Below are 63,761 nucleotides of genomic sequence, written 5' to 3'. Positions count from 1 at the left end.
TGAAATCATTCCACTGACTGTGCGATCCCTGATCGGGTGTGATTGCCCTTGAGACTCATCCAGGAAGAAGAAGAGGCAACCTGTGGGGAAAATGCACTGAGGCAGCAGCACCTAAAGGAAACAATAACATGGCACCAAACAGGACCAGCCTCCCCACCCCAAATGTTCACACAGGAGATGACAACACATTTTTCTAGGTATATTCTATCCAAGAGCCTTCACAGTTTGCAGCAAAAGAATGCAAATGTGATGCTCAGAAAATGATTGTAGATTATATTTTGCAGATCATAAATTTGCTTTGTCTGTACTATTGCTGCAGTGAGCCCGTCATTAGACAGAAGCCCATTACACACAGTTTGCTAAAGAGACCTTTATTAAAGAGATTTGGAGTTGGTTAAGTATTGACTTTCCAAAGTGCATGAACTGGTGCTGGATGGTTTTCATGGCACCTAAGCACGTTCAGAGTCCCTCTCCACTTGCACACACAGCTCCTTAAGAACATTAAGAGGCTCATTGATGAGGAATTGCTAAAAGGGCTAAACGTGTGGTTTGGCGGGATGCACTGCCAGGAGAGGACCGTCTCCTGGCCTACTTGCAATGTTGGCCAAGAGGCCAGAGGAAAGAGCTGCAAGAGTTGGCAGGAGCAAAAGGTCAGCAGGCTGGCCTGGCTCTCTAGAGCAACCCTGTCCAGCCCCCATACCACATTTTAACCGTGAGCCAATTAGTTTTGCTCAGCCTCGAATTAGGGCAAAGGAGCAATGGAGAGTCTCTGTGGCATTTCAAATGTGTTTAATGTTCTTCCTTGCTTGTTTGCCTTCTGGTCATCAAAAGGTCACTGCCAATAACCCTCTTGAGGAGATGTGTGCCCGTTCCTCAGCCTTCTACCCCACCAACAAAGTGCAAGGCATGCATCATACTTGTGAAGCCATCTCTGGAGGGGTCTCGCCTTTTGGCCAGCCCTCTGGGGGCGACACACCAGTGATGGATGTGGCCACCTCACATTTTAGTGTGTACACATGCCCCACCGCCAGCTAAACCATGCAGATCAGCTGGCCAGAGCTATCTCCCCCTCTCTTCTCATAAAGCATCAGATCCGATGACCAGGGAGGGTGTCATTGTTACCTCTGTCAGCACATTGGCTCTGCCTACCCCAACACAAAATCTAGTAAATCCCCCCCTTTCGCTGCAGCTGCAGTAGGGTCTTCTGGAGGGGGGGCAGAAAAATGTTCCTGGGGGCCAGATCAGCTCCCTGAATGAGGGATAATTATGCCGATGATGACACGGCACTTCAGAGTGTTTAGGGCACTTCATATGTGTCATCTCTACAACAACCCTTTAAGGTTGGCTCATGATATTTGTATTACAGATGGAGTGCTCATGATGAGAGGTTTGCCAGAAGCCACTTAGTGAGCTTGCAGGACTGTTATGATCATAGCACCTGACTTTTATGCGAGGAAAGCTGGACTAGCTTAGGTGAGGCTTACTTAATTTTCCCACTAAAACAGTCACAAAGCAATTTACACCAAGAAAAAAAGTACAATAACCAAATTGCATAAACACATCAAAATCTAAGGCTTTGCAAGCCCCCCTCAATTAAATTTGAGGCCCAATTCAACCCTTGATTTGGTTTGGAATTTTGTATTAATTTGGGTCTGATCCAACCTGATCCAGACCAAGATTCAGAAATATGAGTCATCCGCCCTACCGTTGACTTGCATTAGGAAGCCAATTTTTTTTTTTTTCATATAGGTGCATCAAATTTGGAGACAGGATAACCACTTAAGAGAGGATTAACCCTGCCAAATGTCAGGCAGATAGATCCAGGGACTTTCATGCTAGCCGCCTTAAAGGTGCTTCTTTCCCCCAAATAAAATATATATATTTTAAAGTAAACAGCTGTAAATTTCTTGTTTTTTTCACACAAGTCTCACTGTGCTGAATGCAGTTGCCTCCTGGGTAGATGAGCAGCCTTAAACATCCCTGATTGGGAACAGAGAAGACTCCCACTAAAACTGCAGGAGTTCATGAAGGATTCAGCCAAATTTCTCACACTGGTCCTTGCTGTAAAGCAGAAAAGGTGTGAGTGAATGAAAGTGAGATGCTCCTTTTTAAATGCTTCCTATTTCAAAGAGAATTACTACCACCCATCACCCCCTGAGAAAGACTTCAGTACTGACATTTTCACATCCTGTGAGAGCCAGTGTGGCGTAGTGGTGAAGGTGCTGGACTACGACCTGGGAGACCAGGGTTTGATTCCCACACAGCCATGAAGCTCACTGGGCGACCTTGGGCCAGTCACTGCCTCTCAGCCTCAGGGGAAGCCAATGATAAACTCCCTCTGAACACCGCTTACCATGAAATCCCGGGATTGACTTGAAGGCAGTCCATTTCCATTTCCATACCATGGGCAGGGAACTTTTTCAGCCTGAAGGCTGATCCAGAAATGGATCACCCTGGGCCATTTTTGACAGGTAGGCAGGGTCCCCTACCAGTCAATCACCTGATGTCATATGGCATAAGGTATTTCAATACCTTTAAAAAGTAAGTTCTTTAAATAGCAGCAGGCTTATCTCCAGTCCCACAGTACTAAGACTGGGTAAGCCTCTGCCTGCTGCTTTTTAAAGAACAAGCAGATGTTCATTTCTTTTTTTTTTATCATTAATTTTTATTCAAATTTTCAAAGACGAAAAAACAAAACAAAACAAAAACAATTAAACAATAAAATAAAATATCGACTTCCGATTTGTCGCAGATCAGTTATAGGTCTAGAATATATAACAATCCTATCTCTAAAATTATATTATAAAATCACTTTCCTCCAGTAATTATCTTAATTAATCATCAAATCTCATAAACATTATTTTATTCTTTCCACAAAAAGTCCAAGAGAGGTTTCAATTCCTTGAGAGATATATCTTTCAATTTTTCTCCAAATAAACATGTCACTTAATCCATCTAATTCAAATCTGTTAGGCCCAATAATTTCAATAGCCATTCTTCCATTATCTATATTAACTCCATCTTCCATCTTCAATAATCCTGTTAAGTCCAGTAATTTCAGTAGCCATTCTTCCGTTATCAATATCCCATAATAATCTTGTTGTCATAGCCATAGTCCAAGTAAACATATCAATTAATCCATCTCGTCAAATCTGTTAAGTCCAATAATTTCCATAACCATTCTTCCATTATCAATATTAATTCCAACTTCCATCTTCAATAGTCCTGTTAAATCCAGTGGTTTCAGTATCCATTCATCCATTATCAGTATCCCATGATGATCTTGCTGTCATAGCCATAGTCATATAACAAGAGTCTGATGGGAATTTCCCCCATCACAAATACATCTTTGCCATCAATTCTGAATATGTTGTTGAAATATTGTTGTAAAGTCACATCTCTGTTCTGGGTGCATCTCTGCTCTGTCACATATTTGTAGTTAATTCCATAATTTTTTTCCATGTCAGGCCCCATCACATCATTCCAGTCAAGAATTCTGGATATGTTACTGAAGTATTGCTGCAAAGTCATATCTCTGTTCTTCTTTTTTACAAAATGCACTGGCTCATCTCTTAAGAGTTTCTCCACTGTCACATATCTGTAGCCAACTCCATAGATTTTTTCTATATCAAACTCCATCACATCATTCCAGTCCAGAAAATTATCCAAGACATTGATAACTTTACCACCAAAATCTTCATTAATTTCTTCAGAGACAACGTTGAATTCCAAACAGTCAACTTTATTTCTAACATCCATAAAATCCAAATCTTTTTCAAATTTCACATTTGTTCCAATCTCCAGGGCTTGTAGCTTCCCTATCCCATCAAACTCCTCTCTCACAGAATCCATTGTTTCTTTAAGCTCCTGCGTCATTTTGTTAAGTTTAATTTTCATCTCCTGTCTACCCTGTCTCAGGGTAGGTTTCGTTATCTCAATCTCACCCATTATTTTCTGAAACATAATTTCTTCCATGGTCTCATTCACTTTCCTGGTTGTCATTCTTAAAACCACAGAGACAAAAATTATTTCAGCCACAGTTGGGTTAATATTTCAGGCTTGCTTGTATCAGTCTAGACAATACAGCCTGCCTTATCTCTATGTGTTCAGGAATACAAAACAAACTTAGTTCTCAACATCAAAACAATTAGTGGCGTCGTGAACAAGCAGATTCGTCAAAATGAAATAGACCAAAAAGATTCCCCCCCCCCTCCTCGAAATAGAAATCCCTCTTCCGTTGATATCTTTAGAATGCACCTCCAGGACAGCTTTTTGCGATAAAAACAAATATAAGCTTTTTCGATTTCTTTCCTCCTTAATTTCGTTAGTGAAAGAGAAAAGCCAAAACTCACCTAAGAGTTCTTCACAGCTGATTCATTGACAAATCTCTTTTTTGCTGCACCAATTTAAGCCAAGTAAAAAAAGAAGATAGAAAGAAGAATGCTTATCTGCCTGTTAGAGTCCGTTTTCTTTAAAGAAAAGATAAACGTGTCGCTATAATCAGCTAGAGCTTGATGAAAGTCCGTCCGGCATTGCAGTTTGAACTTTCTCTCATAAATAAATGAAATCCAGTCCTCCCCACAAAAACAGGCTTTGGGGTTGATCTCTACATTTCTCCCTGCCCGGGAGAAAATCTTTATCAGTCAAAAAGAACGTTGTGACTGATTTTAGAGCTGAAAAAGCTTCTTCTGAGATGAGAGCTCGCTCAGAGGCAGCACAGGCAAAGCAACCCTTCCCGGAAGTCAGGCCATTTCTGATCTCAGCAACGTGGTGCTCAGTGTTAGGATCAGAGATAAGAAACCCAATATCTCTAATCTTAATATTTATTTATTACATTTATATCTCACCTTTCCTTCAAAGAGTTCAAGGTGGTGTATACGGTTCTCCCCTCCCCATTTGATCCTCACAACAACCCTGTGAGGTAGGTTAGCTGAGAGACAGTGACAGGCCCAAGGTCACCCATGGCTGTGTGGGGATTTAGCACTTAGATCGCAGATAACAGATATCTGTGCCTGATGTCGTATGAAATCATGCGAGTGACAGGTAAGCGTGGCTTGACCACAGTGGCCTTGAAGGCCAAATTCAGAAGCCCGGTGGGCTTAATTAGGCTTGCTGGCTGAAAGTTCCCCTCCTGTTACATGACATTTTGTTTACAGAAATGGGGACCCACTATTGCTTCTCCATCCCAGAATTCTTCATGTAACCTGATAGCTGGGGCTCCCGGTGGAGCCTCTCGGCTAAGACAGGAAGTGCAGGAGAGAGCAGTGTGGGGGAGCACAATAGCTCAGACCGCATCGCTGTTCTGACGTGTGGCGCTGCCTGCATTTGTGAAGGCCCCCCATGCATTTTAAAATCCTGGTTTTGCCCAACTGCAGCTTTTGGGGTGTGTTTTGTTTTCCTTATAGGCCAGCATAGATGCCTTTGCTTTGCACATACTTGGACAGTCTCTTGCCCAGAAGAAAAAGGAAATCGTAAGCAGGCTGAGGATGGAGACAGTGGATATATTTGATAAAAGAGTGAAGGTTGTTTGAGAGAGGCTTCATGTTCTACAGTGTGTACATGCACATGTGCACACACACACACACACAGCGTCCTGAGGTCCATGTTATTTATTTACTTCCACGCAGAGCAGTCCAACTAAGGAGAAGCCGGTGCGTGGAAGGGGTGCCTGTAGGAAGCCCCAAGGCATCCATTTGGCATTCAGGAGCCGCTGGGATGGGGGAATGTAGGCTCAGTTGGGAGCTGTGCACATGAACGGAAAAGAGAAAGACGGCTCTCATGAATACCTCTACTGGTAAGTGTTCCCCATTGACTTCCATTGACTGACTTTCTTCTCGGCATAACTTCGGCTTGGATCAGGACCCACAGGAGTGCTCCAAATGGGAGTTGGATGTTGCATAAGTCCTCCTGGCCCCTCCTCCAACACCCCCCCAGAATGCCCCTTTTCCGGGCCTTATTCTGACTTCTGCTGGCACCTCTTCCACCGGGCTGGGCTTCCCCAGCTAACCCGGCAAAGTCCTGGCTCTACCACGGCTCAGCTGGGACAAGGGGCTTCTGCTCAGCTGGGAGTCCACCACATCCAACTCCCCTCAGCCCAGCGTAAATGCAAGTTGAACTGCACCCTTACATTTCTATACCACCCAGCAGTCAAAGTTCTCTGAGTGGTTCACGAAACAGAGGTTAAAACCAGAAAATATAGGAGTATAATAATAAAACATGACATCAAATTAAAACCACAGAATAAAACCAAAATAATAGTAAATGCCTTTGGCAAACAGGTTTTGTAGTTTTCTGGAACGATAAAAAACACATTTCTGCGGAAGTGTACAGAGTAGCTCTTTTCAACTGTCTTCAACACTCAGTAAAAAATAAAAATAAAAACAAAATCTGCCCAGAGCTACAATCATTTGCACGTTTACTTTTATATAAGTCTCATGAACTTACTTCTGAGTTGACATTACGGAGTATCCTTTTGGGGGTTCTAGAGAGCCAGACTCCTTTCTCATAGTCATTGTATAATAATTTGGCACAGCCCACTGGTCCTCATACCCTACTTTTTCAGCCTGGGGGCCACTCTCCCTTTTGGGGAACCTTCTGGGGGGCTGCATGATAGGGGTGGACATTGCAAGAGAGAAAAAAGTGGGTGGGGCCAGTTGCAAAAGTGGGTGGAGCAATCTAGGTGATTCTTACCTTTGTGCAATAGGCTAGATTCCAAACGCACAAAAAAAGCAGGTTTCCACCCACATATCCTCCCCCTCCATGTCTCCATCTTCTATCCAAGCAACCAAGAGGCATTCTCACAGTGCAAGGTGACATTCTGGCCAGGCAAAAACACTGAGAGCGAGCATAGAGTAAGAGACACAGGGAGGAAGAGGGAAGTTACTCCAGAAGAGTCCTAAGGGCCAGACTGCAAGGCCTTGAGGGCCACATTTTCTCCCTGGGCTTGAGATGCTCCAACCCACCCTAAAGTAACCATGCCTAAGTAAATGTAACTAATGGCTCATCCAAACGACTGTTTAATGTGCGATATGATCGCTTTGTGTTTTGGTTAAAAGACAATCATGTATTCGTTCCCTATAGTACTGCTACTAGCAATTTGTCAATCCTTTTATAATTACAAGCACTAGTATTAATATTTTATCAATCGTAGTATTCATGCTGTTCTGTAGTGACATTGCATAACTGCTTTGTAGAACCTCATTCTTTGCTATTCACATTGAGGCTGCTGAGGGAAAGGTCGGAGGTAAGCTTACAGAGGACACTTCAATGGAGCGCCACAGATGTGGCTAAGGAAAGGACGGAGTTGTACAAAAGGTGATCTGTGATGTGGTGTGCATGTCACAGGTGCACAGAATATCATGTATGGAGTGTGGTCCTGGGAATAGACTTTAGCTTCCTGAGAATCTCATTCCTTTTTAAAAGGAGCTAGAGTTTATCTCCTGAGGATGTGAAGAGATGTGGGTAAGGCCTGCTGAAAAGTCAGAAACCAGGAAGCTGGCTGAAGATTTTCAGTGGGATTCAGTGCCTTTTACCCTCCCATGACTAGCAAAATCAGAATCAATAGCAAAGCCAGAATGCAAAACAGCAAAAAAAACCCACAAAAACTAATACACACGAGTATATTCAATATGCATAATTTATTCAGGTGGCAGAACCCTTTTTTTCTTAGTGCAGAATTTGGAGCATCTGGAACAGAATTTTTTTTAATATGTAGTATATACTGGTAATATACCTACCCCCAGTTGCAGGGCAAAGCCATGTTAACTGTGTGTGCAGCTCCATGAGGTCGTCCCCTTGAGAAATCCGACATCTTTTGGGCTATGTTTGAGCTTGGCTGTTGAGCATGCTGATGGTTTTTCCACTAGGCTGCTGTTGCTGCTGCCTTTCGCCTCCTCCTTGCTGGCAGCCTGCTGGGTAGTTTACAGAGCCATTCAAAGGCTTTTCTTGTTCTGCCCTCTGGCTCCTGGAAAACCCCAAAGGCGGCCTCCTCTCAGAAGCTTGCTTTTCCTAACAGAAAATTGTCATTTTCCAAGCACAAGGCTCACTTCTTTCTGGCAGACTCTTTCAGCGCCTGGATCTGGATGCTGGGAGGACTCCGTTGTGGTGCTCTCCGTCTCTCAGAGGGTTGCCCTGACTGCTCCAAGGACAGCACTTCTGAAGGGGGCGAGCAGTCCCATTGTCTGCCTTTATCCCGTGACTGAAGCACTGACAAAGAAAGCTCAAACACTCTGTGTGTGCTGTCACTGTAGGAAGGGATGAATATCTCCATCTTGATTTCTCTCAGTTCCTCCTTTATCTAATCTTAAGTTCCGTTTACCCCAGTTCCACATCAGCTTGCTTTTTTAAAAAAATTGTACACATCACTTTGTGTTTTTCTCCTCATATATGCATCTTTGCATGTAATTTTGCCTAATATACACATTTTTGCGAGTAATTTCCCCTAATAGAATGCATTTCTGTATATATTTTGCTAATATATATCCCATTTTTGTGTGCACTTTCCCCTAATATACACTTTTTGTATGCATTTTGGTTGGACAGCTGCATCACAAAATTTGGAGAAGTGTGCATTTCAGAGGACAGCTGCATTTCAGTTCATGTAAATTAAGTAGATTGTCATTAAAACACGTACTGAACAAATTTCTCCCCGTCCCTACTCTTGGGAGACAGCTAAGGGCAGCATTGGCACAAGGTATTTTGGTGCCTAGGCAGGGAATACAAAGAACACCCCTTTCTCACTAATTCACTAGGGCAGAAACCATGAGGAGGTTCTCCTCTACAAGCACTATTGAAAGGAGTAGGACCTGTGCAAGAACACTACCCGTGCCATGTGAGCTATCAACCTCTGCAGAGATGTTGCCTTGAAGCCTTGGGAGAGTACTCCACATCTGTGGCACCACCATGAGGAAAACCGTCTTCCACCAGGAGAGCCTGGAAGCAAAGCAATCTAAAGCATTCTCCAGCAATCCTCCCACTGGGAACCATAGAACTGTAGAGTTGGAAGGGGCCCATAAGGCTACCGAGTCAATGCAGGAACCCTACTTAAAATCAAACAATCGTGGTACACGGCATACCTAAGACATTGAGGGCACATGCAGAAAAGGTTACACAACTAAGTTACTGGAGTCTTAGAATCATAGAGTTGGAAGGGGCCTATCAGGCCATGAGTCCAACCCCCTGCTCAGTGCAGGAATCCAACTTAAAGCACACCTGACGGGTGGCTGTCCAGCTGCCTCTTTAAGGCCTCCATTGCTGGAGAGCCCACCACCTCCTGAGGTCATTGGTTCCGTTGTCTTACTGGTGTAGCTCAGTGGTAGAGCACATGCTTTGCGCACATGAAATGGAACTGGACTGCCTTCAAGTCGATTCCAACTTATGGCGACCCTATGAATAGGGATTTCATGGTAAATGGCATTCAGAGGGGGTTTACCATTGCCTTCCCCTGAGGCTGAGAGGCAGTGACTGGCCCAAGGTCACCCAGTGAGCTTCATGGCCGTATGGGGATTCGAACCCTGGTCTCCCAGGTCGCAGTCCAACACTCTAACCACTACACCACACTGGCTTTTGCTTTGCACACAGAAGACCCCAAATTCAGTTCCTGGCAGATCCAGACTGGGCTGGGCGTAAAATCCTGGAGAGCTGCTGCCAGTCAATGTTGATAACACTGAGCTAGAGAAATCCAATGGTCTGACATGTTACAAGGCAGTTTCCTGTGTTCCAGCAGCAGTGGCAGCAATTGTCAGAGTGCTGGGCCGTGTAAGGTTTTATTTCTTAAAACATGCTTTATTTCCTTTGCAGGCATGATGAGGATATAGACATCTGTGCCTGAAGCCACAGCATTTGTCATCGTGCATTATAAGCCTAAGTAATCCATGACAACAAAAACCTTGTCTGACCAAGGCCTTAGCGCTTTCTGGGATCTTCGGGATGTTGAAGGCGGTCAGGCCATGGGATGTTTAGAGGGTCCATGCGGGTGGTGGGAATGGAGGGGGGGAGAATGTAGTATCCTGGAGAGAGGATTATGGTGGGGAAGATGCAAGCCTTAACGTCACAAAACTCTCCTCCCCTTGGAGGGAGGATGCCCCCTGTGCTCCTCTGCAGGGACCCCCCCTCACTGGAACAAGGAGTTGTGTGGCAATATCTGAGGCCCACAAGCTGGAGGAGGCTTCAAGATAGGGTGGGCATTGGTCTCGTATGTCTACATAGTCTGCTGCCCAGGGGCTGTCGAGTGGCAGGTTCAGGGCCCTGGCCTGCAGGGAGAGTGGGCAGATGGTTCTGCTCAATCCCTCATTTTCCCCATCTGAAGTTCAGGTCTTCGCAGCTTGTGATTTCTTTAAAAAGTCCCTGTGAAAACTCATCAGTGTTTGAGTGCAAATTTCTCCTAATATACACATTTTGGTAAAGCAATTTTCCCAAACACAATGCATGTTTGTATGTTATTTTCACTGATCTATGCTGGAATAGCACAGTGGGGAGGAGAGCCTGGCAGGGAGTCCAGAATCTGTTAGTTCAAATCCCCGCTCATGTCTCCTGGGTGTCAAGGGCCAGCTAAAGATCATCACCGCAGGGAGTGGCTCAGGGGTTATGTGCCCTGCCCCCTGTGCAGCCGTGGGCAAGCTGCATAGTCCAAAGGAGCCCAGTTGCCCCCCAGCTGGCAGTTTGGACAAGGAAGGGGCTGGCTTGTGCAACTGTGGCAAGCTGAGCAGGACTAGCCTCAGAGGGAGGCAATGGTAAACCCCCTCTGAATGCCGCTTACCATGAACACCCTATTCATAGGATTGCTGTAGGTCAGAATCGACTTCAAGGCAGTCCATTTCCATGCATTTTCATGCACACTTTACCCTGTTATATGCATCACTGTATACATGATTTGGCTGGAGAATTACACAGCAAAATTAGGAGCAGTGTGAATTTCAAAGAATGGCTGTTTTGGTTCATGTATTGTCTCAGAAAGTGTCAATTAAAAAGATTCACCTTTAAATGTCAGTGGAATCAAATTTCTTCCCCTGCATCCTTACCTGTATGTCTCTCTTAAGGTTATCTTTAAACTGGACTTGGATCAGGCAACCTTTCAAAAAGAGGATTGTCCTCTGCAAGGCAGGGCACATGGCCACACTATCACTGGGTGATGGGGTGAGGAGAAAGTAAACCTTTCCGCTTCCCCATCTATATCTAAAAGGCGCACATACATTTATATCTGCACTTCCAAACTTAAATACAACACACAGACACAGAGAGCATTTTTAAAAATCTAAAGAAAAAGGGAAATGCAGAACTTCCATACTCCTCTCAAACCTAGAAACCCACACAAACTCCACAGTTCCAACAACACACAAGTTGCAACACATACAAAAAAGGTAAAGGTGTCCCTGCACTTATAGTGCGAGTCGTTTCCGACTCTTAGGGTGCCGTCTTGCGGCGTTTACTAGGCAGACCATATATATGGGGTGGGATTGCCAGTTCCTTCCCTGGCCTTTCTTTACCCCCCAGCATATGCCGCGTACTCATTTTACCGCCTACGGATGGATGGAAGGCTGAGTAGACCTCGACCGCTTTTACCGGAGATTCGACTTCTTCCTTTCGTTGGAATCAAACTCCAGCTGTGAGCAGAGCTTCGGCTGCGTTACCGCCAATCCTATTCCCCCATTCATGTAAATAAATGCAAATGATTAAGAGAAAATAGGTACTATAGAAACATACTCACACATTTTGTCCATCATTGCCATTTTTAAACTTTTTAAAAAAAGAACAAGTTGTTCAAACTTGCAACCACACCCTCTGCTGGTTAGCCGCAAAGAATGTGCTTTTAGGTGTGCCCTTCAAGAAAACAACTCTGAGCATGCTCAGAATCAATGCATGATTCTGATATAGGCTGAAGCTACCACATTGGGCTGCTCTTGAAGCAGACCTAATCTCTCTGACTCCTGCTGCAAAAAAGGCAAATGATATTTTAGGATGTATTAACAGAGGTATAGCTTCCAAATTGTGTGAAGTATTGGTTCCTCTCTATTCGGCACTGGTTAGGCCTCATCTTGAGTACTGCGTCCAGTTCTGGACTTCACACTTTAAGAAGGATGCAAACAAACTGGAATAGGCTCAGAGAAGGGCAACAAAGATGATCAGGAGGCTGGAAACAAAACCCTATGAGGAGAGACTGAGAGTAGAGACACACTTACTGATGTGCCAGTTCTAGTGCACCTCCTTCTCTCTCTTCAGAAAATGGGGGCATGCAACACTAGTCAAGCCCCGCCCCTTTTTACTGTAAAAGTTGGTAGGAGCAGCTTGAGTGCATTTTTAAAAAATTCAGCTTCAAAGAGATTTCATGACTGATCGACAGATGAACCCGTTCCCTCTCCAGATGCGGCTAGAGGAAATGCTTTGTTGTAGGCAACTAGTGTATTCACAGCCTAAAAGAACTGGGCATGTTTAGCCTGGAGAAGAGAAGATTGAGGGGAGATATGATAGCACTCTTCAAGGACGTGAAAGGCTGTCACACAGAGGAGGGCCGGGATCTCTTCTCGATCGTTCCAGAGTGCAGGGCACGGAATAAGGGGCTCAAGTTGCAGGAAGCCAGATTTCAACTGAACATCAGGAAAAACTTCCTAACCGTTAGAGCCATACGACAATGGAATCAATGACCTAGAGAGATAGTGGGCTCTCCAACACTGGAGGCCTTCAAGAGGCAGCTGGACAGCCATCTGTCAGGAATGCTTTGATTTGGATTCCTGCATTGAGCAGAGGGTTGGACTCAATGGCCTTATAGGCCGCTCCCAACTGTACTATTCCATGAAGACCCTTCTGGATACGAGTATTATAAAAGAGGCATTAAAAACTTTTCTCTGTCCACTGTCTCCACATACTAACTCCCCTCTCTGTTGTTGTAAGAAGAGGGCCCAAACTCTAAGTTTTGTTTGTTTTTTAAAGGAAAAGTTTGCCAGTCCCTTGATCATTTTAGCGCCATTTTTCTGCACCTTTGCAATTTTTGATACTGTGCAGCCAGAACTGTATGCAGTCAGTATTCCAAATGCAGCTACATCATAGCTTGAAAAGACATGGAATGTAACGGCTCTTTGTTTCAGCCATCTCCAGCACGGAATTCTCACTGCTGTGCTCTCTGAATGGACACATTCATTGTTCTTTCTACCATGACCCCGAGATTGGTTAGTCATCATCATCAGAGCCCTTCATTGCGGTGGTTCCCAAAACATTTCCCCCACGGATCACTTGAAAATTGTTGAGGGTCTTGGTGGCCAGCTTTATGATTTTCCTGCCTGTTGCAGCAACTGCAATTCCATTAGCATTCAAATGGTAATATAATAAAATACAATATGAGAAATAAAAAAGCAATGAAAATGCAATTGGAAATCAATATGAGTATTTAGTACGATGGATGTGCCATCTCCCATCTTCAAATCCAGATATACCACAAACCACCTGAATGAAGCTTGTGGACTGCTGGTCATCCATGGACAACAGTTTGGGAACCCCTGCTTGATTGCATATATCATCTTTGCCCCAATGTGTAAATGACTTTACTCTTGTTGCATTGGGTCTTATTTTCCATTTTGCCCATTCTCCTGATTTGGAAATATCCTTCTTGAGCTATTGGCAATTTCCTTGGTTGAAGGTTAGTTTTTCTGGCTCTGGGATATTGAGTGGAGTGCTGTGATTGTTCCTCTTGTCATTTTCAACATTTTCATGTGATTGGAGTGTTGGACGATGACCTGGAAGACCCGGGTTCAAATCCCCATTCAGCCATGAAGCTCACTGGGTGTCCTTGGGTAAGTCATTGCCTCTCACTCCTAACCCTCATCATAGGGTTGTTAACAAGATAAAATGGGGAGGGGGACAACCATGTTTGCATGTCACCTTGATCTCTTTGGAGGAAAAAAATTGGAAACGGACTGCCTTCAAGTCGATCCCGACTTACGGTGACCCTATGAATAGGGATTTCATGGTAAGCGGTATTCAGAGAGGGTTTACCATTGCCTCCCTCTGAGGCTGAGAGGCAGTGACTGGCCCAAGGTCACCCAGTGAACTTCATGGCTGTGTGGGGATTTGAACCCTGGCCTCCCAGGTTGTAATCCAACATCTTAACCACTACACCACACTGGAGGAAATGAAGTAATAAATAAAGAGTTGTGAGCTAATGTAATAAGCCACAAGAGTGGTTGTATACTATAGTCAGCATGGATTTTTTGCATTCTGCAGTGTTAAATTGAAAATACCCCCCATGCCATTCTGATGCTTCCCATAAGCTCATTTCAAAACAAAACCTTACAAAACTTATAGTCCTGGACTCTGAAACGCTTGCTTACCAACTCTCTAAATTTTCATGGCGATACACAAAACAGTCAGAGATAACTGAGAGTTCAAAGTGTAAAAAGAGAGAAAAAAATCCAGACCCCCCTGTTGGACTTTTTTCTGTCAGTGGTCTCATAATTTGTTGAAATTCATTAAAAATCAGCCATATTCACAGAGTGCCTGTAATCCTATTGGTGATCTTGCGTCTTACTCTGACCTTCATTTTCTGCAATTTAAAAGTTAAACAATGTCTGGCTGATTTTTAATTAATTTAAGAAATTTAACATTGACGTCTATGATAGTGCAGAACCAGCAGTCAGTGCTTTAAAAGCCAGACTCACAGCTGTTTGGCTTGGCTAATCAGGGGGCCACACCCAGGCTGCTTTCAGACATGGAGCTTATTGTATTAGTTTAATGGATTAAAATGGTAGCACTTCTGTCCCAATTTCTACAGTTGCTTTCACACTGCAGTACCTGATGCATTAAGGAACAGTAGATTTTTGAACTCAGTAAGCATGCAAATGAGCAATCCATTCTCAGCAAACTTGCACAGGTTCCCATTTCTTACCTCCCAAATTAAAAAGCAGAGAAATTCATTAATAGGCAAAAAAAAAAAAAAGGTAAACTTTGGTTACCTACAGCCAACAGATATTTCTACCAAACTTTAACAAGCAGGCAAATTGGGCAGCTCTAGTGAGCACAGAAGAGAGACCAAATGTCCTACCTTGTCCTTGTACGTAAAGTCTGAGTATAGGCATCTCTTTTTTTAAAAGGGGGGAGGTCGAGAAGCACTGATGAGCATAACCTGGCAAAATGTAGCCCACATGTTGAAAGTTCCACAGTTCATTTGAGAGCTTTGCCATCTGCAAGGCAAACCCGTCCCTGAGGTCTCCGCAGGGCAGACGCCATTAATTTGCAAGCAACAACATTCCTTATCCGATTTGTTTTAAACTGAGCTAATAAGTGACCTTAGGCCGAGCCACACTTCTTGGACACTGAACACCCAGGGACAAAAATTTACTTTGTACAGTCAGCTACAGACTGCTCAGCATGGAGGGAAGAACGCTCAGATGTTCAAGAGAGGAGGAAAGGCACTCAGTGTGTGCTCAGAAATGCCCATGTTTATTGGCATCAATTTCTTTAAAAATGGGGCATGGTCACAGGTGCTGAGGGCAATGTTAAAGGAGGAGGGACAGTCACAGAGGCCAACAGTACCCCAAGAGATTTTAATATTCCTGCCATTAATGGAATTCCAGATTTCATTAATTTCTGTCCATGCACACTCTCACGGCACAGTCCAGATGTTTTCTGTTTGGTACATGAAGGCAACACTGGAAATGAGTTCTGGAAAAAAACTTTTATCATGGGGACAATTCTTTTTGGCTGTAATTCTGTCCACCCTCACCTATGGGTATGCCCCACTGGACATAGCAGAACTTACTTTCAAGTAGACAAACACAGGATTGCACTGTACATGATTTTTACTTTTCATTTTACGCTTTGCCTCCCACTCTTCTCCCCACATACAATGCAAATGCAACACCAGGTAGGCAGGTTGGGAATACCTTATGGGCAATCATATTCATATAATACGCATTTATTTATCTTTTTCATGTTTGTACATTCATATAATTTGCGTTGAATGCTGGGATTTTTTTTATATACATGTCTGTGTTTCCTCACCTTGATTTTTTGTAAGTTCGTATTAGTTTCTTATAATGAAAAATAAGATAAGAAAAGATGAGAGAGATAAATAATATATTTCTAAAAAACAAACAGAAGAAAAACAGCCTCCGTTTGGCAGTTAAAGCAGATCAGGGCAGGCCATTCAGTGTGTTGACAGCCAGCATCCTGGCAGGTGAGCCCCTTTCTGGTCGTCGTTGGGAAGGAAATGCCTCCTCTGCAGACTTTTCTGGTTGTGGAGACTGGCCTCCTTTGCTGCAGAGCGAGTTCTCCATCAGAAGGCAACCCGGATCCCTGGTACATGCCAAAGGCCTGGAACTGGAACTCCCTCCCACACAAGAAGTAGCACACAGGTACACTTGGCAGGCCAACATTCCTGCCGTGCCTGCAAGGCTGAGTCACACCTGACCCTCTTGGCCTCTTGAGGATTTCCCAGGGCTTGTTAATCTGCAGTCGCTGCTTACTTTTTTATTCAGAGGCTGGCAGAAGTGATTCATTTCTGGAGGAAATTACTAGGTCATTTGCTTTAACCTTTGAAGAAGTGGGAGGGGAGATAGAGAGAAGGAAGGGGGAGGTCTTGTTTTGCTTTCCACATTCCAAGGGACGTTTCACACATAACATGGTGGCAAATCCAGACAAACACTCACCACAGAACCTCTGCTAGCCTTGGTTCTCCTCTCTCACACGTGTCCCTGGACAGAACACATCTTCAAATGCACCCACTCCCCCCAGAAAACTGTAAACGCACATACATATGACAAACTCTATAATTATTTTAGAAGGGCAATATATGGCACAAGTTTTTAAAAGAACAACACATAGTCGTGGTGTGTGGGACCTTTTGGTTCCTGGCCCTGTAACATTGGAAACATAGTTATTTGGATTCTTTGACCTTGAAAACACTGGATTAGACATCAAGATCCCCTTTTTTTCTTATTGTGCATAGAAAAGGAGATTCTAGTCACAAAAAAGTGATTGTTGCCATGTTCAAAGATGGCACACACACCATGTTGTGAGCACAGGATAGTGAAGTTTACTCCAGTCGTTTTTTACTCTTCCACGTTTGTTTTCTTAAGTACAGGTGGTTACCGAGTCCATTTTGACTTTTCTATGGGGGTCAATGCCAAGGATAAGATGATGCACACTTGAAATGACCCTGGCAACCCAGAGATCACTGGATGAAAGGAAGTTGCTAACTGTAACTGTTTTTAACAATGTTTTAACTGTGTTTAGATTTTTTTAAAAAATTGTCTTGATGTGTTTGCTGCCATGGGCTCCTTTGGGAAGAAGAGCTAGATATACATTCAAACAACCACAGCATAAAGTGTAAACATGTACAAAATGGCCCTCACCAGTCAGTTCAGTTTCCTTCTGTGTGGTCAGGAATGTAGCTTGCCCAGTCCCTTAAGTTCTTCCCAACCTGCCTACTTGGTTGTTGCATTTCCATTGTACTTCAGAACAAGAGAGGGAGACAACGTCCAAAATGAAATGTAAAAATCATGGACAGCACAATCCTATGTGTGTTTACTTGAAAATCCTCCTCCTTTCAGTGGAGCTTACAGCAGGTAAGCTCAGCGGTTGCTGTGGTCTCTTGGATGTTCCTTCGGGCACTGACAGCCTTGCTGGACCAGGCCAGCAGTTTGTTTTCAGCCGCCACCACAGAGCTGACTCTTGAAGTTCCTAAGTGGGACATGAAAGCCACCAAGGCCTTCCCCGTTCCTGTCTGCTCCCAGGATGGTGTACTTGAAGGCAGGCTGCAGTTCCATTGAGCTATCATGTTCAACAGCCACATTGTGTGGTAGCCAAATGTGCAGAGTCCATTAATTTCCATGGAGCATCAAATACAAAGAAAACTTCCCGGAGGATTGTGCTTTGTGGGTCAGATCTGTCTCCACTGTTGTCATACAATGTTGCACCAAAACCTGTTGCGTGAGTCATGGCCAACAGCAGCGTCCTTCAGGACCTTCTCAGCAGCAATGTGATGCACAGGAATCTGCTACAGAAGCTTTCCATAGCATGACTATAAGTAAATATTAGCGGATCACAATGCTCATTACATTTTTAATGTTGCCCTTTCTCCAAAATGCTCAGGGTGGCATGTGCATGGTCCTCCTCCTTTTATCCTCCCAACAATCCTGTGAAGTAGTTGGCCAAGACAGAGTGATTGGCTCAAGCCCACCTAGTCAGCTTCCTGTCTGAGCAGGGATCTTCCTGGGTCACTCTTGCCCAGAGGTGGGGAACCCGTGGCCCTCCAGATGTTGGTGGACTGCATTTCCCATCATCACCAACCATTGGCCATGCTGGCTGGGGCTGAAGGCAGCTGGAGTCAGTGGTGGCTTTGGGAGGGGGAAATGGGCAACTGCCTGGGACCCCACACTTAGGACCCCCCCCAAAAAACTTGTACAAAATCCTCCCTGCTTTCTTTATAGTCAGTCAGTCTCAGTCTGTCTTTCTTTAACTCAGCAGTTTTGCAGGCAAGCAAGTCCCTCCCTCCTCCCTTCAAAAATGCAGGAAGAGGGCCTCCTCACACCCCACTTAAGCCAGGCAGATTTAAGCAAATAGTTTAAAGACAAGTGTGGATTCGTATTTGAGGTAAAATTTTTGGCTAAAATGGGAGATGATGGCCTTGAAAAGGGCATAAGTGTTAAAGGGCGTGTCTTCAACATTCACCTAAAACTGTACAGTGAAGTTGCCAGATGCACCTCAGTGGGGAGGGAGTTCCACAGCTTAGGGGCCACCACAGAGAAGGCCCTCTCCTGGGCCACCATCCCCCAAATGTCTGAGAGTGGTGGAACTACCCAAAGGGCCTCTCTGCTGATCTCAGCACCCAAGGGGGTCTATAGAGAAGGAGGTGGTGTTTCAGATATTTGGGACCTAAGGGTTTTAAACACTAATGTGAACACCTTGAACTGGGCCTGGAAACAAACTGGCACCCAGTGCTACTGTTTTAAACTGAGGTAATATGAGATCTAAAGGAAACCCCAGCCAATAATCTGGCTGCTGCATTTTGGACCATTTGAAGTTTCCGAGTCATCTTCAAGGACAGTCTCAAGTAGAGCGCATTGCAACAATCCTGTCTAGAACTTATCAGAGCATGGAGGTCTACAGCCAAGTCAACTCTGTCCAAAAGGGGGTAAAGCTGGAGAACCGGCAGGAGCTGGAATAAGGCACTCCTAGCCACTGAGGCCACCTGAGCCTCTAGTGACAATGTTGGATCCAAGAGTATCCCCAAACTGTGGACCTGTTCCTTCAAGGGGACTGCAGCCCCATCCAGAAGACACCTCTGTCTTCCCCACCTCTCAGACATGCAGGACACATAACACCTCTGTCTTTTCAGGATTTAGCCTCAGTATATTGGTCCACATCCAACCCATCACCACCTCCAAGCACTGGTCTAGCACCTCAGCTGCCTCTCCCTATTCAGATGGAACAGAGAGAGAGTTGAATGTCATCTGTGTATTGATGAGAGATCACTCCAGGTCTCCTGGTGACAGCTCCTAATGGCTTCATATGAGTGTTAAATAGAATGGCGGCAAGATGGAACCCTGCAGACCACAGGGCAGCTCCTGTGGGGCCGAACAGTAGCCTCCCACCACTACTTTTTGGAAGCAGCCCTGGAGGTATGAGCAGAACCACTGAAGCACAGTGCCCCCAACCTCCATCTCCCTGAGACACTCCAGAAGGATGCTGTGGTCAATGGTATCAAAAGCCGCTGAGAGATCAAGGAGAACAAGCAGGGTCATGTTCCCCCATCTCTCGCGCAGCAGAAGTCATCAGCCAGGACGATCAAGGCAGTTTCAGTGCCACGGCCAGGCCTGCAGCCGGACGAACAGGTCCAAGAAATCAGTTTCCTCCAAGCATACTTGAAGCCGGACTGCCACCACCTTCTTGAGTACCTTGTCCAAGGGAATATTTGCCACTCGGCAATAGTTGTTTAACGTGTCTGGGTCCAGGGAGGTCTTCTTAAGGAGAGAACTCACCACTACCTCCTTCAAGGCAGATGGTACCTCCCCCTCCTCCAGAGAAGCATTGGTCACTCCCTGGACCCACCCAGTCAACCCCCTATGGCCAGCTCTCAGAAGCCAAGATGGGCAAGGGTCCAGGGGGAAGGTGGTCGGCCACACTTCTTCGAGCAGCTTCTCCACATCCTCAGGCTGCAATAATCAAAACTGGTCCTGTACCGATGGAACAGACAGTCCTCTGGACACCCCCATTGGGCTTGCTCTAACTGTGGCATCCAACACTGTCTGCATCTGAGACCCTGTCCTGACAAGGTGTGCTGAGATCACCTCACCTTACTTCATGGAAGGGCCACTTCTGCTAGAGAGATTAATCAAGAGTGAAAAATCCTGACAAATTCCTATTTGTTTTTTGCAAGACAATAGGGACTGAGGTGGGGGAAAGTTTGGAAATGTCAAAGCAGTATTTTTACATTTCTTGAATCTTCACATTTATAATCCAAAGGACACACCTGGTGGAACCCTTTTATGTTGGATATAAACACAGAGACCCCTTGTTTGGGAAGTACTTTGGTTCAGGATACAAAGTAGATTCTTTTATTGCCCCATGAGGATTTTAAACATATTGCAGATTAAAGGGAACTGTGTCTTGAGGTGGAGAATTGTCCACTTTCTCCCAAAGAGGTAAAATTCAGGCCAATTTGCAGCCAATACTAAGGTCAGGTCTTGCCTCAGGTTTTAAGCTGAAGGATTCATTCAGAGATGATGCTTGAAGCAGTGGCTTGTATTTCCCATCATTAGAATTTGAATGCTGAACTGTCTTTGGTTTAAATGTATGTCGGATTTTGCCCACCTACAATATTCACGTGACCCCCTGGGTAAAAGAATAGTATAAGAGAAAATAAAGTGTTCTCTGCAAAGTTCCATGTACATCAACAACATTGTATAACTGCATTTATAGTTATATACCGAGTCGATCTGCAGGTGAGGGCCTCCTGCAGATACCATCTTATCATGAGGTCCATTCTGCACAACATAGGAAATGGATGTTTAGTATTGTGGCACCAACCCTTTGGAATTCCCTCCCCTTCAATATTAGACGGGCTCCATATCTGTTATCCTTTCAGCACCTATTGAAGACCTTCTTCTTTCAACAAGCCTTTTAAGTGAAGACCTTATCCCAGTCTGCGCCTGTGCTGGAATTTCATTTAAAGATGTTTTTAAAGCTTTTACAAAATATATTTTTTAAGATGTTTTGTTATAATATATTTTAAAGATGTTTTATTTTAATATATTTTAAGTCTGTTTTTAAGATGCTTTAGAGTGTTTTTAGTGTTTTTGTTTGCCACCCTGGACTCCTGGGAGGAAGGGCGGGATATAAATTTAATAAACAAATAAATAAATAAATTTACTTTGAAGTAGCGCTTATTCATTTGAATGATTCCCAGTAAGAGTTTTTATGGTTGCTGTCTTGATGTGGTCTGTAGAAACATCTAGTGCCAATAAGTAGAAGCCTGTTTCTATGTATATTTATTCAGAGGTAAGTCGCACTGAGCTCAGCATATCTCCCAAGGAAGCGTCCATACACACATTTATTTTTGGTGCAGAATCCATATTAATTCTGAGAATTTTAGGATTTTTTTAAATGTGGTTTTGTTCCACACAGCTGTAGGACCAGTGTACCAGAAGTACAAGTAGCACAGAGGACAAAAAAAAGTGACCTATTGAAGTTAATGAACATGAGTAACTTAGGTTCATTAATTTTAATAGGTCTACTCTGAGTGGGACTTAATTGGAAACAATCCCAAATCCTTATTGTTTTGATGAGGCTTGTGCAGGATGACTTCCTACTCCCTTCCCATGAATTACTGCATGTGCAGGGTGCGTGTGTACCATTTATATTTTTGGGTATCAAGAGGCTGTGGACCAACCCTGGCCTCAGTTTTCCCATCTTTTGGAAACAGTCATGAGAAGAAAATGGAGTCACACTTATGCTGGGCACATTTTTCCTTTCTGCTCTGTCCCTTCTCCATGAAGCAACAATTTGGAAGCAAATCAACAAAACATAAATGAGCAGGATCAGCCCTTTAACCTGTGTTAACTGTTTCAGTTTGGCCTAAAAACATGAAAGAAAAATACCTCTGCTAAGTTGTTCCCTTACTGCTTCTAAGGCCAGCCCCTGGACGCTGACGGCAACTGAAGGCTCCCCTCTTTGCTCCCTCATTTCTTCTGCTCAGTGCTTGCTGCTTATTTGTACTTCGTTGCACTTTAGCTGTTGACTACTATCTTGCATTTAATGCTTTGTCTTTGTGTATAAGAGGTTACTTGAATTTTGTTAAATGTGTTACATTTCCCATTAATGCTTCTATTCTGTTATTGTGTAGCCTGCCCTGGGGCCATTTGGAGGTGGGTGTGACTATTCATAAATAATAAATAAAATAAAAATCTAGGCCAGCCTTCCCCAAGCTGGTGCCCTCTGCATGCTTTGGACTACAACTCCCATCAGTCCCAGCCAACATGGCTTTCCTCCCTAATACTCCCCCCGCCACCACCCGGCATCAGATGACCACTGCCTGGGCACACAACAAGCTGCCCTATGCCAAGTAAATCGTGGGTCCTTCTAGCTCAGTACCGCCCCCACTGACCGGCAGCTGCTCGCCAGGCTTCCAACGGGAACATGCCCGAGTCCTACTTGGAGATGGTCAGGGTTTGACCCTGGAACCTGCTGCAAGGAAAGGAGATGATCCGCTACTGAGCTCTTCCTGCCGCTGAAGTCACAAACACTTGGAGGGGACCCGCCTAGGGAAGACTGCTATAGAAGTCGAAGGAGGACTTCAACATCAGAAGTCCAGGTCTCTTGGCATGTTGAGCCCCAGGTCCTTTATAAAAAGAAAAGGCCGCGGTCCCTGTTCGTGCGGTGAAATATATGCTACTACTGCAGCAGAGATTAAGGTAACCAGATGCAATGGAGGAAGGAGCACCAATGGAATAAGAGGAAACATTGGCCGGTGCAGTTTGCCATGCAGAGAAAAGTGGGGGAAAGTGACATCTGCTGCAATTCTCTCTCCTGCATTCCTGGGAACAGTCCATGTACCTGGTCCCCTTAATGGAAAGCTCTGCAAACACACCTACAGCAGATTTATTCTGTCCAAAGCTGTTCAACACTGACAAGTCTTGATTGGTGTGGCTTTATGCCCCCTTTCCCTGACCACATCCAACTGCTGAAAAAATCTCTCACCCACCCCCACCCCGCCCTTCTCCCCTCTGGTGTCAAACCGCTCAGATCATTCATCCTGAATCACTCAGAGTTTCTTCCTCCAGGGATGTAGCAACAGTCCTTATAAGTGACTCAAGCAAGGAATAGGAGGCTGATTACAAAGGAATGGTCTTCTATTTGCATAAACAAAGACTGTGGCCATCAGCTTACCAATGAGAAGAGAAATAGCATCAAGCGGGTTTGGATCAGGTCCAGACCGACTCTAACGGCTCCTTTACTGGCAAGGAAGAAAATGCCTGGCCTGCTCTTGCAACCTGAATGTGGCAGCTTGGGCTGTGCAAGTCGTCAGCAGGTGAAGCTTTTCACTGCTTGGGAGGGACACCAATTGTACTGGAAGCGCGTGGTGCGCACACAGCAGCTAGTTTCAAACTGTGGCAAGCTTGGTCTGGAAAAGAATGAATAAAAGTTTTCTTTCTGGGTATTGTGAAAATGCCTTCAGTTGGCCATGAGACAGTTGGCCACAGGCCACTCGCTTTCCCCTGATCAGTTGTCTTCCATACCTTCCAGCTACCATCACAAGAGCTAGCAGGAGCTATTCAAGACACTGACCCAGCCTGGTGTCATCCAGATGTTTTGGACTCCAGGTTGGGGCTGACGGGGGCTGCTGTCCAAAACATTTGGAGGGCACCAGGTTGGGAAAGGTTGTGTCACATGCCATTTAGCAGGGCCCTCTGGAGCTGGGAGAAGGTCCCAGCTGCAATCCCTGGCAGATGTTCCACATCCATGCTGCCCCTTCCAGCTGCCACCATCCTGCTTGGAGAGGAAGGTGCACAGGTGCTTACTCAGGGCTTTCACCTTCCCCACACTTTCTGGCAGCAGAAACAACACGTTCACCACCATCACCCCCGAAACAGGTGTCCCTTCCCTACATGACTAAGAGGGAGGGATGTTGTCTTTTGGGTGGCCTTGCCTTGGGGGGGGGATGGCTGTCGGGTTTCTACTGATGCAGGTTGGGACTGGCGAGGCCGGCAGGCGTCCCAGGGATGGATCAAGGCGTCTCCTCGGGGAAGCAACGACACCATCCCCCGCGAGCGTTTGCAAGAAGGCCCCGAGCGCCCAAATCTGGCATAACTTCGGCAATCTCATCCGCCGCCACAGAAGCGCCTTCTCGTTTTCGTTAAACACTTTCGCAGTTTCCATTCAAAAGAAGAAGAAAACGCGGCCCCCAAAGCGCCAAGTTTTCCCATCAGGACCGCTCGGGACAGGCAGGTGCGGAGGACAGGGCGGCGTCTAGGCAAGGGAAGGACGGCACGGGCTCTGAGTGGCCAGGTCCGACGTGCGGTGGCAGCGCAGCGCGGGCTTCCCGGCTTCTGCCGCTGCCTCTCCGCTGGCACTCGAGACCAGGGTGCGCCGCCTAGCGCTCCCTCGGCGCCCCTGCAGCTGTCCGTCGGTCCCGCCGGCCTCGCCTGAGCCAACCCGCCCCGGGGGCGGGGAAGGAGGGAGGGGCGGCTCCTCGCCTTGGCCACTCCGGGGCACGCAGCGCACCTTGAAACAGCGACGCGGAGCCCGCCGCCGCCGCAGAGAGGCAGAGGTAGGCGCGGACGGAGGGACAGAGGGGGCCTTTGCTGCCTGCATCCGACGGCCAGGGCTAAGCGCGAGCGGCGGGACGCGCAGGTGCCGCTTCCGAGCCTCCTCCTGCCTGGCCAGGTACCGGGACGCGCCGCCCGCTCGGACGGGCGCTCCTCAGGCGACAGCGGCCGGCGGGGCATGGTCGGCTCCGCTCGGGGCCAGGGGCTGGCGGCAAGGTGAATCCGCTGCCGCCTGCCCGCCTCGTCCGGCCAGCAGCCACCGGGCAAGATGGTCGTCGGCGAGGCCGCCGAGGTCGCCCTGCTCACTCTCGGTAAGTGCGCCCTCTTTACGAGGGCCGCCTCCGGCCCGCCGCCTCCCCCTCCTCCCCTGCTATCTCTTTCTTCCTCCCCGCACCGACTCTTCGCTGCGCGGCGGAACGGGTTTCCTCGCGAGCAAGCGGGCGTGGGCTGGACAAGCGCACCTTTCCAGCGCCGTGCTTCGGTCTGCTCAGAAGTTCCTGGGAAGGCAGCGCTCGGCCGGGCGGGGGGGCTCAGGATTGCTACGCCTGCCTTCTCCCCCCGCCCCCCCATTCTCTCTATCGATTTTCCGATCTCTGACCTGGGGGGTCGCGGTTGCCTCCCAGTTTGCCACGCAGCTGCCGCTCGCCCCTTCTGCCCCTCCAACCCCTTTGTGCTTTCAAGTACTAGAGAAGGGGAAGAAGAGGCGGAATAGTCCAGAGTAATTATCTATTATCTATCTACGAGGAAAGTAATGAAAGGAGGCGAAGCATATGCCTCACTGAGGGCTACCTGCTTGAAAGCTCATAGTGCTTGCTGCTTTAGACTGTGCATATACATAGAGCTTTCTAAATAATCCACCGACTGATCAAGCATAACAATCGGATTATCTGTGCTCTGTTTCTCCTCCACCTCCCTCCTCCGCCCCCACTTTTAGGAGTATTTTCTTTCCTCTCCCTACCTGTCTTTCTTCTGTTTCTCATGAGATCTGCTCTGGTGGTTGAACAATAGATGCTGGGATGCATTCTGCCCTTGTGATCTTTTGTGTGTCTACTTGTAAATAGATTTTTTTTTAAAGATAGAAAGAAAAGAAGAGCAAGGCAAATGCCTTTTAGGATGACTTTGCTTACCTGTGAATGGCCAACTTTTAATTACACCGCAAAGTGGCCTGAGTAGACAACAGGGACTGGGGCTGTTTTTGTGCTGAGTAATTAGCAATCTTTTAAAAATGTGAAATAGGGAGATAATTACAGAGACGTTGCTTTGGGGAACTCAACAAATAATATGGGTTCACACCACTTTTAAAAAATAATGTATGCTTGCTTGCTCATAGGTGTGAGGTTGTGCTGTTGTGGGGTGAAGAAGTCTGACTTGGGTGCAAACTTCTGTGTGGTCAGAGGACTATAATTTTTAATAAATCAAACTAAATAAACAATATTCCAGCCTGTCTTGGCTACTCAGATCAGTTAGCAGCACTTTTAATGTTCTGTCTCCACACATGAGCTGAACCGCTAGCAAGTGCCGCAGTCCTTCAGGGTCAGTGGCAGAGATGCAACTGGTAAAAGTGGCAGCGTGTGTGTGTGTGTGTGTGTGTGTGTGTGAGTGTGAGTGTGAGTGAGTGAGTGCGCGCGTGTGGTCTTAGCTTCTGCCTTCATTGGTGATCCAGTGGGGTTTGGAAATGGGTCCTGAGAGCCGAGGAGGAGGAGAAACCCCCAGAAGGAAAGTGACACTTGCAATATAAAAGTGCAAGAGGGTTTTAGGGAAGGGTTAAAAGCCTGGGTAAAAGTTCAGTTATTATCTTCTCAAGTGTTAGTGTTCAGTTGGCATATCTAGACATTCCCTCTGGCTTCTAGTTACCAAGACTTGGATAGCTTTCTGTTATGAGACACTATAAGCAAGAGCGACCTTCTGGATACAGAAGATGAACACTGAACTCCATGGCTTTGACAAGTACAAAACAGAAATGTAATTCTTTGCTTATTCAACAAATATCAGTTGCTTCCAGTTCCTGTTTTCGAAATCCAACACCTCGGGGGTTATTAATGAAGGTGGCAGAACATAAGGACAGAAAAGCCTGCTGGGTCAGGTCAGTGGCCCATCTAGTCTGGCATCCTGTTCTCACAGTGGCCAACTGGATGCCCATGCGAAGCCCGCAAGTAGGACCAGAGTGCAAGAGCACTCGCCCCTCCTGCTGCTCCTGGCAACTGTTTTTCAGAAGCATCCTGCCTCTGACTGTGATGGCAGAGTACAGCCATCGTGGCTAGTAGCCAACGATAGCCTTATCTTCCATGAATTTGTCTAATCCTCTTAAAGCCATCCGAGCTGGTGGCCATCACTGCCTCCTCTGGGAGCAAATTCCATAGTTTAACTGTGCACATGAGGCCAGGTCCCTGCTGAAGCTAAGCAAGGTCACGTCTGGTCAGTGCCTGGATGGGTGACCTCCTGGGAACCATAGGTAAGCCGCTTTGGGTTTCTATCATGAAAAAGAAAGGTAGGGCATAAATGTAATAAATAAATGAATGAAGATGTACTTTCTTCTGTCTGTCCTGGATCTTTCAGCGTTGAGCTTCATTGAATGTCCACAGGTTCTAGTGTTATAAGAGAGGGAGAAAAACTTTTCTCTGTCCACTTTTTCCATGCTGTGCATATTTTATACACTTCTATCATGTCACCTCTGACTTGCCTTTTCTCTAGACTAAAACGCCCCAAATGCTGCAACCTTTCCTCATAGGGGAGTCGCTCCATCCCCTTGATAATTTTGGTTGCCCTTTTCTGAACCTTTTCCAACTCTACAATATCCGTTTTGAGGTTAGACGACCAGAACTGTACACAATATTCCAAATGTGGCTGCACCATAGATTTATACAATGGCATTATGATATCACTACTTTTTATTTTTAATACCTTTCCTCATGACCCCTAGCATGGAATTTGCCTTTTTCCACAGCTGCCTACTGGGTTGACATCTTATTTATTTATTTATTTTGCGGCATCTTCATTGAGCTATCCACTGCAACCCCAGGACTCGTTGCTGGTCAGTCATCACCAGTTCAGAACCCATTAGCGTGTGTGTGAAATTAAGATTTTTTGCTCCAATATGGATGTTTACATGGAATTGCATTTGCCATTTTTCCGCCCATTCACTCAGTTTGGAGAGGTCTTTTTGGAGATCTTCACAATCCCTTTTTGTTTTAACAACCCTGAACAATTTAGTATCATCAGCAAACTTTGCCACCCCACTACCCACCCCTAACTTATGAACAAGTTAAAAAGCCCAGGTCCCAATACCGATTCTTGGGAGACTCCACTTTCCACAGCCCTCCATTGGGAGAACTGTCCCTTTATTCCTGTTCTCTGTTTCCTACTATTGAACCATTTCTTGATCTGTGAAAGGACCTCTCCTCTTATTCCCTAACTGCTAAGCATACTCAGTACTCTTTGGTGAGGTACCTTGTCGAAAGCCAAGTCGCCTAAATAAGTAATTTTGCGGTCTTCTCTTCCAGTCACTTTTTCACCTATGTATAAACCAAGGTCTACCTTCTTTAAAGTGGTGGTTCTCAAGCATTTGCACATCTGCTGGACTATCGTGGAATCCCTATACAGTGCTGGAGAGTCTGGGGATATTCTAGGTCAGCTTCCCCAACCTGATGCCCTCCAGATGTTTTGGACTACAGCTCCTGTGCTGGCTAGAGGGCACCAGGTTGGACAAGGCTGTTCTAGGGGTGTACACTTGATCCATGTGGAATGCTGGCCAAGTATATTGAGTCTTCATGATAGCCTATAAGCAAGTGAGAGGGTGCCATATTGCACCCAGTGTTCCCCTGTGGCTGCATGTTAGGCCATGCTGTCTTTCAGGCATCCTTTATCTGCTATTACAGATAATCTCATCAAGGAACCCCAGGATTTCCCCAGCAAAGAACTTGAAAACTGCCTTAAACATCTTGTAATGCGAATACACTAGAAGCTGAGTACTTGAAATGGTGCCAGCACGTGAAAAATTGCTGGTCTTTGCTCCAAGAAGGTTCCATAACATAAAACATGTTTCCCTAATACAGAGCTATCCACACTGCTTATTTCCTAAGTACCACTGAATTAAGTGGGAATTACTTATGAGTAAGCATGTTTAGGATCAGGTTGCAGAACGTAACTTGCTTCAGAGCGTCCTGCAGTTTTTTGCCCTGTTTCTCTGTGGCTTAGCATACAGACGGAGTAAATCCAGGGTCAAAGTTCCAGATGGTGCTACCTAATGCTGGTCAGTTTCTCTTGCAGGTGGTTCACACATGCATGCTCTCTGATGACTGTACGACTAAGTGGTTGCTTGCATTGTAGATCAGAGGCTGCAGATGGGGCTTTAATATTGCCTTGCGTTAATTGTCAGGCACACCGTTTTCAAAGGAGTCAGTGCAAACACTGAACTGCAAAAAAAATCAAGAGATATAAATAGGTTTTGCATAATTTCTCATGTAAAGCATTATCCACCAGGAAATGTTTCCTGCTCTACACGCATTTCACTTGCATATTGTCCCACTCATTTTGATTGGGTGGTCTCAGAAGGCAGAGTTATGTCTCAGTTCCATGTTTCTTTCCATGTGTTTGAAGCAAAACTAAGGAGAAAAGTTGAATTTAATTAAAGCCAAGCTGCTATACATTGGAACAAGACCAGGTCTTTAGTTGAAGAATGTTTGGGGCATATGAAGCGGTTGTTTTCAAACATACGTGCGTATAGGACCTTGCCCAAGTCCTGCCACCTCTGATAGTCTTCATTTGATGCTGGGCAGAGGCACTATTGAAATGTATTTGAGGTAATATGGAAATCCTTTGCCATGTGTCGTGTTGGCAACAGCAATTCACAGATGCTTTCAATTAATGCTGTCAGTCAGCTGATGCTGTGTCATTGCTTGATGAACCTACCTTAAGAGGAAACCAATGCCATAAATGGAGGTTGTCCTTTTGGTCCCAAAGTACGTAAGATACGTGCACTTTTTGTGAAGTCTTATTTTTATTTCAGAAGTTGGACCTCTCCAACCTGGTACTCTCCAGATGTTTTTGGACTACAGCTCCCACCAGCCCCTGTGCTGGCTGTGGCTAACAAAAGTCGTAGTCCAAAACGTCTGGAGGGCACCGTAGAATCGTAGAGTTGGAAGGGTCCTATAAGGGCATCTAGTCCAACCCCCTGCTCAATGCAGGAATCCAATCCAAATGAAAGCAGACCCGACAGGTGGCCATCCAGGTTGGAGAAGGCTGAACTAGAAAGTTGATCAGAGAGGACAGCAATGGTGTATTTAACTCTGGCATTCATCCAACGGTATGAAGGCACAAACCGCGTAGGTTGTGCCCTACCACATTGTCCCTGTGGGTCCTTCCACTTCTGACCTTCGTATATTCAGCACAAAGCTCTGAAGGGAGATTCTTAGCTTGGCTTCGATGGTAGGATTATGTGACTTGGGATGTGCATGGTTTTCTATGCTGACTGGAGTTGCCCTAACATTGGGGCATACTGAGAGCGAGGCTGCTTGTTCACAGATGTTATCCAGCCAGTGCCGGAGTTTCCCTACTTGTCTTCAACTGCTCAAAAGGTATATATCTTGCAGTGCTGGGATAGTCGGATGGGATGAAAGGCTATTTCAAGGTGTACCATACTTATTCTTTACTGTTTAAGGTGTCGATGTACTCTGGTAAGAGAACTGGGATTGGACAGCAGGTCTTAGCAATCTGATCAGAGTGCACAGCATGCATTGTTTTTCTCAGCACATTTAAGGCCTCTGTGTTTTTATCAATATTCCTAAAAGAGTGAGTCTGACAAGTGTTACTTGATGTCGCCTTTGGGTTTGTGTGAAATGGCTCTCAATGGGAAACTGCTGCCAAACTTCACTTCCCAAGGAGCGGACCTGTAAGCTGCATGTGTTGCTTAAACCCCTGTGTTTGGTCTGTGTGTGCACACATACATTTCTAGGTGTATAAGTTCTTGTGTGTATGTTAAAGAAATACATAGATCAGTGTTGCAAAAACTTGTGGTCTGGACATTCTTGTTTGGCCAATTCTCTAACTGTGTTCAAAGCAAAAGTAGGGAACTTGGAGGAGTATTCCATAAATCTCTGCAGGTAGTTGTAGCCCAGGGACAAAACCACCAACCACCACTGAATTTTGGACCTTTACATGCAAAGGTCCCAGGTTATGGTCTGAATGCACCAACCCCATGCAATCAATTGATCCATAGATGATGATTTTTTATTTCTCACCCTGCACCAATAGGTCCCAGGGTGGGTTACAAAATCTAAAACACAATATTAAAAAGAATTTAAATGCATTTCAGTTGCAAGGATAGGGTGGGTTCTGAAAGCATACATCTCAGGAGCCAAAGGCCAGGGTAAAGAGATGTGTCTTGAGCATGTGCTGAAAACTATATAGTGAAGGTGTCAGACACACCTCTGTAGGGAGGGAATTCCACAACTTAGGGGCTGCCCCTGGACTTCTGAGGGTAGCTGAACTACCAAGAAGGCCCCCTGTACTGAGAGGGAAGGCAATGGCCTCTGAGATATTTGGGCCACGAAATGAACTGGCAACCAATGCAACTGTTTTAGAATAGGGGTTATACGAGTTCTAAAAGGAACCCCTGCCAATAATCTGGCTGCTGCATTTTGGACCAGTTGAAGTTTCCGAATTGTCTTCGAGGGGAGCCCCTCATAATCCAATCTGGAGGTTTACTAGAGCATGAAGCACTGTGGCCAAGTCACCTCTGTCCAAAAGAGGCCGTAGCTAGAAATAGGCACTCCTAGCCACCAAGGCCTCCAGGGCCTCCAGTAACAATGCTGGATTGAGGAGTACCTCCAGGCTATGAACCTACTCCTTCCAGAGAAGTGCAGTCCCATCCAGAACAGGCCATGTTCCCATATACTGGACTCAAGAACTTGGAACACGTAATACATCTTCAGGATTTAGCTTTAGTTTGTTGGCCCACATCCAGCCCATCATCGCTTCCAGACACCTGTCTAGAACCTCAACTGTCTCTCCTGATTCAGATGGCACAGACAGGTAGAGCTGAGTGTCATCCGCATATTGGTGATGCTTCACTCCAAAACTCCTGATGACCGCTCCCAGTGGCTTCATATGGATGTTAAAAAGCATGGAGGACAAGATGGAACCTTGCAGAACCCCACAGGAAAGCTCCCATGGTGTTGAACAGAAGCCTCCCATAACTACTTTCTGGAAACGTCCCTGGAGGTAGGAGCAGAACCACTGAAGTACGGTGCCCCCAACCCCCACCTCCTTGAGCCTCTCCGAAAGGATACCGTGGTCAATGGTATCAAAAGCTGCTGAGAGGTCAAGAAGAACGAGCAGCATTGCACTCTCCCCATCTCTCTCTCGACAAATGTTGTCTACCAGGGCAAGCAAGTGCCAGTCTCCTCCAAACATGCCTGAAGTTGGACCGCCACTGCCTCCTTGAAAAGGGACATTTCAAACATTGCCCAGAAAAGGAACATTTGCCACTGGGCTGTAGTTATTTAACATTTCAGGGTCCAAGGTGGACTTCTGAAAGACGGGACGTACCACTGCCTCCTTCAAGGCAGATGGTACTCTATCCTCCAGTGCAGCATTAATGGACCCACCCAGTCAACCCCTTACATCTAGATGTGAGAAGCCAAGATGGACAAGGATCATATTAGACTCTTGTAACAGCCGATCCCATCTGTTCAGCCCCCTCTGTTACTGTTCTGTGTTCAAAGCTATGAATAACTTCCAGACGTACCTGTGTAGGGCAAGGGCCAAGAGTTCAGAGGGAACTTAAGTCAAGGAGTTGTGTAAAAAACAACAAAACTTTCCTTGTTTGGGGGGGCTGGAAGTTTCCCAGGAAACAGTGGCTGAGGCCAGGTCACAAGCACATCCTATTCCTTCCTTTTTTTCCTGGCAAGATGTGGGGAGGGAGGGAATCCAAATAGACATCATACAAATAAGTCCAGAAATGGCAGTTTAGTAGAGGTTTCCCAATAGCATGGTCCATTTTAATTAAAAGCTAGAAGGGGCACAAATGTTAACATCTGGAGAAAATGTCAGCTGAAGGCGAGTTGTTGATCAAAGCTCTCAGAAATTTTCTGTTGAGCGTTTATGCATTGGGAGATGAACCACCACTTTTTAATGAACATCTTGAGAGACCTGGGCTCTGAACCAGCATGGCTCTTCAAGTGACTTGAGCATAATAAGCAAGGTCTGCATGCCATTGACTAGTTTTGTGGGGAAGCAGAGACTGCCATTATTATTATTAAATTAAATGTATATCCCACCCCTCCTCCCAGAAGCAGAATATTTAATATATATGCACAAAGCCAGAAAAGCAGCCCCCTGCTTTTAATTGCAATATTTCATACTCCTGATACTTACAGTAAAATGCAAAAAAAAAAGTTGCAAACGCTGATAACGTTGATAAATAACAATCAACAAAGACTCCAAGTATATGCAGTTTCACAACTTTAGTGTGTGAACAACCAACTCTCACTCTGTCTCACAGGCTATAGTGAAGATAAAAAGGGGAAAGGGGAAGGCAGTGTACACACTCTTGAACTCCTGGAAGGAAAGCAGGATACAAATACAAAGCAAGCAACAATATTCTACAAGTGTGCAGTTGCACAGACACAGAAAATATGTTGCCAGCCTTTGATTTTTTTTTTTTTAAGTATCCTTGTGTTATAGTATAGTAGTATGGCAGGCAAAAATTCATCATGTCAAGATTTTTCTAGTATTTTTTATTTATTAGATTTATATCCCACCCTTCCTCCCAGCCGGAGCCCAGGGCGGCAAACAAAAGCACTAAAAACACATCAAAACATCATAAAAACAGACTTTAAAATATATTACAACAAAACATATTTAAAAACATATTTTTAAAAAAGAAAAGAAAGAAAAAAGGTTTTAAAACATCTTAAAAAGCAATTCCAACACAGAGCCAGACTGGGGTAAAGTCTCCACTTAAAAGGCTCCCTCTCATTGCATAGCAAGAGTTTTTAAGTTGTTAAAGAGCCCTTAGCAGCACTGCTGCCTGCCAGAGCGTTTTGCTCTCTCTTTTGCTTTGTAAATGTCTGATTGACTGACGTTTTTGTTTTTTCAAGGAAAGCTGAGAGTCCAGGGGCCCTGCTGGCTTGGGGCCTCGCCTCGTACATGTCTGCCCTCCCCCCAAATGGCAGCCCTGGTCTCACTCCTGTTTCATTGCTGAACTACGCTCAGCTCTTTAGAGGAAGAACAGGGGATAGGTGTCCTGTTTTTCTTTTTAATGGCATCTGTTTAAACAGGAACTTGGGAAGTTGCGCCATGCAGGCTGCAGTTTCATCTAGACCAGTATTGCTTGACTCCAGCCTTCCCCCAATCTTTGTGTCCTCCAGATGTTGGACTACAATTCCCCATCAGGTCGAGCCAGCGTGCTGCCTGGGGCTGATGGGAGTTGAAGTCCAAAACATCTGAAGGCACCCAGTTGGGAAAGGCTGGGTTGGGCTGCTGCCTTGTAAACCTTTCCCCACACCCTTCCTTTTCAAGAGAAAGGCAAGAGCTGAGGCGCTTGGTCTCTGGGAATATTGAAGGTGGTGAAGAGCAGGCAGTTCGGCTTGCCTTCGACTCTCCTCTATAGCATACTTAGCCAGCCTTGGTCTGTTGTGGGCTTATTTCTTTTTCCTGGCTTGAGCTGTTAAGCAATCGCACTGCTTAGAGGAAAGGTGGAGTATGTATGTATGTAGTAGTAATAAAAATAAACACTGATGCCACAGATAGCAGCGACTGAGGTGGACAAGTGATCTTCTGAATGCCTCTTATTCGTTTGAACTGCATAAGGGCATGAGAAGAGTCTGCTGGGTCAGGCCAATGGTCCATCTAGTCCAGCATCCTGTTCTCACAGTGGCCAACCAGTTTTATTCACATCAGGTGTGGATATTTAAAGGGCAGAGCTGTATGAGAGCCAGTGTGGTGTAGTGGGTAAGGTGCTGGATTACGACCTGGGAGACCAGGGTTCGAATCCCCACATAGCCATGAAGCTCCCTGGGTGACCTTGGGCCAGTCACTGCCTCTCAGCCTCAGAGGGAGGCAATGGTAAACCCCCTCTGAATACCGCTTACCATGAAATCCTATTCATAGGGTCGCCATAAGTCAGGATCGACTTGAAGGCCGCCCATTTCCATTTCCATCTGCCTGTAACTCCTTGCTGCTGTCTTCTGTTACTTTGTATTATTTACAAACTCTGTCACTAATTGTCAGGGTGTGCTGATGATTGCTCTTAGTTTTTAATGAGGTCAGTCCAACTGCATGAGTAATCGAACCGGCTGCTAGGGTGCAACAATATGTTTAGGGGGAGCCAGTGAACACAGGAAGTTGTCTTGAGTCAGACCATCAAGACCATCATTGCCTACACTGACTGGCAGCAGCCTTCCAAGGGTTTCAGACAGGAGTCTTTCCCAGTCCTACCTGGAGATGGTGGAGATTGAACCTGTGACTTTCTGCATGCAAAACAGGTGCTCTAACCACTAAGCTATGGTCCTTCCCCACAGGAAATCCCAAGTTTTGGGTCCCAGAATTTCCTGTTCTATTTACCAACATATTCTTGGGCAGCAAACGTAATTCAGAGTTACTGGATTTAATTGTTAGTTCCTCTTAAATTATCCGTGTGAATCCTCTGAGAGCAACAAAATCAGCAAGGGGGGAAATGGAGGAATTTAAAATTGTTATTAGGTTCCTTTTTCTTTGGTTTCAAGAACCTAATTTCTGTGTTTGACTTGCACTTGAGGAATTGTATCTTTTGAAGAACAAGTGGATTTTTTTTTCATTTTTCTTATCTCAGTTATATTCCCCCATACACACCTTTTACCAAAGAACACAAATTGCTAACTAAAAGCAGGGCTGATTCTTGTATTTAAAAGCTGTAGAGGAGTCTATTGTGTGGAACAGTTGTAATATGTTTGTGAGAAATTTGAGGAAAAAGGAAGCTAAAATCCTCTTGCGTTGCCACACTTCCCTCTTGCTCTTTTCTGTTCCCAGCAGGTTCTAGAGACAGGAGCTCCACCCTTCATTACTGAGTTTCTCTTGGCATGAAATTCTCTCAGGCCACCGAAACTTGTTAGTTTTGCTAGTTGAGTAAAGAGACTTGCAGGTGCATTTGAGAACTGAAAGATGCCATTTGGCCATGTGTGAAGCGGGAAAGCACAGACAGCTCCTCACAAAGTGCTTCTCCCTTCATAGGCAAGATAACATAGGCCAGGCCTCTTCTACTTCATAGCCACAAACGTCTAGCAAGTCCCATGTCTCATCAGCCCCAGCCAGGACTGCTGATGAGTGCTGTAGTCCAAACCATCTGGAGGGTGCCAGGTTGGTGCAGGAGATTGGCATGCACCACCATTTGCAGGTGGCCAGGATCTAACCAGTAGTGTAGTAGCAAATTCAGAAGTGCAGGGTCCCTTCGTGATAGTAATGCCACACCCCCTCACAGCCACACACCCCTTTTCAGGTTTCCCTCATCTCCCTTGCTCTCCCTGTCATCTCACAAGTTTCCACCACAACAGATGTCCCTAGAAGCCCATCAGCATGAGAAGGGAGGCTGTGTTAGCTGCTGAGAAGAGTCTTCTCATTGACTGACTCACTTCCTTTCACTCTGGCTCCAACCAGCATGAAAGGACAAGGATTCTTCTCAGTGGCTAACATGTTCCCTTTTCATGCTGATTGGCTCATACGTAGGGACCTGGCTGGGACCCTGCTCCCCAAAAAGTAGCGGGTCTACAACCTCGCACTACCCTGGACAACTACATCCTCCCACAACCCTGGATCTAACCGTTCTTAAAGCTTTGCAGTGTCTTTGCCTCCTGAAGGTTAGATCTATTTGGCACTTCCCTTCCTCATTCCTCTGATTTCTAGCTAGCCATCTGACTCAGGACTAGACTATTTCAGACTATTTCAGATTGAACTCTCTGACTTCTCTGTGCAAATCCTGACTGTTGGTCTCCTTGTGGTGGGATATTGGTCTTCTGAAAAGTCCGAGCAGGATTTGGATCCTAGGGCAAGCTGTGGTGAAAAGTCAATGTGGTGGTGGTGGTGAAATAGTGATGCCCCTCTCTTATTGCCCTGTGGGAGGCTTGAATCTTCTTGGGTGTCTGGACATGACTTTGAGAAGCTCCTCTTGGCTATGGGATACTTTTGGCAAATGCTACCAGCTTCAGTTAGTTAGACTGTCAAACTCCCATGGTAATGTTCAGTAGGAAAGGAAAAGCAGAGGACATAGTATTGTCATAACCAGGGGAGTGGGGAAAGACCCCCAAGTTCATATCTTTCCTAGCTTGCCTATCCTCGAGCCCATTTAATGGAACAGCTGGTATAGCACAGTGGGGAGGAGAGCCCGGCTGGGAGTCCATAGTTTGTGAGTTCGAATCCCCGCTCGTGTCTCCTGGGTGCCAAGGGCCAGCTAAAGATCACCCCCACAGTGAGAGGCTCAGGGGTTACGTGCCCTGCCACCTGTGCAGCCGTGGGCAAGCTGCATAGTCCCAAGGAGCCCAGCTGCCCCCCAGCTGGCAGTTGCGGACAAGGAAGGGGCTGGCTTGTGCAGCTGTGGCAAGCTGAGCAGGCCCTAGCCAGCTGGGGAGGACTAGCCTCAGAGGGAGGCAATGGGAAACCCCCTCTGAATACCGCTTACCATGAAAACCCTATTCATAGGGCAGCCATAAGTCAGGATCGACTTGAAGGACGTCCATTTCCATTCTATGATAAGCTTCCGCCAGGCCTTGAAGACCTGGCTCTTCAGGCAGGCTTTTGGGGTGGGTTAGGTTTCTTACTGTTATGGTTTTAAATTTTAATGTTTTAATGTATTGTTTTATCTTGTACGTCGCCCAGAGTGGCTGGACAACCAGCCAGATGGGCGACTAATAAATTAAATAAATAATTAAATAAATAATAATTTTCATACGGAGTGACCTCACAGAGTTCTTGGTAAAGATTTTGCATTCAAATTCAAAATTCTAAGTTTAAAGCACCCTTGCAAAACTACAGTTTTGGGGTCCCTAGATAAGCAAGTTTGAAAGATTTAAGTGTGAAGCATGCTGCTTCCATTTCTCTGCTTTTTGCCAAAAATGTTTAATGTCACTAATGTATGTTCATCTGTTGGAGCGCACTGAGCTCATCTGCATTGCTGCTGGATTCTCCGGGCTTCAACTTGCCTTGATATTCCAGTTACTCATTTTGATTAGGATATGTGGGTTGGGACTTAATATTGCCATTAGGGGGGTGCAGGAAGTTAGGAATGCCACATTTTAGCAAAAGGAAAATACTTAATTCTCCCTTACATATCATGGGATGGCTGTTTCCAGCATCCCCACTGCTCCCTGCCTTTGGAAGCCTTGTCAGACGCTGCTGCAGGAGTGGGACTCTGAGTAACGCCTGGGTGTTTCTAGGAGCAAAGTGAAACTGTTGAATTCCCTTCTTATTTTTGCTGCTGTCAGAAATTATAACGGTGCCTGCCAAGAGATGCAGTGTTGCTGTGTTCATAGTATTGGAAAGTTGTTCTTATTTTCTGTTATGTTACTGTTTTAAGGTTGTTGTTGTTGTCATGAAATTATTTTTGCAATTGTTGATTTTGAGATTGTAAGCCACTTTGAGCACAAATTTGTTTTGTGGAAAAGTGGCATACAAATGAAATAATGAATATATGTAAATATAGGCGAATGCAGGGGTGTTGCTAGGTACTTAAAAGATGCAGGGCATATGCTGTTTTGATGCATAAATGCAAATTTAGGTCTCTGAGCAAAGGAAGAGGGTGGGTGGGGGTTCCCTGGCACTGTGCCCGGCAGTATGGCAAGCAAAGGTGCTTCTCTTCTGTTCTTCAAGTTTTGCTTTTGTCCTTTCAAAAGAGGCAGGAGATTTGGGGCCCAGCACAGAAGACCTGAGGCTGAGCCTCCCCGGCCACCCCCAACAGCACCCTGTGCAAGTGTGACATGTTGCCCGTGTTGCAAGAGCCCGTGACTTGACACTGAGCTTTGGGGAATTGTGCTGTAGAGGAGACTGCAAAGGGGCAGGCAAAGGAGTGGTGGGCTCTGGGCCAGAGGCTGGATTTGGCCCTCCAGGCTTCTCTATCTGGCCCTTGAACTCTCCCCAGGTCATCTTCCCACGGCAGCCATTCCTCCTCCCTCCCTGGCCCTGCCAGGCACCTTCCTTGCCTGTCTTTGTCTGCCTGTGATGTGCCCTTGAACTCTGATGACGACGGTTGGTTGCCTGGATGGAAGAACGAGAGGCAGTGTGTGCGTAAAATTTACGTTCGTTGCTCCTCCCACTGGTGCATCTTGCCCCATCCTCCTCTGCCACGTGGCCCCTGGAAGGTGCTCAGAAGAGAATGCAGCCCTTGGGCTGGAACAGGGTCCTCACCCCACAACTGTTGTAAGCTGGGAAGGACATTCCGGGAATGCCCTCCAGCCCCTCCCCCCCAATAGCATTAGGGAGCTTTGCTTAAACAACCTCTCTTTGGCTCGCAAACATCTGAGCATAAGAATTGTTTAGCTGGAGTGGACCCAGTAGTGTAGTGACAAATTCAGAAGTGCAGGGTCCCTTCGTGAGAGTCATGCCGGGTCTCCTCACAGCCACATCCCCTCGTTCGCTCTCCATTCTCATCTCCACGTGCAGCTACTCCCACCACAACAGATGTCCCTAGGAGCCAATCAGCATGAAAGGGGAGTGTGTCAGCTACTGAGAAGAGTCTTCTCAGTGGCCGACTCAACACCTTTCACTCCAATTGACTTCATTAAGCAGGAAAGGACAAGGAAGCATGTTAGAAGACTTTTCTCAGTGGTGCACATGTTCCCCTTTCATGCTGATTGGCTCTTAGGAGGGAGTTTTGTTGCTGCTGGGAAGGTTTTCTGTTTGGATTTTCTTTTGAATGGGACAGAAATGATGGTGGGATCAGCAAAAGTGCCATAGCTGGTGTGAACTTCCTCTGAAGCACGCTAGGAAATGAGGCTATCTCATGCCCATAGGGTCCCTCCTCCTCTGTGCCTCTGCCAGGTCTCCTTCCGCGCGGGCTGACTTCTGTTGTGGTTGCACTTCCTGTCCCGAGTCAGATTTCTGCTTTTAATTACATCCCCTAGTATTGGTACATGAGGACTGAGAAGCTTCCTTGGGTCAGCTGGTGTGCAAACCCATTCTCTGGTGCTGCTCGCTGTTTCGTGCATTGGGCTCTTGTCGCCTGTGCAACGTAGCAGTTGCTTGTTTTCTCTCAGAAACCCCATTTAATTCACTGGCACACGGTGTGTGTGTCCGCGCTCGCACTCACATAGGACTGTAGTTTTCAAGATGATATAGGAATAACTGCTTGGGGTCATTGTCCCTTCTCTGCCTCCCTGTCCCCACCACTTCCACCTCCACCAGCGGCCAGGTACCTCAGCCATGTTCGCTATTTCACCATGGAGTCGTTTGCAAGGGATTTGATTTGGACCAAAAGTATGGGCTTCTCTGCCACTTTACATTCTGTAGGTCCGATCCTGCAGTCTTGACAAAGCACAGATTAGTGGAGAGCTTTCTACCTGCACCCTCCTGCGAAATCAGGCAGTTTCTGAACACCAAGGAGTTGCAACACGTTATTTGGGGGTGCTGTGATTTTACTGGGAACAGAGAAAGCTGCCTAAACAGGGTTGGGCCCTTGGTTTGGCTAGCTTAGTGTTTTGTCCCCACTGATTGCCAGCAGTACTCTAGAGAGGAGGCATTTCCATCCCTCCCTGGAGGCACTGGGTGATGGGCCGAGAGGGGAAGGTCAACAGTTAGGTCGCCCCACCAGGCAATGTCAGCAGCTCTGCACTGTGGATTTAGGAAGCGTGTGTTTAGGAACCTGCCACAGGGTCAGAGCGCGTCATGCCGACGTGGGGCACCTTCCTTCATTGCACCACGCCCACGTGAGGATTACAAAGAGAAGTTGGGAGTATGAACTCGGGGGGAGAGAGAAAAAAACGACTGCAGCAAGATGGCAGCCCGTGCTGGCTTGTCTTTGCTTTCTGTGCGTGGACTCCGACGTCCCAGGGAGATGAAAAAATGAAAAGTTTCCCCAAAGCCACCCTTTTCTTTTGAAGAACAGAATCAAGGAGGGGCCTTTATTCTGAATTAACTGAGCGAGGGTGACTCATCCGGCGTTGGTGTGAAGCTTGGGTGGGCCTGATCCTATACTCCTGGGGCAGGGGAAAGATTTCCCCCTTTCTCACCCCCGCCAAACTCCTCTGGGATTCCCAGCCCTGCTTCCAGACTGCAGGAGCCCCCACCGCGACCGCATCACCTGGAGAGCAGCTGACCTTGACTGATCTTGGAAATTAAGTGAGGCCAGGCCCGGTGAGTATTTGGATGGGGGACCACCTGGCACAGCGGGTGCCACAAGCATTTCTGTTTACGAGGAAGGGCCGTCGCTCAGCGTCTGCTCTGCATGCATAATAAGGTCTCGGGTTCAATCCCGGCAGCATCTCCAGGTCTGCCCTCTCTGAAGCCCAGGGGAGGTGTTGTTGGTTGCGCAGCTGTGGGTTTGACTCCCACGCTTTGGTGTACAGCTCCGAGGGCTAAAGTAGGTGTGATCTGAATTGTGGGGAGGGGGAATGTGACTTGCCCTCCTCCTGCCATGGCCCTGTCAACAATCGCCCCTTCTGGTGCTGCTGTGGGTTCCAGTGCGATTTTTGCCAGCACCCTGGCCAGGGAAGAGGAATTAATGGTCTCCGCCTCAACCGTGGTGTAGTGGTTAAGGTGCTGGACTACGACCTGGGAGACCAGGGTTCAAATCCCCACACAGCCACAAAGCTCCCTGGGTGATCTTGGGCCAGTCTCTGCCTCTCAGTCTCAGAGGAAGGCAATGGGAAACCCCCTCTGAATACCACTTACCATGAAATCCCTATTCGTAGGGTCGCCGTAAGTCGGGATCGACTTGAAGGCAGTCCATTTCCAGTTCCTCAACCCCACCCCCACCCTTCCAAGGCCTGTCCTCATGGATACTGCTGCTGCTTTAGCAAAAGGACGGTGCATTAATGCAATTTACATTGTGTCTGGCTTGGCCACCTCGAGGGGGTCTTAGCGGTAGAGTAGAGTGCATGCTTTCCATAACAGAAGCTCCCGGGTCCAATCTCTGGTATCTCAAATTTAAAAACCAAATGGTAAATCAGCTTTCTCCAACCTGGTGCCCTCCAGCAGGTTTCGACTCCCGTCATCCTTGACCATTGGCTGGGACTGATGGGAGCTGTAGTCTAAAATTTGTGGAAGAGTGCAGTCGCTCATGGCTGGCAGGGCCAAGAGTGATCTATTCCTGAGGTGTTGGAGACCAGCTACCACTCCCATGCTGGGCCAGTGCTTGGGTCCTGGCTAGGACAGCTTCATCGATTCATTTGTGCATTAAAATAAGTCTCCCCGCCAGTTCTCTCCTTCACTATGGCCAGCTCAGTGAAATATGTTTTTTGTAATTCACTGTTTCAGGACTCCATCAGAAGCCCATGCCAGACATTTCTGAGTCCCCCAAAGACTCTTCCTTTGAACTGAGTGGGCTGATGACTTTCCCTAATAACTGAACGTTCCCAGTTGAGCTAACACGTTTTCTGTGTCTGTCTTCTGCGGGTGCTAAACGCTGGCTGAGCTGGAAAGATGCCTCCTTTCAGGGAATGCCATGGTCTGTGCCCCAGCTTGATTCATGGGGGGCATTAGTCCCAATATTGAGGTCAATGAAAGTATTTCTAAAGCTTTCCCCCATTGCACCTGGAGATGCTGTTGGCATATTTGTGGATTGCAGCTTGGCCCGCCCAGTGGCTGCCTTGCAGTGGTGGGCATCAGAGCCAGTGTTGACCCTGGTGCTGTTTGGAGTGATTCTCGTGATCAGATCAGCCCCATCTCTTCTCTTCTCTCACAACTCGCACCTCTAGCAAAATCCGCTGGGGAAGTGAACAACGAGAAGCTAGTGCTGGTTTTTTTTTTACTTGTTAACAAAAGTTCTTATTATGATTGTTAAAGGACTGATGTATGTGTGAGAGAGTGCGTGTGTGCATGTGTGTGTGTACATGGGACCTGATGTTAAGGGATGCTGAAGTCAGGGGTGGGTTGCGCTTATGCCAGCCCGACAGTCAGGATTCCTGTAAGTCTTTAGGGCAGGCTTGCTGTGCAGTGTTCTCCGCATCAGTGTTGACATCAGATTGCGCAGTGTCCTTGGGCAAATTACTACAGGCCCCTTTCTCAGTAAATCCACCTCATCGCTGCAGCAGGGTTAGGGGGCTCTTGTCAGTGGACAGTCTGATAGATGCCTGGGCATGATGTTGACCCTTGAAGCCAGCCCTGCCCCCCATCAAAGTGAGTAGCTGGCTGCTCTTCACGTCCACAACGACATCTATGGGAGAATGTCAAGTGGGGCATTTGGGGCTGCTGTTGGGAAGTTTTGAGCCCCAGGTCACCACAAGGGTTACTGAGACCTGCACTGCCTCCTGTCTGTCTGCAGGTTGCCCACCCTGGGTTGTGAGCCTTGGTCAGGTTGGAGATTTTGGGAGTATAGAGCAGCCTTCACCAAACTGGTTCCCTCTAGATGTTTTGCTGTCGGCCCCAGCATCTAGCCATGGTGGGTAAGGCTGCTGCAAGTTGTGGTACAAACATCTAAAGGGTACCAGGTTGGCAAAGGCTGCAGTAGAACCTGTATTTAACTTCCTAATGCCGTGATTCTTCAAAAAAAAAAAAGGCACTTGCTCCTAGGGATTTTGGTTTTTCATTTTTCTAATCTTCAGTTTAAATTCCCTCCATTTCCACATCAGTTTGTGATTTTCTAAAAAATAAACTTTGCATTTTCATGCACGTCTCCAAATATATGCATTTTTCAAGCAGTTTCCACTAATATTTTTGTATGTTATTTTAACTAATGCACAAGTTTGCATGCCTTTTTCTGTATTATGTTTTTAAAGTATTTTTTGGTTGGACCACTGCATTGCAACATTTTGAGTGATAGCTGTGTTTTGGTTCCATATGTGAATTAAGTAGGTTCATATTAAAATGCAAACCAAACAAATTGCTCCCCGCTTCTTACTTCCACTCAGTGCAATCCCCCTTAGTGACTCTTACATTTACTACTACCACCACCAAAAATCACTCTATAAAAACCTTTTTCCTGTATTACACATGTAATCTTCAACTGTTAGGTCACCTACAACTTGGCAAATGGCAAAGGCAATTAAAATTAAGTCCCATTTTGTATCTTGATTTAAAAAAAGAAAAAGGGGGAGGGGGCTCCGGAATCTTAAAGGCCTGAACACTGAAATGACATGCTGGAATTGCATATAGGCAAACAAATGCATGCTTTAGAAGCTTTGAAGGTGTTACATCAAGACAAGTCAGCTTGGTGGATGGAGGGAATTTGAAGGAGAGACGCTGTGGACCAGAGCTGCTAAATCCTCTGGTACCCATTCTCCTGGGAATTCATCCTTTCCTCCAAAAACAACAAAAAGTCAGGCTCACTAGCAGATCCATATCTGTGTCTCACGCATGCTATAGAAAAGTGGCTAAGGCCGCAATCCAATACATGTCTACTCAGAAGTAAGCTCTTGCAGTTTAAGGCGGTAAGGGAAGGGGTTAAGTCACTCTCTCTCTGTCTCTCTCTGTTTCTCTCTGTCTTTTCCATGACTGCATTTTCAACCTGGAGAAGGGTGGCTGGGATTCTGGGTAGCTCTGACCTTAGTTCATCCCCAGTGCTCTTGCCAAGAAATACATCAAAAAAACTTTTGTTAATATGACCACTGCTTTAGGAAGCAGCTCACTGTAAGACCTATAATTTGGCCATGGGTGTATTTGCTCATGTGCCGAATTTGTCTACTTCTTTGGACGAGGGTTCACAGTTTGCGCCATGCACTCCAGATGTCTGTATGTTTACTTGGAAGTTACTATCTTAGAGGTCAGTGTGGCTTACTCCAAAGAGGGCAGGCACTAGGTTCCAGCACTAATTTTTCACTCGTTTGTGCTCTCCAGCACTTGCTGAATTGTACTGGAGTGTTTTGGGTGTTGGCTTGGAGCTGCAGCTATGCATGAATAATAGCTTTTTTAAAACAAACAAACCAAAACCTATTAAGGGCTCCGAAAATGCTTGTCGCTCTGGGATTTTCAGATAGCAAAAGCTTTTTAAATAACTCCCCCCCCTTCAAATGATCAATTTTCATATTTTCAAACCTGGATGTCTTTCCTCCTCTAGGTATTTTATTAGCAGTGTGCCATGCCTTGGAGAACACAACGTCCGCCTTGAGTGGTGAGTTTATTAAGTTGTAAAACGTAACATACTTGATGCCACCTGCTGCTGTTTGCCTTCCTCTATGGCCAGATGTAAATAATAATAAAAGAAATGTGTGTCGGACACTCTTCTTGTAACCTGTCCCAAAAGAGAGGGGCGGTCTTGTCTTTTAAAGCCCTACCCTGTCAAGGCCATGGAGATCTACCGGAGTGCCACCACCTCCTGTATGTGCCCAAGCATTATGGCCCAGGTTCACTGAAAGAGGCCCTGTTCTGGGTTGTGGCTACCCATGAGGTTAAGGGCTGCCTTGACCGCGGCTCAGTGGAAATGTCCAGCCAGCTCTCTCTCCCAGTGCTGCTTTCATTCAGGCAGAGTTTTAAATCCTTCCTTTTTAGAACAGTGCCTACCTGGCTGGAGGAACCCTCCAGTGGATTAGATGGAATGTTAACAGATTGTCCATTATTGAGGTTTATTAAGGTTGGAATTGGGGATGAAAATTTCTGAGGCTCCTTAGCCACACAATGGCTGGGATGAGGTGGGGACGGCAGCTCTGTACTTGGGTATGGTGCTTGTTGATAAGGTGGCCCTGGTTGCTTGCCTGGCCCCCTCCATTTCCACTTTCTCCTCCCTTCTACTGTGGCACAAAAAAGAGGAAGCATCCAGAGGCGCCACACCTTGTGGTCCGAGGGAAAGGGTGTGTGTGGATGGAGGCAGTCTGGCCTACCAGAAACAATGCTGTGCCCGCTTTCTTGTTTTGTATATTGCATGGACATTCCTCCTTTTCTCCAAGGAGCTCAAGGTGTCACGCGTGGCTCTCCCCCTCCCTGTGTTATCCTCACAGCAACCCTAGGAGATGGCTTAGCCTCAGAGTTGGTGACTGGCCCAAAATTGGCCAGTGAGCTTCATGGCCAAATGGGGGTTTGAGCTCTAGTCTCTCAGGTCCTAGTCCAGCACTCTAACCACTACACCACATGGGTACACCTGTGGCCCTTGACCGAGAGAAATGCTGGCCTAGGTTAAAAAGTGGGGTCCATTTGAAGAAGTGGGGAAGCAATGTGGCCATCAGGTGGTGGAGAGGCTGTTGGGTTTTTTCTGCTCATCTCTGCGAAGGGACATGCTCTTCTGGAGGCCACAGTCTACTCCTCCAGTTTGCATTATGCATCTGGTGCCAGATTCTTGAGGATCCCAGATTTCCTACTTAAAATGGTGTGTAAGGCTCTAAAAACATCAAAAGGTGCAGGGTCTACCTGGAAAGATTCTTGTATCTGAGAGGTTGGGGTTTCCATATATCTAAAATGAGATGCCTTACCAGAGAGTGGCTTCTCTGAAATTCAAACTGGTTGTATGAGTGGTGATGAGTGGCGGGGCCTTTGCACATGAGCAAAAGTATTAAGAGTTCCCATGGTACAATGCTGAAATCTGCCTTGGGTGACATCTTGGATTTGTGGTGCTGTGTATTTCTGCATGTGGTTATTCAAGCAGAAACACAGTCGTGTTGGCTGAGGGTGATGGGAATACAAAATAGCTGGAGGGCATCAGGTTCGGGAAGGCAGGCTTAAACCTTTGGACAGTGTCTGCTGGAATCTCAGAAACCTGAGCAGTGCCTAGCTAGTGTTGTGTGGGAGTGGCCTCCGGTGGCTATTTTGTGGCACAAATTCCTACAGCCTACCCCTGCCCTTCACACCCCTAATCCTTGCCAAAACAAAACCAAACAAGCCAGCGATTTGGAGAGTTTGTCTGATGAATTTTAAAGGTTTCTTTTTATAGATTTATGTGAGAGCAGGTGTGGTTGCAACTATCTCTGTGACTAGGTTTTCTCGCTTATACCAGTTTTAGTTGACTTCTGATTCTGTTATGCTCCCATTTACAGCTGATGTAACCAAGGAGAGATTTGGTGTCTGTTCTTATCCACAACAATGTTATCTTGGCTGCATTTTGCTAACAAAAATGGAAGGAGGTAATATCCGGTGCCAACTCAGTTACAAACAAAACCTTTTCCTCATTCCAGCAAGGCTGCGTGGCTGACATGATAAGAATGAACAACACTGCAACGTAGCTCCAAATTATGCTCTTCTGTTCACACTCTGTTTTGCTTGTGTCCAGGAAAGGTAATGATGGAAAATTTGTCCAACTTTTCATCATTTTGTTCCTTTTGTAGTAGTGATTGTAATAAGATGGGTAGGAAGGGAAGAGGCATCCCTCTTCATTTTCAGCGGAGAAAGGAGAGGGGGTGTCAAGGGAAGAGATTTTTATTTTCTTCTTCCTGCTCCCCCTCAAAAAACCCCTTGCCATCTACCATTGATCTCTCTCTCTAGTAGCTTGGTTGAGCGCTCGGGTCTTTCCTAGTTTAGAATTTGAGTTCTCCAAGAGCATAAGAGTTTCCTTGCTGAATTGCACCAAAATGGTCTGTTCTGTTTCCAATAGCAGCTAGCCAGATAGCTCTGAGAGACCATGACAGGGGCAGACCTCCCGCTACTTGGTGGTGAAACATTTTGTTTAAAGTATGGCTGCTTGAGGATGGGAAGGAGTCAGCAGTCTGGAGTCACTTTGGGAGGGTCCAGCCTCTTGGCTTTCTTCCCCAATTTTACCAGATGTGCTGTTTGCCAAAGTAGCTTTGGAGATAGCAAAACTAACTATGCTGCCCATATATATTTTCTGTACTAGCCTATGTTCAACTTCTGTCCATAGCTGCAGTTGCATTTTCTTACCTTTGGTGTAGGGCCTGGATGTTTCTGCCTGTAGCTTTCCCCCCCTTCCTAAACATTTTGGGAAGGAAACTCGCCATGCCACCTTCCCTAGCCTGGTGCCTTCCAAATGCTTTGGACTGCAGCTCCCATCCACCCCAGCCAGCATGGCCGTATGATCCTGGGGCTGATGGGAGCGTGGGGATGGTGGCTGGGGATGTGTGGATGGGAGCTGCAAAACATTTGGAGGGCACCAGGCTCTGTGCTGCATAGAGCTGATTTTATTGCTATACTACGAAAAGCACAACGCTGCTGTAGGTTGGGCCCAGAGCCATCTATTCTAACTAGCAGTAGTTCTCCAGAGCTTCAGCCCAGCGTCTTTCCCAGCCCTGTGGCCTGATTCCCTCTTGGCTGGCAATGCCAGGGGTTAAAAGTCGGATCGACAGGCTGGGATGGCACAGCTTCTGCTTCCCACTGCAACCATCTTATTCACTGAGCTTTTTCAGTGCACAGAAATTTGCCTTCCTATAGATTAAAACTTTTGAAATGGTGAGCCTTGTTTCAATGAGATGCTTCCTGCGATGAATGAAATTGGCTAGGCTCTTTGCTCGAGTGACTTGGCATCCTTTCTGGGTATCGTTAGGGTGGCTTCCTTGGAGGGATATGCAAAACGCAAGTGGTCCTAAGATCAAAGGCCAGCTTAGCTTTACAGGAGGCAGGATTCTGCCAAATTGAATCTGGTACTAATCAAGGGACAGTTTACTCTAATGATGCTTTGCAGTTGTGGAGGAGGAGGAGGAGGATGTTTTGCAGCTGTGGCGTCAGAGAGAGGAGTTTAGTGTGGTAAGATCTTTAGTGCTGTATGAGGAAATCTACTCACTGCTGTCCTGGCTGTATAGACTTCCAGCTCAGTGTGGTATGCAATATGTGGCTGCTTCACCCTTTGTGCATTTTGGAGGCAAAGGATCCTTCCTGCCTTCCTCCCTTCCTTCCGTGCAGAAAAGCCTACAATGTGGGGAACCCACAGATGGGTTTTTCTTGCTGCCTGTATGCTCTCATGAACCCAGAATTGGCATCCTTCAGTTCAGGCAATCCAGGAGTGTTTGAAGTGATGCAGTGATAATCCTGGAGGGGGAAGTTAGCCATCAGTAGACGGGGGGAGTGGGGTGTTCTTTAAGCCTTGAATGGAGCCCAGGAGGAGTAACAAAATAATAAAAAGGTGCAAACCAATAGGGTAGAATTGGGCCAAAGCTAAGCTTCACAAGGTTCTGCTTGGAGTATAACGCTAAGCCATGGTTTGTATAAATGTCCAGACCCATTCCAGGAAAGGAGCCATGTGTGAGTAGACCGAACCTGACAACCTTGCTTAACCATGGTTTGGTCTCTGCACCCCAAACGCTCACCAAGCTGCAAATGCACAATGTACCACGTTTGGATTTAAGGAGCAGGCACGCAGCTTGGAGGTACTTCCAGATCCACCTTTGTCACTCGCGGCCCAACGTACCTCTGTGGCCAAGAGTGCCTCCTACCGGCTTTGGCTAGGATGCCAGCTGCAACCATTCCTGAACTGGGATAGCCTGACCACATTGATCTGTGCATTGGTAACTTCCAGACTTGACTACTGCAAGGTGCTTTAGGTGGGGCCGCCCTTTGTATCTGCTCTGGAAGCTGCAGCTAGACTGCCCATGGGAGCAGGCTACTGGCAACGTGTCACCTCTCTGCTGAGAGAGCTGCACTGGTTACCAATGAGCTCCCACCCAGGTTCAAGGTTCTTGTGTCTACTCACAATGCCCTGAACAACTGGGGCCCAAAGTACGTTCAGGACCACCTGACTCCTTATGCTCCACCTCGATCAATGAGATCCTTTGATGGGGCACTTCTGACGGTTCTCCACACGGCCCCTGAGGTTCAGTTGGCCTTTACTAGGGGCTGAGCCTTTAGTGTGGCAGGTCCTGCTCTGTGGAGCTCGCTGTCAGTAGAAGCTTATTAGGAATCATCCCTGCCTACTTTGAGACATCTGTTGAAAACTGTATTATTCAGGCAGGCCTTTAAAACATATTTTCCCCCCAACCAGTTTTATTTATTTGTTTGTTTATTTATTTGATTTCCATCCCACTCTTCCTCCCAGCAGGAGCCCAGGGCGGCAAACAAAAGCACTAAAACACTTCAAAACATCATAAAAACGGACTTTAAAATACATTAAAACAAAACATGTTTAAAAACATTTTTTTAGAAAAGCTTTCAAAACATCTTTTAAAAAAAAGGTTAAAAATGTATTAAAAAGTAATTCCAACACAGATGCAGACTGGGACAAGGTCTCAACTTAAAAGGCTTGTGGAAAGAGGAAGGTCTTCAATAGGTGCTGAAAAGATAACGATGGTGCCTGTCTAATATTTAAGGGGAGGGAGTTCCACAGCGTAGGTGCTGCCACACTAAAGGTCCGTTTCCTATATTGTGCAGAACGGACCTCCTGATAAGATGGTATCTGCAGGAGGCCCTCACCTGCAGAGCGCAGTGATCGACTGGGTATATAAGGGGTTAGACAGTGTTTCAGGTATCCTGGTCCCAAGCTGTATAGGGCTTTGTACACCAAAACCAGAACCTTGAACTTGGCCCAGTAACAAATGGGCAGCCAGTGCAATTCTTTCAGCAGTGGGTGACATGTTGGCGATACCTTGCCCTAGTGAGCAAGCTGCTGCGTTTTGCACCGTGAGCAGCTTCTGGACCAATCTCAAGGGCAGCCCCACATAGAATGCATTACAGCAATCCAGCCTAGAGGTTACCAGTGCATGGACAACAGTGGTCAGGCTATCCCGGTCCAGAAACAGCCACAGCTGTCTTACCATCCAAAGCTGGTATAAGGCACTCCTAGCCACTGAGGTCACCTGGGCCTCTAGCGACAAAGATGGTTCCAGGAGCACCCCCAGCCCACCACCGAGTCCAGGTAGTGGTCCAGAGCTTGCATGGCCTCTCCCAATTCAGATGTTACGAAGAAATAGAGCTGGGTATCATCAGGGTACTGCTGACACCTCACCCCAAATCTCCTGATGCCCGCTACCAGGAGCTTCATATAGATGTTAAACAGCATGGGGGACAAGATGGCACCCTGCAGCACTCCACAGCACAACTGCCAGGGGGCCAAAAGACAATCTCCCAATGCTATTCTCTGAGAACAGTGCCTCTGATACCCATCTCACCAATTCAACCCAGAAGGATATCATGTCAATGGTATCAAAAGCCGCTGAGAGATCAAGTAAGAGTAACAGGGTCACACTCCCCCTGTCCTTCTCCCAAGGTCATCCATCAGGGCGACCAAGCTCAGTTCAGTCCCATAACCAGGCCTGAACCCAGACTGGGATGGGTCAAGACAATCTGTTTCATCCAAAGTACCTGCAATTGCTGCGCCACAACCTCTCAATCACCTTCCCTAAGAAGGGGGTATTTGCAACCGGTCGGTAATTGTTGCAGACCAATGGGTCCAGGGTGGGCTTCTTCAGGAACGGTCGGATCACCGCCTCTTTCAAGGCAGCCGGAACCACTCTCTCCCGCAATGATGCATTGACCACACTCTGGATCCACTCGGTCAAACCCACTCTGCAAGCTTTAATAAGCCAAGAAATGCAAGGGTTGACAGGACACATTGCTGGCCGCATCATCACAAGCACCATCTCTACGTCATCAGGTCACATCAACTGAAACCATTCCCACAAAGTTGCCGCAGACGTTGCACTGGACACCTCATTGGGGACTACAGTAGATGTAGATGGGGCATCAAGACTGTTACAGAGGCGAGCCTTTGATGCTTTGTAAATGTTTCTACTGTTACTTTGATGCTTTTACTGTTACTTTGGTCAGAGTTACTGCAGTTGTGTATGTTGTATATACCATCTTGCTTTGTTTTTTTTAAATGAAAATAGTGGCCTATAAATATTTAAATACAATGAGCAGCTGGAAACCAAACCCAGCTTTGGAAAAACAAACTGGTTTGTTTACTTGTCTGTGAGATGACTTCTTGTTGAACAAACCATGGTTAAAATAAACCATGGTTTAGCATTGTCTGTGAACACAGCCTCTGTCCTGAAGCAATAAATAAACAGTTTGTGCCAAGAAAACAAATCTGTATAATTACACAAATGAAGCAGGTTTGTTTAATTCTGGGTGCTGAAGCCCCTGTCTGTGATCTTTTTCAGCCCCCTTTTTGGCTTCATTGATTCCAGTAAGCGTTGTCCCTGCGATTTCAAGGATATCCTTGCAACCCTAAGGACTAGAAACACAGATGGTTGTTTTCTTAAATGAAAGGTTAGGTTCTAGGGAAGTGTGCTGATGTGCACAATGCCACATTCTGCATTTTTGCACTCCAACTGCACTGCACTGCACTGTAATGGTATATTTCAGTGGTTCCCAAATGTTTTCCCCCACAGAACCACTTGAAAATTGCTCAGAGTATGGATTTTTCTGCCTTTTATAGCAATTTTAATGCATTGTGTTAGATGCTGTATGATTTTTAATTGTATTTTTATAAACGTGTTGTGGACCACCAGAAGGGACTGCACTCTGGGAACCCCTGGTGTACATAGTGTTCTACTCCTTGAAGCTCATGGGCCTTGCAACTCTGTCGCAAGCATCATCCAGCTTTGTGGCCCTTGGAGAGGTGCCAGCGCCAGGTGTCACTTGGCAGATGGCCAAGAGGTTTGCTGAATGAATGCAGGCCTCTTGATCTTTTATGTGAAACTGTAAAACCAAAGGAATCTTTATGGCCCAGTCTGTCTTAGTGTGAGTAGTAAAAATAGATGACTGTTTTACGCTGGGTGAAATACCTGCTTGCTGCCCTGTCTGTCTTTTGACAGTAACAATGCATCTTGACTTTTTTTTTTGTATGAACTTTATTTGCATCTTTCCATAAACTCGTAGCTGTTTAAGTATTTTTTAAACTTTTGGTGTTACAGTATCGGTAAGACATTTTGGCTGTTCGTTGTTGTAAGCATACATAATTGAATTTAATTTTGACCTAAGGCTTACAACAACAAAACTTCCCAGAAAGAGTAACAACATTTCATAGACATTGGAGCTGTGTCCTCTTGCTCTTCCGCACAGTCTCTGTGTTGGCCTGCTCCGTGCTGCTGCTTCTGTCATAGCAAGCCAATAGGGCAATAATTTGCCCCTCTGCAGCAATCTCACTGCTTCTCCTGCACCTTTTTTGGCACATGTCCACTTGGACTCTTAGGTGGGGATCTGGATATGCTGCAGCAGAACCAGGTCACAGCTGAAGGTCTTCCGGAGAAGAGGGAGGGGCACTTAGCCCTTCTTAGAGATGTAACATTTCCAGAAATTTTGAAGCCATAGAAAAACCCCCAGGTTTTTCTGTGTTTTTTTCAGGGAAAAAATGGAAATTTTCAGAAAAATGGAAAAAATGCAATATTAGCACTTTTTACAGATTGAAAGTCACTCTGTTACTTCAGGAACATAATATGTAATTATGTACAAGTTGGTTTGGCATAAAACTATCACATTTGGTATATTAAAAGTACATTTGATTCAAACAATTACTACAAATTGAATTTACTTTTCTTTTGTAACAAATGGATCTACAAGATCCTGAACTGTAAGGAACCTCTTTCGTTTTACCATTTTATTAGGAGCAGGCAAAAACAATTTTAAAAAAACAGAAGAAACCATCAACATTAATAACAAAGAAAATTATGTATGTCTCCGCTAGTCCTCCATAGTGTCAAGCAGACATAAAGCATCCATTCCCATAAAAAGAACTGAGAAAAAGGGGGGGGACCAAGATTCAATGAAACATTTTATTTATCATGCTAAAATAAAACATCCCATAATCATTTTTTCTTCATTTTTTCAATTTTTCCCATTTTTCAGGAAAAAAAACCAAAAACGGCTTTGGAAAAAAACATTTTTTCCAAATTCTTCCATTTTTCCCCCGGGCCTTCACATCCCTAGCCCTTCTCCCAGCTGCAATGGTGTCCTGGAGAGCAAGCCCGGGGTGGGGAAGCTCTGGACTTTGAAGGTCTGACGCCATCTTCCTGATGAGCCCCAGGTTAACTGACACAAGAGGGCCCAGGCCCAGAAGGAACAACTCCAAAGTCCACAGTTGGGTAACACTTTTTCATTGGGTAATACCAGTCCAAAAAGTCACACAAACTTGGCAAGCACTTGAGTTTTCACCTGATTAAGAGTTCTGGAGAATTCTTTAGCTTGCTACTTTTTATTTTTATTTTAAATAATCTTTATTGAATTTTAAATTTACATGCACACACGAAAATAAGATTTCTTTCCCATAACCCTCCCCCTCCTTCCATAGAAGGCCTTCCCATTATAACAAAATATCTCATAAGTCACTTAAAACATAGATTCAAGATTCGTACAAAAACAGATGTCAATATGCAACGAAATACAAAATTCCTTGGGACAGCCATGTAGATCCAAATGCTGTGGGGACTCCCTGTTACCATTACATTCATTTGTATACCTAATAAAACAATACCAGCTTCCAGTGTTGGAGAGCCCACCACCTCCCTAGTTCACTGGTTCCATTGTCCTGCTGCTCTAACCGTGAGGAATTTTTTCCTGATGTTCATCCAAAATCTGGTTTCCTGCAATTTGAACCCATTATTCTGTGTCTTGCACTCCAAAAAGATCGAGATGAGATCCTGGCCCTCCTCTGTGTAACAGCCTTTGAAGTACTTGAAGAGTGCTATCATATCTCCCCCCAGTCTTCTCTTCTCTTAAGGCTAAACATGCCCAGTTCTTTCAGTCTCTCCCCATAGGGCTTTGCTTCCAGTCCCCTGATCATCCTCGTTGCCCTCCTCTGAATCCGTTCCAGTTTGTCTGCAATGCATCCTTCTTAAAGTGTGGTGTCCAGAACTGGACGCAGTACTCAAGGTGAAGCTTAACCAGTGCCAAATAGAGGGGAACTAGTCTATTTTGTATTGCTTGTTTGTAGCTGTTTATACTATTTATACAGTATAAATAGCTACAAATTAAAATGTATGTTGTAGGAGGAAGGAATAATATCTCCATCCAACATATAGTTTGGGAAGTGTGTTGCTCTAGCTGGGAGCTGTTGAACTTGGAACTCATGATCTAAAGCTTCTCTGTTGAGAAGGAATTGAGCGCATAGTTCTATTCCCACCTTTTGGGACTCCGTAAGATCTCTCATCTGTTTCTTCCTGTTAGTTGTTCCATGCAACTGATCTGATGGTTATAAATTCCAGTCAACAGCAGAAACTGGGGCACCAGTTGTATGTATAAGCAAAACCCCAATGCTAACAAGCACACAACTGGAGAAATATTATATACACAAATGTATAACTTATAAAATATGGGGTACAGCTATATTTTTTCAGTTGTGTGCTTGTTAGTGTTTTGGTTATAAATTTCTGTCAGCTCATTTAAAGGTGTAAAATAGCTTTGTACAAATAGCTTTGGGGCATGCAACAAAACATTGCTGTATGAAATATTCCTGTTCCGCTATGTACCATCCCCTCCCCACAGCTTTAGAATCATAGAGTTGGGAGGGGCCTATAAGGCCATCGAGTCCAACCCCCTGCTCAATGCAGGAATCCAAATTCAAGCGTAAAACTTTCTGCCCCAAGAAGTCAGCATTCCATACCCAGTCTTCATTATTTTATTCTCCTTATCCCCCACTTTAGGGCTTGATTTTAACTGTTCTGGACTTCTGCAGACCTTTGGATTCCCTGCCATGCTTGTTGAAACCTCCCTCTTGTGCACAGACCAAATGCCCTGTGGAACTCCCTCCCAAAAGGGGCTCGGCAGGAACCATCCTTTCTTCCAGGCACCTCTTGAAAACCAAACTTTTTAAACAGGCCTTTTAACATAAAGGTTTTTGCTTCTAACTAATGCAATATTTGTTGATGCTTTTATTGTTGCTTTTAATGTTTTTTATTGGTTTTTAATTTTATAATGTTTTTGTATGATGTCAGCTGCCTTGATGTACTTTTTGAAAGTGCAACTTTCAGAAACTTTAATGAATAAATAAATAAATGTTGCCACTTTGGCCACATGATAATCCATGCGCAGAGCTTGGAAAAATTACTTTTTTGAACTACAACTCCCATCAGCCCAGTCCAGTGGCCGTGCTGGCTGGGGCTGATGGGAGTTGTAGTTTAAAAAAGTAACTTTTCCAAGCTCTGACATGGTTAGAGAATGTTTCCTATCAATCTATTAAGTGTGAAGGGAATGTTCTGTCATATAAAAATACAAATCTTGCATGTAGATTCATTTGGGGACTATGGGGTTAATTTGTTGAATCTGACCTGTCCAGGGATCAGTTTGGAAGGTGGTGAAGTAATTAAGAATGGCATGAATTGCACTGGGCAATGTTGGCAGTTGGGATTAAGACCCTTTCATCTGTGGATTAGGAGGGAAGGGAGTCACATAGCCAGAAGATATGAGGGAGCCAAGTGAAAAAAAGGTGTGGTCTCAGATGAAGCGTTCTGCATGCAGAAGGGCATTGAGAGTCCTGTACTTACAATGTAAGAAGATCTGCATGTAATAGTTGGAGGGAAATATAGGTTATGTTTAACCCTACATTTACAGTATTTGGCTGTACTTTTGGTCCATTTCTGGGGTTTGTGTGCTGGCAGCCATTCTTACGTAAAACTTTTTCCTAAGAACTACCTTTTCATCCTCTTAGTAAACTTTTAATCTTAATTCATAAAAGCTTTGAGAGCTCCAATAATTCACCACCCCACATCTAAGTGCCAAGTTCTACACTACATTAAAGTGTACTCTAGGAGACACAAGGGTGTTTTTTGGCTGTTTGGTGAAAGGCAGCTGGGGAAAATATTGTTACCATTCTTTAACCTGTTGGTAGTGATAGTCTAGTGGAAAGCAAATAAGAGGACAACACACTATTTTGGCTAGATTTCCCCTCGCCTTCTGGCACAGGACCCAGGGAGGCTGGGGTGCCTTGACAATAAGGTTAAAATTTGGGATTGTAGCTAATTCTTAGCATTACTTTCAAAAAAGTAAAAGGCAAGCAACTATTGTGATCTAAAGATCTTTTGCTGGTGTTTTTCACAGTCCTTTCGTAAGTAAAAATGCCTGTGATGCAAGTGTCAAATCTGGAGTCCATGCATAGTGATTTGGGCAGTTCCAAAATGCTTACATGCTGAGCAGATGAAATTATAAGGGTGCATATATGGGAAGTCTGAATCCTTGACAGTTTCAGCTGCTGTTGGCAAAGTACTACCATGTTACTGTTGCATCTGGGTGCTCTCTATATTTTAGAATGGAGATGCCGATCAACTGACCGGTTAAATATTATCAGTTGGCTGTATTTTATCATAGTTAAATATTCAAGGTATTCATTTGGCACTATATTAACATTCTTCAGTTGCAAAGGTGAGGGCACGCATCCTAGTCTTGCAGAGGTGTATGTATGTATTTACATGCTCAGTTTTGGACCAGGCTTTGTCTGCCCTGAGCTACAAACACACTTAAACCGACTCCTGTCTTTTTATAGACGGTGTGTGATTTTTAACTGGAATCTATAACTGTCTGGGGTTCCTGGATTTTTGCCAGGATATTAACTCAATCTGTTGCTAACATGGTTGGCTATAAATAATATATTTGAATGTTGCAGTTTCTTAACAGTTAAGTGCCTTGGGTTTTGTTGTTGCTGCTGCTGGCGTCACATACTTCTAGTAGTAGCCAATTACTTTGATGAACATTTTGCTTCTGATGTTCCTAGTTGTTGAGAGTTCTAGATGAGGCCTTTATTACACATTCATTCAAAGTACTTAGGTTGCCTGCCAAGGCAAAGCACTCCAAAGGCGGCATACAGAAATAATTCATTTCATATACATTACAGGAACATTATGCTTTCAAATGATTTACAGTAAAAGCCACTTGTAAGCCTTCCAGTGATGGCCCCCAGTGTTCTCCCAGGCTCTCACTGCACCCCTCCCATCTTCGCTCCACCTCTTGCACTGAATGGTCCATGTTCTCAGTCTGTGAAACTTTTGGAAAGCTTTTGGAATTTGAACAGAAACTCCCTTTCGGGTATGGCTAGACTGTCTTTACTTTCTGTTCTCCAAAGTAGCAGTTCTTGGAATTGGACTGAAACCAGGTGGAGTGAGAGACTGCTTCTTCCCCTGGTAGTTGACCGCTTAGAGGGCTGGGGGCTTTCACCTGGAGCTGTATCCAAGTAGGATCCTCCAAAAGAACAGGAGGATAAAGGTTTCAAGATCACCTAGGGACACCCCCACCCGTTGTCCTCCAGAGATTTTGGACAACAACTCCTATCAGTCCCAGCATCATGTGGCCATGCTGGCTGGAGCTGATGAAAGTTGAGTTCCAAAACCTTTGAAGGACAACAGGTTAGGTGGGGAAGACTGGTCTAGAGATTTTAACTTGGGTTTTTCAGATCTGATATTTGCAATGCACAAATGACCTGATGTCACTAATGTTGTAGGCTGGTTTTTATAGTATTGTTTTTATAGTATATTTTTTCTTTTTAGTTTTCTTAGAGACCTTTGGGATTAAGTGACTAATAAATCTAATGAAGAAGTCATTTCTTTCTTAACATGTACAATAGCCCAATAAATCACTATTTTTATTTTTTTACACTACCCCCTCCCTTGTGTCTGTCTCCCCCTCTCACCTCATAGGATGTTCAGTCAATTTTATGGATGGATTGAACTGAGAGAGTATATTTATGGGGGGGGGGGGAAGAGGCCGCAAACATGTCAACACTTGCTTTTCTGGCACTAAAATGTAAGAAATATGGCTTATGCAGACCCATGTGTAGAGGGCTTGTCTTGCATGATCCATTACTTGGAATGATGGTGCTGTAAAAAGCCGGATGTCTTAGGGTCGGTGTTCTTTGCGCTTTTGCCTAAGTTCAAACAGAATCTGCTTTAGAGGCTTGTAAGGGGCTAATTCATGCATCCCTAGTTATTTACCTGGCACCCTGTTGAAAGGCATTTTGTGTCTCTTGGAGGGTGTTTTTGTAAATATCACTCCTGGCAGCTGCATAAAACCTCCTTTCTAGGCTGATGTTCAATTTGACTTCAGAATGGCAGACGCCAAATTATAGGAGGCTCTGCAAATCTCCAAGCTGGAGGGGACGATTTCCGCCTTCTTGGAAGATTCTCAATGCCAATTCCTCATGTTGGAACAGAAAGACATTAGTAAAGCTAAAGTGTGTTGAATGTAAAATCCAGTAGACTGAGATGTGAAGCTCTGCCACTCCCCCCCCCCCCCCCGGTAGAAAAGGGCATTTCTAAGACAATCTAAGCTTTAAAACTCTAATCCAGCCATTCCCAAACAGTGAATGGCTCCAAAAGCAGGCTGCAAGCTGTTGGTGCTTGCAAATATACATGTGATACTTGCTGAAATGTGTACCTCCTGAGCTAATGCACAGATCAGAAAGTAATTGTCCTTTGGATTTTGCAATTCTCTGAACTTTGCAATAACGGTTATTGGCTCAAAGTACCCAAATGCAATAAATATGAGTTTAGAAGTGCTAAACATACTTAAATACATATTCTGTGATATGTTGAAGTGGACATTTAAATACAAATTTTACAGTACAAGACGAATTTTTGTACAGACCTTTTTTTAAAAATAAAGATTAGTGCAGAAACGGTGCATTCAGTTTAGGAATAAACATATGCAAAACTGACACAGACTGAGAATAGATTTATCTGTCCATCCTAGCTTAATCCTCCTACTCCCGAGAATGTAGCTGTTTGGTTTGTCTTGGTTTAAACCCCACACTTCTCTGTTAGTCTGCATTTGGAATAGGACTCTGAAAACCCAGCCCTTGGGGATCATAGACCAAAGTTCATCTAATCTGTATGTTAGTCTATCCCATGGATTTCCAGAGGCTAGTAAATCAGCTCGCTTTGCCAATGTCTGTGGGATGTGTAGGCTTGCTGGTGGTGACTGCATTTGAAGGTACTTGGTAAGAGCCATTTCCATAAGATCTCATTTCCCCTCTGGCCATTTCAACTCTGTCTGGAGACAAGTAGCTGAACAAGCTGTCATTGTTAACTTGGTTACAAGACGAGTAGAGATAAAACTGAATGTCTGAATTGGATTGCTTAGCTGATGGGTGGTCACCAAGTCTGCGTAATTTAGAGCAGAGGTGGGAGAACAAACGTAAGAAACCAAGAAGCCCCTTTTTGATGTGAACCTTGGGACAATTAAAGGTGATGTTTCATCAGCTTGTAAACTGCAGTTGTCTGTGTTCCAAATGCATGATAAGTCCTGGTCCAGTTCTCAGGAATGCATGAACTTAAACGAAGCCCACCTATTCTGATGAGTCAATAGACTATCATGCTGGTCTTTGCAGAATAAGTGAGCGGCAGCATTCTACACTTGCCTGGAAACTGGAGCCCTCTCTATGGAGAGCTCTGCTTTGGAAATTTCCAATCCAGTCAGGACTTCCTTCCCACTCTTTCAGCAAGACGATTAGAGTAGCTTGTTGGCAGATGCTCTTACGTTGCTCAACTTGTGCAAAGCGAGCACTATTGTTAGGAACAGAAACAACTAGACAGCATACATATATGTTTCTCCCTCCTTCTCTTGCCTTAGGCTCATATTCCTTTTCAAATAACCCTGGTTATATTGTCTTCTCCCATGTTGACTGGTCTGTGTTGTATTTTAAAATCAAGTGCCGTAAATGGTGAATTTAAAAATGCCGGGGTGACTGCAGGGTCTCACAGTTGCGTTTAGATCCCACTCTTTTGTGAAACACTTGGTGAGCATCTCTTCTTCTCCCTTCCCCCCTTTTTTCTCACAACAACCCTCCGTAGCAGGCTGAGAGTGATTTGTTCCAATGAGGCTCCACAGTGGATGTCATGGCTGAGCCTAGATTTGAACTGGGTCCAATAGAGCAGCTTTCAGGTGGTGAAGAACATTGGGCTACATTCCATCATTGGCAATCACTCGTGGTTGAGTAAGATTGTCTTCCAAGATAAGGTCTTTAACGGTGGGTCCGTAAGTGACTGTGGAGGCCAATTCTGGATCCACACAGCCTCCCACACTGAGGACACAGGTTAGTTTCCAAATGGAAGATGGTCACGATGAGGATTTGTTTGACGTGCCTTCCGCTTAGCCCCTTTGTCCCGTTCGCCCTGTATTCGTGCTTCTTCGAAGTCCACAGCACCTTTGATAATAGCCAACCTCCATTTGGGACGTTCATGGGCCAAGGCTTCCCAGCTCTCGATGCTCATGTTATATATTTTTAGATTTGCTTTGAGAACATCTTTAAACCTCTTTTGCTGTCCACTGATATTCCGTTTTCCATCCTTAAGTTGGGAGTAAAGTAGCTGCTTTGGAAGGGTTAACGGAATGAGCATTTCTCTTTGTGTGGCCCTGTAGAAGGTAGCAATCTTTTCTGGCTGTTTGTTTCCAAGCTAACAACGCAGTCAAGAGCACTTTAAAAAAGTCTCACAAAAGACAAGTTCTGTGTCCTGTGTAGTATTTTCATCCAAGTGGGATTCCATGCTAACATTTGGTCTGTCGGTTCAGTTTCTTGACTTGACCTGAGATCCTGATGTTTTCTCTTGTTACATTTTGACTACAACTGAGAACTAGTGGGTGGTATTCAGTGCTAGTCCTACTCAGCATAGACCCACTGAAATTCATAAACATGACTAACTTAAGTTTATTGATTTCAGTGGGTCTACTCTGAGTAGGTCCTAGTTGACTTCAGCTAGGAGTTGAATACAGCTACCTTTTTCTCTCTCAAAGAAAATATATTAACCTAGTGCAGGAAAGTTTCCAAAGATGTTTCAGTGAGGCCCTGGAAGAAATTAAGCATTTCAAAGTTGTGGTTTTAATTAGCTTGCTGTCTGGTCTGCCATTAACTTATTGAAACAGGAACTTGATGGGGCTTTGAAATGGAGAATGGGTGTCCTTTTATATAAGGGCTGTTTTGCAAAGCAGGATATTGTTTTCCATGTCAACAGATGGTCTGCAATTTAACGCAGTCCAGGATGTGTTGAATAATTGTGTAAAAATGGGGGAGAATAAGGATTCCCAAAACATTTCTTGAACCCCACTTGTTTGCAGTCTCTTTAATACCAAACCTTTTTCTTATTAACGGTGTATTATATGGAATACCTAATATAAGAGTTTTGTCACAGACTTTCCATCTTTTTTTTAATCTCCTTGTTTGGAGAGAGGTGTGCATGCGTGCGAGCGAGCGAGAGAGAGAGAGAGAGAGAGAGAGAGAGAGAGAGAGATTTTGTTGCCATGTGGCCTGGGCTGCTCATAGATTTCTGACTTGTTTTAGAAAAGCAAAGCAGATCTTCCAAGCCAAGGGTGATGAACCTGGGCATCTGGAGGGCCACAGTTTCCCCATCGCTGTTGTAAGGTGACATCTTGGCTGGCAAACCCATTTTATAGTTGGCTGCATAACTGCTAATGAACTTCTTGTGGGCTACCTCTTTGGTGTCTTATATTCTGTCTTGCTGTCTGTGGTGTTGGTTTGATCACTGTACGTATTGGAGGGGGGAGACGGGAAGATATAAGAGAAATACCTGTCCTCAGGAGGTTGTGGTGTAAAAGTTGAGGTGTATGTGGGGGGGGGGAGATGACAACGATTGGGGAAGTGAGGCAAACAAGGGATGAGTGCAACTGCAACTGCATTGACTTCACTTTCTGTCTATTTGGAGATGTGGGCTAAAGAGTTAAGGCAAAGCCTTCAGGCAGGAGAGACCGGATGGGCAAAGTGATGCCATGCGACTATTCCAGAATGCTATTCAGTCTTAAGGGACAGACCAGACACTTTGGTCAGCTTCTGCTCAGACTTACGTAGCTTAACCTAATGAAATTAGGTCTTGCAAACATTGCTAGAAAGAACACACACACACACACACAAGCCTTAAATTCTTCATATTGCCGTATACCAAGACTGAAAGATCTCTGTGTTCTTGATTGATATGCCTGAATGAATCCAAATTTTAGCACACAAGGCCTGCCTTCTTACTCTGTTTACTTCTACTATGGGTCAAGAGGAAGCATGGATGTCTGGGTAAGGAGAGACCCACTGAATTCAGTGGGACTTAATCTGAGTAAACATGATTAGGACCATGTTGTAAGGCCAGGTCAATTTCACCATTTTGTTGGGGTTTTTTGTGGGGGATTTGGGGAAGTATTTGGAAAATGGAGTATGAAGAGAAGTTCCATGTCACACACTATTAACAACAAAGACTAGCGGGTTTATTGTAGTGTCAGCTTTTGTCTGCCTGCTGCAACTGACGGTTCACTTGTACAGTTATAAAGCCACACCCCCACCAGTGCAGGCAGAGTGGCATGGAGGAAGTTGCTTGCAACTTCCATCTTATCCTGCTGAGATTTCTCAGAGGTTGGCAAGCATATTTGACTAGAGCTAGGAATGTCCAGCTTAAAGCTGTTTTAGAAAATACTTGTTCAACCAGTCAAAATGTGGATTTAAAATGATCTCCTCTAGTTTTTCACAGACAAGAGAAACTTCAAGTCTAACTAACTTTTTAGAGACTTTATCTTGCTTTTAAAGATAATGCATTTTCATGAAACCTTGGACTTGGCATATCTTTGGTGACTGCAGGACATCCAGTTGTGCATGTTAGTGTCCTTGCATTAAGTTTTTTTTTTCCAGATGCTTTTCACAAGTAATGGCAAAGAATATAGTGGAATGCATTGCTCATGTGGCGTGTTTGGGGAATTTGTTAATATGGTGGATATGGTACATATTATGGAAGATGGTCTTTCATGGCAGCCCTCCCCAACACAATGCCCTCCAGATGTTTGGACTACAACTCCTATCAGACTGTAGTCCAAAACATCTGGAGTGGCCAAGTTTGGGAAGGCTGCTTTATGGTGTGTGATATTCTGTGAGTCACTTTAAGAGGACTCTGTCCAGAAGACAGCTTAAAATATCTAGTTTAAAAAGATAAATATATTTATTATTATTACTATTTAAGTTGTGGGACACATGGCTTCTAAAAATGTCAGTGATGTCATGCTCAGTTACCTTCTTCTTGTAAATGGATGTGTTCTTAGCCATGCACATTCTCAGCCCGCTACCCTACAAAACTATGTGTAAGAAGCATCCTTATATTGACAGCTGTTGCTGTGGAA

General features: G+C 45.4%; 1 long non-coding RNA gene across 2 annotated transcripts; it reads left to right on the top strand.

Moving 5' to 3' along the window:
* Positions 1-24,598: 24,598 nt before the first annotated feature.
* On the top strand, positions 24,599-47,063 carry LOC133368460 (uncharacterized). Of its 2 annotated transcripts, none has more exons than XR_009758645.1 (3): positions 24,599-25,063; positions 44,926-44,979; positions 46,970-47,063. It is a non-coding gene; the product is annotated as an uncharacterized LOC133368460 (long non-coding RNA). The 2 variants fall into 2 exon arrangements; XR_009758644.1 differs by lacking the exon at positions 46,970-47,063 and adding an exon at positions 46,832-46,938.
* The last annotated feature ends 16,698 nt before the right edge of the window (positions 47,064-63,761 follow it).

Source organism: Rhineura floridana, chromosome 12 (genome assembly GCF_030035675.1).
Source record: "Rhineura floridana isolate rRhiFlo1 chromosome 12, rRhiFlo1.hap2, whole genome shotgun sequence".
NCBI lineage: Eukaryota > Metazoa > Chordata > Lepidosauria > Squamata > Rhineuridae > Rhineura > Rhineura floridana.
This window is presented reverse-complemented; position numbering and strand designations above follow the sequence as displayed.